Source organism: Petaurus breviceps, unplaced genomic scaffold (assembly GCF_028583685.1).
Source record: "Petaurus breviceps papuanus isolate PSGF00001 unplaced genomic scaffold, PetGlider_PUasm1.0 171, whole genome shotgun sequence".
In the NCBI taxonomy this organism is placed as follows: Eukaryota; Metazoa; Chordata; class Mammalia; order Diprotodontia; family Petauridae; genus Petaurus; species Petaurus breviceps.
Window position 1 is genome coordinate 5,495,911 of NW_027185754.1, and position 72,089 is coordinate 5,567,999.

At 37.6% G+C, this 72,089-nt stretch overlaps 2 pseudogenes; one reads left to right on the top strand and one right to left on the bottom strand.

Annotated features, from left to right (window-relative positions):
- Window positions 1–39,388: 39,388 nt before the first annotated feature.
- Window positions 39,389–42,870, bottom strand: LOC138157217 (flt3-interacting zinc finger protein 1 pseudogene; annotated as a pseudogene).
- Window positions 42,871–62,640: 19,770 nt separating this feature from the next.
- Window positions 62,641–63,754, top strand: LOC138157254 (procathepsin L pseudogene; annotated as a pseudogene).
- Window positions 63,755–72,089: the final 8,335 nt, after the last annotated feature.

Genomic DNA, 72,089 nt, shown 5'->3' on the forward strand with positions numbered 1-72,089 from the left:
AAAATATTGAGATAACAGCTGCTTGGGGAGTATTTTCAGTGAAATATACACTATGTAGAATGGGAAACATGTCTAACGATAAAAAGTGTATGTGCATCTGGGTGAACATTATTTAGCTGTGAGTATTTGCCTGGATATTTTTAATACATGTTTATACACTTTAAATATATTTTATTTGATGGAATAAGGACATTGGGGAGAAGAGCTGGGGCGTATATTTTTTAAATGTTCTGGGTAAATGAATTCAGCCTCTGGTACACTTGGGAACTCACAGCTGCTTTTGTTTGACAAATTGTCCTGATGTCCTTCATTTTATTGTGGTGCTAAAGGGATGGGTCTGCCTAGTCCCCTGATGGATGAATCTGAGGATGCCTTTGAAAGCCGCAGAATTTAAAGGTGGATGTATGTAGCAATTTCCCTGTGTTTCCACTTGCTTCCTATAGGTAGGGGACAAGAGTGTAGATTAAAGTGTAATATTGCTAATTTTTATTTTCAAAGAAAGATGTCATCCATAGTTTTACAGAGACTAGGGCAGGTAAATGAAGATACACACAGACACAGACACACACTCCCACACACACCACCACCACCACTACCACCACCACCACCACCAACAACAACAACAGCAACAACAATAGCTAGCATTATATAGTGCTTTAAGGTTTGCAAAACACTTACACAAATATTATCTCATTTTATTCTCACAACAACCCTAGAAGGTGGGTACTATTATTATCTTCATTTAGCAGATGAGGAAAAACTGAGGCACACAGGGTAAGTGACTTACCCAGGGTCACATAGCTAGTCAGTGTCTAAATTCCTATTTGAATTTGGGTCTTCCCAACTCCGGGTCCATCAGTATGTCCATTGCATTATCAAAATCCATTGAAGCTACTGGTGACTTTCATCTCTTTCAGACTAAAGCATCACATCAGTCAGATATCTCACCTTGGGATCTTAGACCTAGGATATTTGCATGGTACAACTCAGGAAAAAGATTGACAATGGAATCTACTATATGTCTGTGCTTTAAAATATAATGTTGTTTGAAGAACAGAAATCTCTGAAATGAATGGAATTCATTTGATTTTTAATACCCCTTTTTTAATGTTTTAAGTATGAAAATTTGTTGGCCAGTGCAAGAAAATAGTTTAAATTCTTCTTAACCATTATTCCCATTACCACTGTTATTTGGTGAGGTTTTCTTCCTGCTGAGAACATCTGTATAAAAATCTATGTGTTACTGCACAGACTAATGCCACTGAGAAGCCCGTTGGAAGTTTTTCAATCCCAGGTATAGTGAGCTAAATTCAACACTAAGCTTGTGTAGGCTTATTAGCTCTGTGTATCATTTGTCACTAATCATGTTAAAATAATGGAAGGAGAAAGAAGAGGTGGAGCCAAGGCAACGGTCTGTGCAATGACTTGACAAATTTGTCAAGAAAGGGGAATAGTCAGGAGGCTGATTGCTGGTAAAGGAGCATGCTGAGTTATCTCCTCAGGCCGCCATTTGTAGTCAGCCTCACAAGTAACTTTGTGAAAGGGGTGGACAGAGGGGATGTTTTTCTCTGACTCACTAAGGAATGATGTTAGGAACAAGGGATGACTGAGAGCTATGAATGAGCACCCAGGGACAAAGGTCAGAAGCAATTGTAAGCACTATGGCCTTTTCCCAAGAGAGCCGAACATAATCTAGGCCAGGCAATCTGACCAAGTCATAGTAATGACCAGTTCTGGGCAAAAATTGAGCAATAGATGAATGAGCTTTCTCATTGGCAGCTTCCTCAAGTCTCTATTTTTGTTTCTTTTGATTTTTTTTCCTCCTTTTGAGCACATCCTCCAAACTCAGGGACAATGTTCTTACTTTTTAAAAAGTCATTTGATGAATCAATTTATATTTATTTTGCCACAAAATTTCAGAGCCAGAAGGGACCTCAGGAATCATTAATTTGAGTTTGATGCAACTTTACAGCATCTTTGGCAGAATTCATCTAGTCCCTGCATGAATACGTCCAATAATGAGGAGTTTGTAACTTCAAAAGGATGCTTATTCCAGTTTTTATTCCCTTCACCCAATTAATAAAAAGGTTACCTTAATGGATTTGCCCTCCAGACATAATTTCTATTTAAAAATAGGACCATAGGGAATGGACACCGAAAACAAACAAGCCAACAATAACAACAACAACATGGTAGATTTTTAGAATCTTATTTTAGTTTGGTGCAGGGAACATTTTTTTACTACGTATAATTTCTTTTAAAGTATATACATTTCAACAATGTAGTTCCAATTCTGCCCTTCTTATCTGTATCCTCTTCTGAACTTTGCTCTTCCTCGTACAGTTTCATGACCACACTTTTCTTTCTTTTCTTTAATGAAGAATTTCTTAAAAGAATTATCAAAGAACTCTTATAAGCTTTTCAAACCCCCTAAATTTTAGAGAAGGAAAAACTGAAGTCAGAGGCGATAACTAGCTAGTTTATAGAGATTAAGGCTCAGAGATGAATTTGAATCCAGTTCTCCTTCTCCAAGCCCAGGGCTTATTGCATCTATCACACTGCCTCATCAGTTATATCTTGTAGTCAATGACCTCCTTGGACTGTCAATAAGTGACAATGACACACCACGTTGGCATCAACCTGAGCTCTCCCTCCAGACACATAGAGACAAGGCAGTCACAGGAGGAGGACAGGCCCCAAAGATGCCTTTCCACCCAAACTAGAGAGGCTCCCTATTAAAGCATCTCTTGAACATGAAGGGGTAGCTCTTTGCAGTCTCCATCATAAATTCATCACCAACCTAGGATAGAAAACCTTTCATAGCGGCACTAACTACGTCAGCACTGACCCCAGCGGTAACAAGAGTAAATACTTTCAGCTCAGAATCTTATTATCCAAACCAATGTGGGAAACAAAGAGTTCTTTCACAGGCTAATCTAATTAGAGCAGGCAACTTCCATGTTTAGAACTGAAGTATTAGCAATAGATGTCAGTATGATTACCTGTCCCTACTATGGAGGAGAGGAATTCATTTTGTAGAAGAGGCAAGAAAGGAACTGGCATTCTAGAGACATACACTTCTCTGTTGAAGCTGGAATGCAAGATGAAATTAAGGAAAAATAGTAAGTCATCCTTACAAATTATGCATACTAGAGGTAGTGGCTAGGAGGTTTCTGAGACATTTGTTTTTATTTGTTATAAAACATGAAGGAAAGGAAGAGTCATTTTTTTTCCTGTACATGTCCCTCATGGTCATGAATTGATATGATTTATGGCTAGCAAATGTGAAGCAGTGGGCACCCTGAGGGAAAGATAGGAGGCAATGTGTCCCAAGCAGATCAAACTACCACCACCACCTTGACCACCATGTCCCCTCAGTCTGTGATGGAGATAGGCCAAGACCTTGAACCCTAGACACTAGGGAATAGCAGTTCCTTGGATTCATCCTGGGAAGCAGTCACTGTGGCAAAGCAGCCTAGGAACTACTTTTGCAGGTGTGTAGTCCCAGCTACTGAAGAGCCAGAGGAAAGTTTTTGCTACTAGAATCTTTGGCATTGTCAAGCAGTTCAACATTCGAAAACTGATATAATGTTTTTAGTGAACATGACACTAAAGAAGAAGCATTATCATCTGCTTTACGGCTATACTCGAGGGGCCACAGAATTTTTCAATCTGACTTGCTGAGCCTTCTATATATGTTGTCTCCCCCATTATAATGTGTACTCCTTGAAAGCAGGGACTGTCTTGCTTTTCTATTTATATCCCCAGTGCTCAGCACAAAGTAAGTGCCTAATAAATGCTTTATGCATTCATTCATTTATTTATTTACTCACACCAAGTCTACCCTCAGTGTCTCTGAGGACTTCACATGTTTGTTTAATTACAGCTTTCCAAAGAACTGGAAAGAAAGGAAATGCCCATCTAATGAAGAATGGACAAACAAGCAATGGTACATGCATGTATGAATGAATGAGTGAAAAAAAAATACTGAGTTATTTGTGCCAAGCATTTTGCTAAGCCCTGGGGACACAAATACAAGGAAGCAGCATAGTCTCTACCTATAAGAAGCTTATGTTATAATAGAGAAAAACAGTATATAGTGGGGTAGAAACCAGGAAGAAGTGTTTTGGAAAGCGAAGTCAACTGGGTGGTGCCTGGAGTCATAAGGCAATTACTTGACCAGTCCTTTTGAGGAATGGTAGTATTGATGGATTACTGTTCTTAGAGCTAGAATTATAAAAGGAAAGGGGAAAAGGGAGAGGGGAAAAGGCAGCATGGCAGAAGACTGGCTAATGATAACGTGGGTTTGGGTCCAGGCAGGATGGCAGGACTAGATGAATGTTCACCAGTCAGAAGCCTAGAGTCCCAGAAAGGGAGCTTCAGTTCCTAATCAGAGGTGGAATGTAGCATACAGGACTGCTCTGTGAGAAATGGCAAATATGATGACTACATAGATGCCTGGGAAGACATATGAACCTAGTAAAGCAGGAAGAAACAGGATAACATTTTAGTCATATATATATGTATATATATATATATATATATATATATATATATATAGTACACTATAACAATATAAATGTAAAGAAAAGCCAAAAGGAAGAATCAATATGATGTAAAATTATAATCACCAATCTTGATCCCTCAAAGAGCTACCTGAATAATCGCCCTTACTTCCTTATACAGGTAGGTGAAGATGGACATGGTATACTGCATATAATGTCAGACTTGACTGATACATTGATTAGTTTTGATGGACTATTTCTCCCTCTCTTTTTTATTCTTTGTCCTAAGGAATGGTTTTCTTTTAGAGGGAGGGAAGAGATATGCTGGGAACTATAAGTGATATAAAAATAAAAGATATCTATATATTTTTAAATTTAAAGATACAAAACATATGGGCTTAGGGAAGATATACATATAGTTGGCAGAATTTTCCACTTCCATCATGGATGGCAATGTATAGAAATAGCCATAATATGTTTCCAGTGAGACATTGGGGAATAATAGAATGTTGGAAGACCTATGTTCAAATATTACCTCAGATATTTGCTGGGTGACATTGGGGAAGTCACTTAACTTTTCTTTGCTTCAGTTTCCTCATCTATAAAACAGTGGTACAGATGAATCAGTATATACAAAGCACTTCTTAAACCATAAAACATTATGCAAATGTCAATCATTATTATGTATAATCATAAATACACATACAAGGTGAACATATTATGCCAAAATTTTGGCCAAAAATGTGTCTAGAACATAGAAGGACAATTAAAGTCATTAATAAGGGTTCTCTTTATTTGTGTACCATTAAATGTGGTAATTTGTTTCAAAGTAGATAGACTTCACCAAAGTCATTGTAATCCCATTGTAAACAATATTTCATAGAAACTCATAGAATCTCAGAGTTAGAAGGATCTTTGGGCAACATCTTGTCTGATTTAAACCTGAACAAGATAAGACATTTGATAAGTAGTCATCCAGTCTGTGCTTGAAGGCTTATGATTGGATATTTATGTTTTAAATTTGTCACATAACTCTAATTAAGGATTTAGACCAAGTCAGTGATTCCTTTGTAGTGAACATGAAACTAAATGATACCCTCAGAAGGATACCTTCCCTCATCCCTTGATTGCTACAGCCTTTCTCTCAAAGCTTATCTTCTATCTACTCCATAGGTATCTTGTGTGCACCTTGCTACATAGGGAGAGGCAGTGAGGTGTACCATCTAGAGAGCTGATCTCATATCCAAGAATAATAGAACTTAAGTTCCTCCTCTGACATATAGTGACTCTATGACCCTGGGAAAATCACCTAACCTCTCAATACTCTGGGCAACTCTCTAAGACCTTCAATTACTTGTCTATTGATTAGTTACTCAGTAAAAAATGATTATCTTTTATTATAGAAATAAAGAATCAATTTTAATCCATGAATTTTATTACTTTTCCTTCCTGTGGATTTGAGCTACTATTGGACCTTCAATCTAAAATATATCATGTGTATATTATTTGTAAGAAACAAACTTAATTGTCTTTTAATCATGATTTCATGGAGAATGATCATTATCTCTGTGTTTGGGGATGACTAGAAAGATTCTGTGTGACCAAAAGACCTCCCCTTTCCCTGACCTTAAGTGTCTTCAAGTGTGTGTGTGTATGTGTGTGTGTGTGTGTGTGTGTGTGTGTGTGTGCACGTGAATGGGCATGCACTCCTGTGTGCTCCTTGTATTCCAGGTAGCTATGGGCCAAATGAAGCATTTTGACCCCTGGAAAGCTACTACCACTTCATTAGGGGGTTTCAGAATGAACGAGTGAGAATTGTGCCATTGGAATACCCTGTTTGACTTCCAGCCAAGAATCAAGACCAATTGTAGACTTCAAATTCCTTAATTCTTACAATGCATGAACTGGAAAGAGCTCTCACCACCAGCTGTGCTACATGGCCTGGCAACTATATGGCATTCAATAGATGACAAGGGGAGTGTAATAAGTACACAGCTGCTTCTCCTGAGGTGACTTTGCTGATTTACAGCACTGAATCCTGGGTTTTCCCCAAGCAAGAAGTTTTTATTTGCATAATATCATTTATATTTTACTAAATCTTTATCAGAAGCTTTCTAACATCTCTCTAATGCAACCCTAGTTTTGAAAAGCATCACCCTTTCAGGTCTGAAACACATAATGGAGGGAGTTAAGAATTCTCATATCTAGAAAATACTGTTCATCCAGTTTTTAAGTAGGGCTCTCCACAATATGTACTTCTGACCAACTCAAAGGGCTTTGGGCTCTTCTGTATCACATGAGCAATAAGACAGAGGATTAGACATTTTCTCTGATCCCCATGATCTCTCAAACCTCTCCAAAACAGAAATTATGTACCAAAGATAAAGAAATTTCAGTTATCTCCATGGTCAAAGACACCCAGAATAAAAAAAAGTTAAAAAAAACATGAAATGATATTTTCTGACCCTGAGCTCACTCACTATTCCTCCCCACCTCTCATGCTGCTACAACAAGGCTGCATCAACAGACATAACAGAACATAACATAGGCTTACAACAAAATCCACCCCAACACTATGGTCACCTCTCCCTCTTTCCAGTGCCTTGGAGACCCCAGCCCCAAGCTGTGGAATTTTGCTCATGCCTCAATGGCTAGTCTTGCCACAGCCCTTAAGAGCAGAAGCCTACTAGAGGCTGCAACCCAGAAGCCCCAGAGATACAAAGATCTGAACTACTGGTGCCAGGATAAGCAGCCTCTAAACCGCCAATACCAGGCCAGATAACTAAGGAAAAGAAGTGAGAAAAGTCACCAGGACAAGACATTATTGGCGGGGGGTGGAAAGGGAGAGGGAGAAGACTATGCAGCATTCCTCCAACCCTGATGAAGAAAGCACAGCATCCAGTTAGGACCATATCTGACCACCCAAAATTCAGGTGGGGCAGAAACTGAGACTGTTAAACCATAAATTGCCCAGTGTGGGAGAAGGTTAAGACACTTTGAGATCTAGCCCTAAGGAAACTACAATCAGAAGGAAGGGACTCAGAAAGTGATTGATAAGGAAAATAAGGGCAATGGGGTAGAGAATGAATTGGCCAAAGATTTCAGGAAGAAGAAAACTAAAAGACGTTGAACATAGGTAGATATATCAGCAGGAAAAACAGTAACAACAGAAGAAAATATGGCCACCAGATCTAGTAAACAAATTCAGGCATCTCTCACTAAATGCTGTAAAAGAAAGGAAAATGACCCAATTCTTGAGGAGACAGAGGAAATTGTGGAATTTGAGAACACTGAACTACAATATACTCTTATGAGTGATTTAAAAGAGAAACGAGAATTATAAGAACAGAATGTGTATTCTTCACAGCAAAAATAATTAGCAGAATAGGGAAAAAATACTGTTATCTGCAATAGTAAGCCTCACCAAAGAAACAAAAGGGAGAATAGTAGAGAGAATGCAAATAAATGGAAATGAAGGACAATCTAAAAGACAAAAAGCAAAAAATCCCCCAACCCCTAGTAACATTAAAAGAAAATATTCTCAGCATGCAGACAAAACATACTGATATGGAAGAAAGGATGCATAGAGACAACCAAGGATTATAGGTCTCCCAAAAGGACAAAAATTGTTAACAGCATTAATGAAGAAAATATTAGAAGAGAATCATCTAGAACTTCTGAACATAGACAATGAAATTCCTATCGAAAGAATTCACAAATTATCTCCAGAAAAACTCCAAAGCTGCAAACTCCAAATTACTTAGTGGCTAAATTTAAAATTTTGATTCAGAAATGACATTCAAATATCACAAACCTGTATTGCACCCACTATAAAACATAAATGCAATAATATGTTCTGAAGAGCAATGGAGCTCAAGGTGCAACCCAGGATAACTTATCCTTCAAATCTGGTCTTAACAATAAAGGACAGAAGATGAATCTTTAAATAAAGAGTCTAAAATACTTTTGAAAGAAAACCAGAACTCAAGAGAAATTTTGCTTCTCAAAACCTCCCAACACAGAAATGAAGTGGTGAATAAATGCAGCAGTTAAGGACAGCAATAGCAATAGAGTAACACAAAGAGACCAGTGAGAGACTTCTTTCTAAATGTACACAAGGAGGTGGGGGAGGGGAGGCATAAATCTAGTATAGGCAGCAATGAAGAGGTAGATAGGTGGCATTATGGCCAGAAGCTGATGATATCCTGCCTACAGTCAATCAATGCTTTTTTGGGGGGAGGAGGGATGGGATTAAGTCATGACATTGGAGAGTATGTAAAAGGTTGGTAGAGGAGGAAGGGAATAGGTATGATATTCTGGGGTAAAATAAAGGGCTAACAGGGAGGGGAAGGTTAGAGAATGAGGAGAAGAAAGGACTAAAAAGGGAGGGAAAGGAAGGAGACCTTTTTGGAGTTGGGAGGGGATCCAAAAGATGAATACTTCTATGGGTGAAAAGAGATGATTGGGAAGAGGAGATGAGAACCTTTCAGTGGATGAGCCCTGGGGGATTTGGTGCTTGAAAAATCTGCTTGTCCTACATTGGGAGGTGTAGGGAGAGAATTGGCACCACTGGCACCTCGAAGAATAGGAGAGCATGGACACATATTTCCAAGGGAAAAAGGTCAATACGTGGGCTACATAATCAGGGATGTGTGAGTGTGTGTGTGTGTGTGTGTGTGTGTAAATATCCCTACCAAAGGGCAGTGTTGTCTCTGATACCTGCAATAATTGACATTGTTCTTGGAGTGAGGCAAAATGGAAAAGGGGAATAGATGGGATGGTCCTTATAAGGTAGTGCTGTTGTTTGTCCTTCCTTCTCAAAGAGGACCATGAAATCAGGAAGGTAATGCCTTGACTTGCAAGTGGATTGGATTTAAGTGAGGAGGACTATGCAAAGTCACCAGTATCATTTTCTCCCCCAGATCCATTTTGGTCCTTTGACAAGATATAGATCAAGATGACTGGTGATGACTACAGATACAGTGGGGGGACCTCTGCCTTTTTAAGCTAAGGTCTTTCCCAGGTATTAGTTTGACTGAGGCAACTCCCATGTAAAGATTAAGGCTGGGTAAGAAATGAGACAAATAATGGCCTCTTTTACCTAGTCAAAAAAGATATCTGGGAGGGAAAGACTCTCAGGGTTTCTGGCCAAAACAGAAACAATTGCTATTTACATTTACTCTGAGCTGATCTAGGCCCAAACAATGACCACTAAGTGGGGCTTGGACTAGGGACCTATTGTTGGCCAATAAATGGGAGCCAAAGTGAATTAGGTTTAAGGCATGGTCCTTAAGAAAGAAATCTAGCTGGTAAACCCCAAGACACCTTGCCGGGTTTCAGCAGTTAAAGTTTATATTCCTTTGGGCAGAGCACTTACAGGTAAAACTGTATGATATCCTATGTGGACAGAGGGATATGAAGGAGGAAAGGGAGGGGAAGGGAAAGGGGAAGGGGAAGAGAAAGAGGAAAGGGAAGAGAAAGGAAGGGAGGAGCTGCATTGCCCAACTGGAACTGGCCAGTTGGGTTCCCAGTGGGCTAACCTGTATTACTTACAGGTTGTTGTTTGTCCTACATTCTTTTTTTTTTTTTTAAAGCAATTGGGGTTAAGTAACTTGCTCAAGGTTACATGGCCAGTTATTTTATGTGGGTGTTAAGTATCTGAGGGCAGAACCGATCCCAGATCCTTCCGACTCCGGGGCCGGCACTCTTATTCACTGTGTCACTTAGCTGCCCCTAAAATCATTGACATCATCATTTCTTTTTTTTCTTTTTTTGCTTTTTGGAGGGCAATTGGGGTTAAGTGACTTGCCCGAGGTCACATGGCTAGGTTTTTTTTGTGTGTGTGTTAAGTGTCCAAGGCCAGATCTGAACCCCAGGTCCTCCTGACTCCAGGGCCAGGGCTCTATTCACTGCACCACCTAGCCACCCATCATCCTTCATTCTTGAAGAGGACCATGACATCATGAGGGTGATGCCATGGCTTGAAAATGGATTGGATTTAAGTGAGGGAGGGCTGTGCAAAGTCATCAGCCTCACTTTCCCCTCAGGAGCCATTTGGGTGGCAAGATATAAATGAGGATGAATGGAGATGGCTCCCCAAGGCAGTGCTAGAAATGACTTAGAGAAGAGAGCCTAGAATGGATGCCTTGGAAACTTGGATTGCATGAGAAATACAGAGAACAGAGAAAGACCAAATAATTATAGGGGCCATGAGTTAGAGAATGGGGGGCCTAGAGTAGACTGAAAGAGAAAATGGATAATGAAGAGAATGAGAAAAATCTCTTTGAAAGGGATGCAACAAATTAAAAATTAATGAATTGGACTAACTGAAGGGGAGGACAGCAAGGTGGAATCAATTTGGCTAGCTGAGAGGAAAAAAGAATGGAAAGAAACATGTAACCAGAGGAAAAGGGAACTAATAAACAAAATCCTAAAAAAAAGGCCAACAAATGAGAAAAGGGGAACCAGTGTGAGGGAAAAACAGTCACTAGGAACATGGTAACCTTGAAAAAAAGATTAAAATAAAGTAACTAAGGGAACATAATACTGTGTTTTCAGCAGAAGAGGGAAGAATCATATGAAAAAAGTAAAAAATATGAACAATTTTAGAGATGAGATGGATAAAAATATAAACCTAACTCTCATAACTTTAAATGTGAATGGATTCAACAATCCACTAAAATGAAAAAGAATGACAGATTGGATAAGAAAACAGAACTCTGAAATCTATTGCTTAGAAGAAACACATTTGAAAAATGAAGATATACACAAAATAAATCAGAGGATTGAAAAAAATTCTATGCATTAAGTGAATAAAAAAAGAGAAAAAAAGCTGGAGTTTCATGACACCATCAAACAAAGCAAAAATTCAAAGAATTTTAAAAAGGGATAAACAAGGAAACTATATCATTCTGAAAGAGACCATAGGAAACAAACCAATACCAGTAATACACTTAGGCACTCCAAATGCATAGTATCCAAATTCATAAAGAAAACTGAGCTTCTAGAAGACATAGATAGTAAAACAGTAGTGACAAGAGACTTCAATATCTTTCTATCAGTTTTGGATAAGCCTTAACAGAAAGATAAACAAAAGAGAAAATATGAAACTCAACAAATTTCTAGAGACACTAGAATTAAAAGACTTAAGGCATCTTCTAAATGGGACAGCAAAATGATATAATACATCTCTGTACTACATGGAACTTTTACAAAAATGCACTATGTCCTAGGGCACAGAGATATTGCTAACACATGTAAAAAGGCAGAAATAGTTAATGCATCATTTATTGACCATAACACACACACACACAGACATGCAGAAATTGGTTCAGGGACCACAGACAAAAGATATAGACCCAAATGGAGACTTAACAATGAAATCTTAAATAATGAATGGTACAAAGAATAAATTATAGAAGCAATGAATAATTATGTAAAAAGAAAATATCAATCAAACAGTATACAAACATTTCTGGTATGTAGTTAAAGCAGTCCCATGGGGGGGGGAAGTCATATCTCTATGATAATGCATTTATAGAATATGAGAGAGGATTAATGAACTAAGTATAGTTAAAAAAAAATAGAAAATGAAAGGGCTTGGGGCTTTATTTTTTTTAATCTAATAGTTAAAGAACTGAGATTCTTGGTCCTAACAAGTTTCCCTGGTGACAAAGTTTGATGTAGTGGACAGTCCTAGAGTCTAGATGGCCTGGATTCAAGTTCTCCTCTGCCACATGCTAAGTGATTAAATTTAGCGAGTCAGTTGCCCTTCTCAGTGTCCCAGGCAACTGTCTAAGAACTTCTCTGATAGAGAGGGGGCTGATCTGCACAGGTAGCATGAGTTTCCACATTTGCAGTTCCCTAGACCAGTTCTGATTTTACAAACCAACAATTCCATAAGAGCACCAGAGTGGTCTCTAGGTAGCTGGTAGCACTTTCTGCTCTGTGTTCTGACTCCAAAAGGAGAGAGCACTCTGAATCATGGGCCACAAGAAACTATAAAAGCCAAGACTCAAATAATTTTTCACTGCCTAAGGCAATGATTTCTCAGACCTAGTTTTGTTATACAGAGTTCCTCCTTTAATCTAAAAGACTATTATGAAAAATCTAAAATATATCTGTAAACAAAATTAATTTATATTCACATTGATTTAAAAAATAAGCATATGGCCTACAGAACTTTTGGAATAGGAGTTATTGCCAAATCAAACAATTCCCAAAAGAAAGCTGATAGTCACTACCTAGAGTGTTTTCTGTCACTAGATTTCAATCCAGATTGGGGTGAAATAGGGAGAGGGGAGACAGAAACAGAGACAGAGACAAAGATAGAGACAGAGGGAAAATGCTGTTGATTCTGTTGGCCAGCATTGATGCCATGCATAATAATATTCTGTACAAACATGCATGTTGTCTGTGTAATTATGAAACTTGATATGAATCTGGGGAAACCTACTTTAAATTCCTATCCCCCTCCCAACAAAAAGAATAAATGAAATATTTTAGCTTCTGAGATTTTGTATAAATCTTGATCAGCAATTTTAGAAAAGTCAGTGCTGCCTCTGTGCATGTCTAGCCTCACGTTTAAGTGAACTAAAAGGACAGTATCGTCTAGTAGAATGGGTACTGTATTGGGAGTTAGAAGATCTTAGACGAAATTCCAGATCTGCCTCTTTCTCCCTGTATGACTTTGCACAGTCACTTAATTTCTTTGATATTATTTTCTCACTTATAAAGCAGTCAGAGTATATGACCCTTCCATATAAAAAAATTATGATCCTATGAACTTCTTAGCTACTGGATTCTTGGAGATGGTTGTTGTCATGATAGTAGGGGTGGCAAAGGACTCTTCCAATATTCCATTACAGTATAGCTCTCCCAAATATCTCTCATGGAAGTAACATTTTCTAAGTCATGAGTAAGTACTTCTGGGTTGGAAAAGGTTATAGCTCTTAGAACCATCTACTGACAATTCTAGAAAAGGTAACACATATTACTAGCTTTTTTCTATTAAGCTTATGTTGTTCCAACTCAATCTTACATAAAACTCACCACTAAGGGAAAGAAATAAGAATTTTTATAGAGCCTACTACATGCCAGGCTAAGGGTTTTTACAAATATTTTCTCATTTGATTCTTATAACAAGGCTGAGAGGTAGATGTTGTTATTATTCCCATTTTACATACAGTTTAGGAAGCTGAAGCAAACAGAGGTTAAGTGACTAGCCTAGGGCCACACAGTTAACAAGTATCTAAAGCTGGGTTTTAACTCAAGTCTTCCTGATTCCAGGTACTGTGTGCCCTATCCATTGTACTGCCTAGTGGTCATTAGACCTATTCACAGGATAGGAAACCAGATGCTAAATCTAAATGTTCAAACATACTTTCTTCAGGAATTAAGTATTCCATGACTGACCCTAGACAAAATGTGATTCCTTTGATTCTTATAGGTCACTCAACATTGAAATTAGGGGATTTCATCAAATTGATTCTATTTTGCCACCTAGTTCATGGATTATGTGTTGTCCTGTGTTTTTCTACTAATGTAAGTTCCAGTAGAGCAACTGATACAAAAAAAAAAAATTAACTCTCCCTACCCCACCAAACCAGATCTACATCCATTTTATTTCACAGCCTCTCATTCTGATGGCAGAAAGAACTTATTATAAAACATTATTCTTCTGCCCCCTGTATTCTTATTAATATTCTTCATTCAGAAGATGAACAATAAATGTAACTGATTAACTGTTGTAAATTATAAAAATAATAATGTATAGTTGTAGGATATGGAAAATACCACTAAAATCACAACTAAATAATTAAGAAAAGTTTAATTGGATATCAGTGAAATCAAGATTCAGTTAATTTTCACTTCTGCCAAATAGATAGGGAATGGTATATTCTGGTGAATTGTTTATTCCACTTGATTGAAGTACCTAGAGGCCATATAAGTACTATTAAACTTCAAAGCATTTTAGTAAAATGAAGTGCACAGTACTTAGAGGAAACAAAAGCAATATGGCTTATGGACTTAGTGGGGGTTGGTGGGTGGGGTTTAAATGTGTTTTCTTTTAGACAACTTAACATGACATGTTTTTTTTTAAAAACAACCTTTACTCCAAATAAATCAAGGTCAAATATAAATGAATAAGGCTCAAGATGACAGTCCAAATTTGTTCATATTTTGGTGATGTATAGATGACAAAAAGCAGCAGCCACTTATGATGACAGGTGATCCAAATTAATCAGAAAATTTGTTAACATTTCTCCATTTCTAAATAAATTTTCTAAAATCATTCATTTTAAAGAAATTCTCCATTCTCCTTAAAGAACTTCATAAATTGGGTCACATCTTTCTCACAGAAGTCCAAGAGAGCAACCATGCCTTCCGTATTCATGTTTTTGCCTATGAAGAACTGATGGTTTTTAAAATTAGCAAGGATATGTTTGATTTGTTCTGTAGCTACCATCACAAAATGTTTCACTCTATCTGGCTTCTGTTCGTCAAGTCTGCCTTTGATTGATTTCATGTAGTCTTTGATGTACTTTTTGTAAGATTCTTTTGCGAAGCTAGTTTGTTACGCACATATGGACTAGCGGACTTCTGGCAAGATGGCAAAGTAAGATGCTGTGTCTAAGCCTCAAAACAGCAACATATGACACTTAAAATTAAAGTAATAAATAACATAATAAGAAAGGAGAAAAAAGGAAATTATTTCACCACATTGAAATTTCTATAGGGGAAAAAACACTATCAAGAGAAAGCAATATTACTTTTAGATGTGCCCAGCACTTTCTCCTTATTCCCTGTCTTACTGGGCTCCAAACTCTGATCTCTGCAAGGCTGCAGTGACATTTGTCCTTGCTTTGTGGAGTGTGACCATGACAGCGATTCAGTCAGATGACTCCCCATTTTCTATCTAGTGGAGGCTTATGAATTCTCCTAGCCCCAGTGTTCTGGCCAAGAGAGAATAGGCAGGGATAGATGACAGAGGAATCTAGCAATGAAATTTGGAGCATAAAGGAAGGGAATTCCCATAAGAAAACTGAGTGAAAGGAAAAGAAATCAGCAAAAAGAAAGGAAAAGATGAGGACTTATGACAGATGGCTGAATAAAAGGTCATTCTAAGCAACAGCTCCCTTCTGTTATCTCAAAGCATCAAAAAAAAAATCACCAAATAGGGGTGGCCAGGTGGTTCAATGAGTAAAAGCGCCGGCCCCAGAATCGGCAGACCTGGGATTGGTTCCGGTCTCAGATACTTAACACCCACACAAAATAACTGGCCATGTAACCTTAAGCAAGTTACTTAACCCCAATTGCTTTAAAAAATTCACCAAATATAATGATAATAATGATAGCTAGCATTTATATAGTACCTACCATGTGCCAGGCACTGTGCTAAATTCTTTACAAAGATTGTCTCATTTGATCCTCACAACAATCCTGGTAGGTAGGTGATATTATTATCCTCATTTGGCAGATGAGGAAACTGAGGCAAACAGAGGTTTAAATTTACTTACCCAAGGTCACACAACAGGTAAGTATCTTGAGATGGGATTTGAACTCAAGCCTTCCTGACTCCAGGCCCAGCACTCTCTAATATGCCATTACACTGCATCAAATATAATAAAAGAATAACAAGAAGCAGCCAAGAGAGAATAGGAAAATTCTCATCACATAAAACTCATCACAGCAAAATGAGCACAGAATCTAATCAAGAATGGGAAATGAAGAAATATTTTTTAAAAAGAATACAATAGAGTGATTAAATATCATGGAATAAAGGAAATCAACTTGAGAATCCCCAATTAAAGGGAAATTGTTTAGATAAATACCATGATATCTTTAAACATTTTATTCTATCAAGTTATAGAATGTTTCATATATTCTCAGATTTGATTCAGGTATTGGTTAATTTATTAAAAGTTTTCTTGGTCTTTTTTAATAATTTAGTATAAGCATGACTCTCTGATTGGAGAGAAAGGAGATATACTGGGAAATGAAAATGATGTAAACACAAAAGATATCAACAAAAACTTTTTAGAAAATAAATGTTTACCAAAGAAAATCATATAGGCATAGATCTAAAGATAGAAGAGATTTCATAGATCATCTAGTCTAACCCCTATTGTTTTATAGAAGAGAAAACTGAGGCTTGGGGTGGGGTAAGTGATTTGCCCAAGGTAATATTGTAGCTCACATTAATGGTATTTGAACTCAGGTTATCTGATTCCAGTTTCAGTATTCTTCATTCTGAACTTTCATGATGGTTCAGAAGAACAACAAATTAAAAGAAAAAATTAAGATGGGAATTAGAGTGGAAAGCAGAGCTCTCAAAAAGTATAAGAGACAAGAACACTTAAAGCATACACTGGAAATTCTTTTCATAACAGACTTCTTAGAAAGAAAAATGATCTATTAGGGACTGAATATGCTGAGTTAGAATGACAATTGACTGAATAAAATCAAAAGACAATGAGATTGGGAGAAGGCATAAAATTTCTATAAACTTGAAGTTGGAAAATGAAGAGACAATCTGAAGAGTATAGGTCTTCTTTTAAGTGCCATATGTTGCTCTTTTGACAAAGAAAAACATATTATGAGGCAAAAAAGTCTAAATACTATATTTGGTGAAATCACAAAATAAAATTGAAAATTACCTATTGGCAGTGGAAACAGAGAACTAAATCCAGACAGTTGGAATCCACAGGATGCTAGCAAAAAGAAAACTTGGCTTTAAATCATCAAGAAATGGCTTGGTCAATCTTTAGAAGTTTTAGAATCAATGAATATTTTAGGGAGCTGAAAGAAAGCATTTTGGAGAACAAGGCTAAATTTGCATAAACTGTTCAAGATTACTTGTTTATTCTATAAGACTTCAAATGAAAATTTGGAATCTGATAGTTGCAAAAGCAAAGCAATTGCTGAATTTTAGAGTTAGAAGGCATCTCGGGGGCAATCTAGTCCAAACCAGACTCCTGCCTCACCCCAACCCCGATTAAAGTAACTACAGCATATCTGAGAAATTTTTAATCCATCCTCTGCTTGAAGGCCTGCCAAAGAGGAAAGGAACTATTTCCTGATATGCCCCAATCCACTTATTGGTAGCTCTAATTCAAAGGACATTTTTTTCCCTACTGTTATCATTCTTAAATTGCCATCTTGGCAACTTCTACCCTCTGATTCCAAATATAATATGCCTATTTCTTCTTCCAGGTGCAGTCTGATCATAGCAAAAATACACATCCTTATTTCTGGAAACTACACCTTTCTTAATGCAACCCAAGACTGCTTTAGTTTTTGAGAATGCCACATCATACAGCTGGCTTGCTATCCACTAAAACCCACAGAGTTTTTAAAGACAAACTATTATCTAACCATGTCTCCACAACCATGTACCTATAAAGTCTATTGTTTGAACTCTAGTATAATGTGATTGACATTTATCTCTATTAAATTCCATTTTATTAGATTCAGTCTGTTATATATTGGTGTGTGCATATGCACATGTGTGCATATGTATATATCTGTACCTACATGTACATACATATATATGACAGGACACAACTCTTTGTGTATGTAGTTGTAAATATACATACACAGCCTGTCAAGATCTTTTTGGATCCTGATTCTGTCATCTAATGCATTAGCTATTCCTACCACTCTTAATGTCATTTGGAAATGTCATAAGCATGATACCATCCAAGTAACTGATAAAAAAAATATTAAATAGCACAGGACCAAATATTGATTCCTGGGGCACTTCAATGGAGATCTCCTTCCAAACAGACATCAAACCATTAAGGACTCCTCTTTAATTTTAGCAATGCAGTAAGAACTGTATCCATTTAATTGGACCATTTTTAGCCCAAATCCCCTGCCTTTCCCACAGAACAATATGATATTCTTTATGAAAATTTTACCTATATTCTAGGTAAACTATATTGAGTTCCCCTGGACTAAATATTTCAGAAATTGATGATGAAAATCACTTAGTAGCCTCTGTATTGTCTATAGACCTGACATAATCAACACCTTGTCATCTATAAATGAAAGTATCTAAATGATTTCAGTGTCTAGGAAATGTCTCTTTGGTTTGGACTCTTACGTAAATTTTTCCATGACTTGGTAAATCCTTTGTTTGGGTACATTTCTCCCAGCCTTATGCCTCGCTTGCTATTAAAATGGCCATTGAAAAAATTCCTTGTTATAACTTTTAAGGGATGTCGAATACAGAAGATATACTGTTGAGTAAGGGAGATATCTTGTTGAAAAACAGGCTAACGCAAGTAAAAGGTAAGTTATTGATAACATTTGCTAAAGATACAAGCTATTGATAACATTTGCTTTACCAAATAAAATTCATTTTAATGACCAATAAACAATAATCACAGTGATACAGTATTGGAGGCTCATCTGAAGCCCATGTGGATAAAATGCCAGGGGTGGGACTGGTGGGGACAGAATCAGCAGAAGCTTCAGGAGCTCTCAAACAGAGAGAGAAGATATAGAAACTGAATAGAAAAGGATTACAAGGGAATCCTATGCTAGCACTGGATGCAAGACCAGATACTGCTTGGTACATCTATTACCTATACCCATTTTTGGGTTATAGTTCAAGGGTAAAAGGAAAAGTTTAACTATCTTTGCTCTTCCTTAAAGTCTTCTCATCTTCAAGCTAAACACTCACAATTCTTTCATAACGCCTGGATCCTCATAAGACCTGGCCTCATGTCCTCTCAGCACCCTGGTCAAACCTTCTTCTGGATTGTTTTCCAGCTTATTAATAAATATGCTGATATATTTTCCTATATTACAGATAGGGTGTCTAGGAGGGGCAGCAGAAAAAGCACCAGGCCTGTAGTTCAGAAGACTCATCTTTCTCAGTTCAAGTCTTGTCTCAGATACTTACTAGTTGTGTGACCCTGGGCAGATCACTTAGCCCTGTATGTCTTAGTTTCCTCATCTGTAAAATGAGCTGAAGAAGGAAATGACAAACCGCACCAGTATCTTTGCCAAGAAAACTCCAAATAGGGTCACAAAGAGTTGGACATGAATGAAAAAAAATCTTACAAATAGGTTAAGGAATAAAAATAAAGTAAATAGAGAAATTAAAAAATAAATGATTACATGAGATCACAAAAGGGATGAATTATAAAACTGGGACTAAAGCCAATATCCCCTGATACCAGCCTACAGTTCGTTCCATTCAACCACCTCACTTGATGTCTGAATTTCTCTATGCCAAAGAGAATTTTTCATTAGCAAGTATGAAAATCACCTGAGTGACCCCAGCTGAATCTACTTAATGGCTATTGAGTCTGCTTCAGCTGCAGGTGCAAAGTCTTCCAGTCTAGTGAAATTGGGGTATCTTTAGGGAAAGAAGCTATTGATATAGAAACAGAAGAGATGTGGTGTTTATTACATTCCAAATGACAAAACCTTCTGGGTGGTGGGATACAGACCATCTAAAAGAAAGCATGGAAAACAGCTAGTGCCCCCAGCTGCTTCAAAGGACCAGACCTGGACGCTCTTGCATGTGTTTTATTTCACTTGGGTGATCCTGCATTCTTTCCCATTGATTTCTCATGGATGGCTTTCCCACCTTGCCCCAGATTCACAATGGCTGTTTGGAAGTCTTATTTTCCAGGACCACGGACCTTTTTACAGAGAGGCATGTGAAGTTTCAGGCAAGATTCCAGCAAAGGAAGAGGCCTAGGTGCTAGACCTGTGATTTCATTGACAGGGATTTCTAGGGTAAAGGATCTCCCCCCTCGCAATGAAGGTCAGTTCCTTTTCTGCAACTTAGTGAGTTGTCTAGAGGGGTGGTGCCAAATTAAAATAGAAAGGGGAAAGGAACTCTGAATCAGATAAAAGAACCCTACAGGCTGCATATTAACTTAGAAAACCACAATAGACATTATCTATTATTCTATTGTATTTTTATTTATTTTCTTAAATATTTCCCAATTATGTTTTTAATATGTTCCAATATATTTGATACCTCTATCCTAGAACATCTAAAATTTAAGTGATTTTCTCAGGGTCACACAGTCAGTATGTGTCATAGTTGTTGTTCAGTCATGTCCTACTTTTCATGACCCATTTGAGGTTTTTTTTTGGCAAAAATACCAAAGTGGTTTGCCATTTCCTTCTTTAGCTCATTTTACAGATGAAGTAAACAGGGTTAACTGATTTATGTAGGCTCACATAGCTAATAAGTGTCTGAGACTGGATTTGAACTGACAAAGATAAGTCTTCCTGACTTCAGGCACAATGCTCTATCCACTCTGTCACATAACTGTCTCATGTGTCAGAGGTAGCACCCAAATCAAGGCCTTCTTGGCTCTAGGGTGAGCCATGTATTCACCAAGTCATACTACTTCTAAAAAAATTTTAAAGGGTACAGTTTCTTGATTGCTCATACCTTTGGAAGAAAAAAATGGGGTTTGCCAGCCATGTTGGATGAATGTCTTGACAGAATGCTAAAAGTCTTCATTATGGCCATGAGTTACAGATTCAAATTTTATATGATTTTCTTTCCTCTAGGAGAGAAAAGGACTTGAGTGAAATATAGCGCCATCTGTGGCTCTGCCCACAGAGGGTAAGGATTCAGGAGCCTTGAGGGACTTGGAGGTCTGTACTGTTAAATGAATGGATTGGGTCCACTCCTGACACTGATCTGGAGGCTGTTGGGGGGACAGTGCAGAGGAGTCACTATAAAAGAAAGAGACAAAAAGCCAAGGAAGAGAAAAGGAAAACTATTGCAGGCTGAAATACCCATGCAAGCAGTCATGGGGAGCAGCTGCTGAGGGATAAACCATGGGAACCTGCAGAATGGGCTGCCAGACCCTTTGGCAAATTGCCATAGTTTCTCTCCCAGCAGCTGCTCCCCATGGTTTCATACAGGGGTCTCTCAGCCTATAAGGACTTTTATGTCCCTATTCTCTTGCTTGGATTGCTGCCTGTCTCCTTAATGTTTCTCTGGCATTTCTTCCTTCCATATCATGTTAAGCAACATATCCCAGCCCTTGAGACTCTAGATAAGCTCACCCTATGTAGTAGAACACATACCCAAGTTCCATAAGCATCTTGAATCCTTGAACCTGTAGGTAGGACTACAAATATGATAGGTACCCCTCAATAATATTGCTAATTTGGGAGTGAAACAAGGTTGGGATATGAGATTTCCTTCAGTCTGTGGTAGTATTCTAAGTTCTATCACACTGCAATAATAGTCAAAAACATTTTTCTGGTTTTCCATGTTTAGCTTTTCTCCTAAATTACCCCATTTCCTCCTGTCTGGAATAAATCAATTGATCAATCAACAAGTACTTATTGAGCACCTACTATGTGCCAATCAGTGTACTAAAAGTGCAAAGACAAGAAAGAAACAGTTCTTGACCTAAAGAGTTTTATATTCCTCTCAGGAAATGCAACAAATTGGAGAGGGGGACTAGTAGTAGGTGGAAGCAGGGAATTCCTTCCTGCGTAATTTCTGTTTTCCAGTTTATTGAATATTAGATTGTTGAGTTCCAATGTTTGTATTTTTCCCCATTAAGTCTGTTCCATTGATATACCTCTTATTTTGAAAAATAAATGCCATATTACTTTCATTAACTGCTGCTTTGTAAAATAGTTTGAAATCTGGAAGTTCTATTTATGCTTTGTCTCTACCTTTTTTCATTTTCCCATTAATATTTTACGCATTTAATTTTTTCAAAGGAAATATTTTTACTATTTTATTGAATTTTATAAGGTATCCCTAGAATAATTTGATTTGGAATAGAATTAGAATTGTAAATAAATAAATTTTAGTAGTATTGTCATTTTATTATATTGGCATGGCCCAGCCATTAGCACTGAATAAGTAATTCTTTATTTCTTTAACGTGCACTTTATAACTGAATCTGTGTGAGTATGGTGAGTGCTTTGATAGACTTATCCTCAAATATTTTATGCATTTTAGTTATTGCAATGAATTTCCCCTATTATTGCCTCTTAGATTTTGACATTATAGAAATGTTGTTGATTTTTGAGGGTTTATTTTGTAGTCTACAACTTTGCTGAAGCTACTGTTCAGTATATTTGCAGATTCCCTGGGATTTTCTAAGTATATCATTATATTTTCCGGAAATAAGGATGGTTTTCTTACCTCTTTATCCCCTCTCTACCTTTATGTCTTTAATTTCTTTCTAGTGTCTTAAAGCTATTGCTAGCATTAATAGAATTATGTGGGCAGCTAGGCAGTATAGTATACAGAATGCTGGTCCTGAAATCAAGAAAACTCTTCCTAAGTTCAACTCTGGCATCAGACACTTAGTAGCTGTGTGACACTGGGCAAGTCACTTAACCCTCTTTGCCTCAGTTTGCTCATCTGTAAAATTACCTGAAGATGAAAATGATGAACTACACCAGTATCTTTGCAAAGGAAACCCCAAATGCCATAACTGAGAATCAGACATGACCGAAAAATGACTGAAAACCAGATAGAATGATATCAAATAATGGTGCAGAGAGTGAGAATCTTTGTTTTACCCCTATGGTTAGGGTAAGTTTCCAGTATATCACCATGGCATATGATGTTACTTTTGGTTTTAGATTGTTACTTTTATGATATTTAAAAGAATCCTCATCTATGCCTATACTTTATAGAGGTGGTTTCTCTTCCTCCTCCTTCTCCTTCCTCTTCTCATAAATGAATGTTTTACTTTGAAAAAGTCTTTGTCGAAGACTTTTTCTTCTTCTATTGAGATAAGCATGTGGTTTTGAATTTTTTTAATATTTAATGTTGTTGATCATTTCTCTAATGTTGCACTATCCTAGCATCACTATTATAAATCCAGCTTGGTTTTGAGGAATAATTTTTTGCATGAATTGTTGAAGTCTATTTGATAGGACTATATTTAAATTTTGAATTAATATTCACAAATTATATTGGTCTCCCAAAAACGTTAATTCCAAGATAGTGGAGTAGAAGCCACAATCCAGCTGAATATTCCTCTCCAAAAACTTAAAAACAATTTTGGAACAGCAGAGCCTACAAAAGGTCAGAGTGAAATATTTTTCCAGCCTAAGAAAATGTAAAGGTTGAATAGGAGACATCTGTGACCGTGAGGTGGAGGCCAGATAGGAGTACATCAGTTGTACCATCAGTGGGTGTTAGAGGTAAAGGAGGGAGCAATAGCAACAGCAGCTTTAGGAACCCTCAGTCCAGGGACATCTTGGAGATGTTCCAGAGTGGAGAGGAACACTTGTAGTCAGTCACAAGGGAACAGGGGATCTGGTAATAGTTCAGGGCCAAAAAGGGCACACTAGCCCTTATGGCTCCAGGGAAGCAGGGGCATAGAACAGGAAAGCAGTGATCACATTTCTCTCCAGATCACACCATATTAGAAACATCGAAAATTTGCAAACCCCAGAACTTGCTCTGAAAATTGCAGCAAGAAAAGGTCAGAAGCTTGGAAAAGTGCTTCCCCATTCCCAGTGATCCAAGATAATTCCAAAGGATTTATAATGAAAAAATATGGTATTCACCTCCAGAGAGAGAACTGCTGAACTCTGAATGCTAATTGAAGTATACTTTTCTCACTTTATTTTTTTTCTTTTTAAAAAATATGGCTAATGTGGAAATATGTTTTGTATGATGTCACGTTTTCATTGATATCATATTGCTCGCCTTCTTAATGGATGGGGAATGAGTAGAAGGGAGGGAGAGAATCTGGAACTCAAATTTAAAAAGAAAGAATGCTAAAAAACAAAAATTTAAAAATAAAAATAAAACATTTGTGGGAAAAAATTAAAAAGAAAAATGACCAATTAAAAACCAACAAACCTGTAGGGTATTGTAAGTTTTAGTCTATGGTATTTTGAGTTTGTTTCTTCACTATCACTTTTTGATTTCTCTTTTTCTTGGTATTCTAGACCAGTGCTAGTTGTTCAGTCGTTTCAGTCATTATTGGCTCTTCATGATCCCATTTTGGATTTTCGTGAGAGATAATGAAGTGGTTTGCCATTTCCTTTTCCAGCTCATTTTACAGATAAAGAAACAGAAGCAAACAGGGTTAAGTGACTTGCCCAGGGTCAAAGAGCTAGTTAAGTGTCTGAAGTCAAATTCAAATCCAGATCTTTTTTACTCTAGGCCTAGTACTCTGTTCACTATGTCACCTAGCTGCCACAGACTGGTGGTATTCAACAAATAGAAATGGATCCCTGTGGAACACATATTGACTTAGAAAACCACAAATTAACATTATATATGTTGTACTATATCTTTATTTTGTTAAATGTTTCTTTTTTTTTTTTTTTAAGCAATCGGGGTTAAGTAACTTGCTCAAGGTTACATGGCCAGTTATTATTTCTGGGTGTGGTGCTGAGTATCTGAGCCCAGATTTGATCCAGGTCATCCCAACACTGGAGCCGGTGCTCTTACTCGCTGAGCCACCTGGCCGCCCCTGAAATGTTTCTTAATTACATTTTAATCTTTTTTTCAGCTGGAGTTTCACAGACCACATATGGCCCATGGGCCACAAATTTGACACCTCTGTTCTAGACCATGTAGGGCAGAGGAAACTAATTTATCTCCTATAATATGACCTATTTTGGAAAGGTATAAGAGGTAGGAGGATCAGAGAAAATAGGTAGTCTTCATTTTTGTTGGTTACCGCTCCCTGCCTGAACAACCTGATTTAAATCCACTCTAATTAATTGCACTTAACAAACAGGGTACAGGGGGCTTACCATGGTTTCTCCATATATTTTTGATTGTAGGCTGGAGGGAGTCATTCCACTTGTACCTTTCTGTACAAATACTAATTCAATTTTAAGTCTTAAGTCACTTTTTAAACATATATGCATTTCAGCTATTCCTACCCCTCCCCTCTCATTCTTTTCTAGCAGTAGCTGCATGTCCCAATTCTTCTTCTTACCCATGTATTTTTTAGGAGTGGGGGAATAGGGAAGTAGTTACCACTGCTATCTTTTTTGCTGCTTGAGAGAAATGTTGATAACACTTTAGTTTCATTATATTCTCACTTACCACCATGAAGTGGGTTTCATTTATCTTGGGACTGAAAGAAAGCCCTGAATGAACTAGGAAGATTTTTCCTCAGTTGGTTCTTACTGGGGCCACCCTTTCCCTTTGCCCCACCCCAACAACTAACAGCTCAGAGAGAAACAGCATCATTGTGTCAGTCAAAAGCTCTTTACCTAAATCTATGGCTTCCAAATGGACCTCTGGGTCTGGGCTCTATTTTGACCAAAGTATAATGATGAATATTTGGGGGTGAGGAGAGAAGGATATGGAACCAACTTTTTCTGCATTTTTATTGTGTTTTTTTCTTCAACATGTAACCAACCAGTATGTTGTCAATATGGTACACTGATCAACAATAAAGTAGAAAAATTAAAACAAATCTCCCCTTTCTGATTTTCACCATCTAGCTTGGGACCTTCCAGCTACAATCTTAGATTGGGCGAACGGAATCCCATTATCCTTCCCTAGTTTCCTTTCTTCCTCCTCATTCCCAGCACTGACCATCTCCAGTTAGAGAGACATATAACTTCCCTTAAATGTGCCAGTTTACTTTTGGGATTTAGATTTAGTGGTCTAATTCTTCTGAAGCTCTCTCTGATTCCCAAAGGACTAGAACAATCATACTGGCTTACAGAAAGGATTTAAGAAAACTTGTTCCAAATCACAGTCCATTTCCACAAGACAGAGGATCTACTTAAAAAAGAAATTAAAAAGCCCCCAAACTAGCAAAAACAAAGAAAATTGCCAAATTATGGGAGAAAGGCAGCATGATATCATGAGAAGCATGTTGGATATGGAGTCAGAGGACATGTCTAATCTTAGCTCTGCCACATACTACCTGTATAGCTTTGTGAAAGTTATTTAACCGCTCTGGCCTTCAGGATCTTCTGCTGTAAAATTAGTAGACTGGACTATCTGATCTTTCAGGTCTAAATCTATGATTCTAGCTTTGCATTGATATTAATTTACTAATTTAATCTTGGTCGAATCATGTAACCTCACTTCTTTTTAGTTGCCTTGTCTAGAAAGACATAGAAATACTTGCTCTCTTTACTTCATCAAAAATTGAGCAAATGAGGTGATATTTGTTATAACAATGTTGGAGGTTTTGGCCTTCATGTACATTGTATATATTTTTTTTTAATTTTTTGTTTGTTTATTTGTTTTGCTCTTTTGGAGGGCAATTGGGGTTAAGTAACTTGCCCAAGGTTACACAGCTAGTTTTTTTTTTTTTTCTGTTAGGTGTCTGAGGCCAGATCCAAACTCAGGTCCTCCAGATTCCAGGGCCAGTGTGCCACCTAGCTGCCCTGAAGCAATTGGGGTTAAGTAACTTGCTCAAGGTTACACGGCCAGGTGTTTCTGGGTGTGGTGCTATGTATCTGAGCCTGGATTCTATCCCCAGGTCATCCCAACACTGGGGCCAGGGCCGGTGCTCTTACTTGCTGAGCCACCTGGCCGCCACGTGTACATTGTATATTACAAAAGGAACAATGACCTTCATACATTCATTATTTGGGAATCTGCAAAGCAAAATGTTTGGTTACCTACAGTCATAGAACCACAGAATTGGAGAATTGGAGGGGCTCTTAATGATCATCTACTCCAACGCACTCACAAAAAAACTTTCAACAGCATTTACCCAAGACATGGTCATTCAGCCTCGACCTGAAAACCTCTGAGGAGGGGGGCGGGCCATCAGCTCTTGAGGTAGCTCATTCTAGTTTTGAACAACTCTAATTTTTAGGAAGTTTTGTTGTTGTTTTCCTGACATCAATTTGCCTTTTTGACACTTCTACCAGTTACTTCTATTTCTGCCTTGTTGGGGTTAACAGAATAAATCTCATCTGTCCTCCACATGACAGCCCTTTACATACTTTAAGACAGCTATTGAGTCCCCTGTGTGTCTAGTTTCCTAAAGGCTAAACATGTCTAGTTCTTTCAAGTGATCCTCATCTCCAATGGATTAAGGGTCCTTCACCATCCTGGTTGCTCTCATGTTTGGAGCAGTGAATATATCAATGTCTTTTTAACCTATGACCTCTAGAACTGAACAAAACACTCCAGATAAGGTCTGCCCATCCCTAGAAGTTATGCTTCTGCTAATGCAGCTAAAATTCACATTAGCTTTTTTGCCTTTCAATGTCCTCTGAACCTCATTTATAATATGGTCCTCCAAGAGCATAAGTTGCAGAGGAATTATTACTCTGCATCAGTTGAGGGATTTTCCTCACCAGGAATTCTGCATACAAACAAAACCACATATTCAGGCTCAACCCTCTTATTCCCATTGTTCCAGTAACAAAGGAAAGGTAGCCATATTTAGTCCCTACAATTCATATAGTGGCCTGAGTTGGATGAGATGATCTTCCAGTTCTAAATCTATGATCCCATGCTTCTAGCTTTGCCCTATCAATTTACTAATGTAATCTCACCTCTTTACTGAACTCAGCAAACCAAGGTTGTGATTGATGGTTTCTTTGCTTTTGTCATTTATCAGCCTTTTCTTCCTTCTTCTCTCAATAATGCCACCGAGGAGGCTTTTGTGAGATCATTTTGTCTCACTTAATTTCTAGAATCTTATTGCTCTTGGTTTTTTGGTCATACTTTGTTATGCTACAAAATCTTTTCAAGGGCAAGAAGTATTATATTATTTTAAAGCAATGTTCTTTCTTGAGAGAGCCTTCACAGATGAACTTCATATCTCAGGGGTGCAGTTCTATTAATTACTGCAAATGTGGTTTAATCTTTCTAAGGTCCTGGATCCCCTTACCTCATATAAGAGCTCAGGAGTTCAATTCCATTCCTGAAAACCCTCATATTTTAGGTGTAGAGGAGCGAGTCACACTTTCTTTCCTGCAGCAAACCAGAATTTTGCTCGAGACAATAAGTGGCAATTGACCACCCAATAGAGAAATGGAGGTGACAGATATGTTTGCTGTCTTACTGACTGGAACCATATTGTGTTCTCCATCTCTGCCAAATGCTATTCATTGTGAGATCTAGCCCATAATGAAACCTGATTGATTGCTCCTTTGGCTTGAGAATAACTTAACCTTTGACTGCCTGCTAGAGGTATGTTTTCAATGAAAAGGTGGTTAATGACCTATTCTACTGAACAGTAATACCAGAGACATATAAAGTGCCAAAAATCCTATTACTTTCAGAAACTCTGTGAAAATGAATTCCTTCTAATATATTATGTATCTCATTCCCTGTCTGGGTTGTAGGGAGTAGTCTTGTTATTGTATAGGCTAATTTAAAATCTGGAGCTGTGTTCTTTAAAAGAAACTTCTTTTGTTGTTGCTGTTCTTCTGTGTGAATTCTATGTCGGTTTTAATTTTGTTTTCCCCATAAGGATCCCGTTTCATCTTCAGAGCTTTAATGTCTTTACAATAAATGAGGCTTAAATAGAGGGGCTTTGCTGCTACTGTATTCACATTTAATCTCTGCATTTTCAGAGAGCATCACAATATGACTTCTGTCTTAACTTTGGAGGAAAAACCAAGAAATTTGATAAATCATTGCATTGTGAAGTTCTTGACAGGGTGTGAAGCCTGGAATGCTATGTTTGGTCCTTGAACCAAACACAAGAATATGAACAGGGGATGGAGTTTACAGAATGTCACCCAGATTGTCAATTTGAACCTTTTTCTTCTGTGAGATGAGATGGAGAGGGAAAATTGAGCTCTGTTCTACCCTTAAAAATTAACTTTCCACTTCCTAGGAAAGAAGTATTTTTGTGCATGGAGTTCCTTTACCAGTGTAATGGGGATATCAGGAAGTAGATGCTCAGTATGGTTCCTTTCTAGCTCTGACTTGCTATGATTCTACTCCATGTTTCATTTATATAATAGAAAAAAGCTGTTGAGGTTTTACCTGTTTCCTATTGGTTTTGGAGACAGACTACTTGATCCATAGGCACGTGCATGGTCTCTCATTGTCTGTGAGCAGAAGGCAAAGAGTAAAAGGAGAAAATTACAATTCTAAAAGATGCAGAGGTGGCATTATTGCCAGTTTATCTTGAATATAGTGTTGATTATATAAAATTCATTCATCTGCCCTCCTGCCTTGGCTCCACTCTAGATTTAAAAAAAATGAAATACACACACACACACACACACACACACACATATATATATATATATATGTGTGTGTGTGTGTGTGTGTGTGTGTATGGATATAGATATATATATACACATAAACAATATATATATATTATACACATACATGCACACATTTATAGTTGAATCATTGGTGTTAAAGTAGCTGTGTTACCTTGGACAAGTCTCTTCATCTTCTCTCTTTTTCATTTTTTAGGGAAGGGAGCAAATTATATCCCAGATAAGCAACTGTTGAGTCATCCATTAGCTGTGATAGCATTCCTGTGATTTAACTGCAAAAACAATTCCCCTGTATGTTATATCTCAAGTAAAGACAGAAATATTTCCATTAATAACATAACCCTTGCCCCTTCAAAACAAACACACACATGCACACACACATTCACACACACACATATACACTCAAACCCCATAAACATATGGTGACATTTTTGCTTACTTATACTTTTAAATTTTGTAATGGCCTTCCCTACTCCATCCCTACCACACTATAGAACCATATATTTTTATGAGATAATGAATACTTACAAAGACATATAGGAGCAGATCCCATATGTATCCTGCATATGATTGTTTGAAATGTTAATTGCAATCCAAATTGGGCCCCTGTTTAGTCCTCTCAACCAATTTTGATGCCCAAAGTTTACAAAGTACAGATCTTCAGGTGGAGGGATAAAAATAATACTTCAGAATTGAGGTCAACCAGGGAACAAAACTTCAGAGATCATAATAGCCTGAATGTTTCTATTTTTACAATTCTCTTATCTGTTACTTTCTTCCTACTCTTACAGCCACCACCTTAATTGAGGCCCATGTCACCTCCTTCCTATAATATTCTAATTGGTCTTGTTGTCTTAAGCCTCCTTTCATCCAATCCATCTTCAACACAATGAAGTAATTTTCTTAAAGTGTTCTGACCATATCACCACATTCATTACCTGAATAAACTCCACTGGCTTCTCTTTACCTCTAGGATCAAATACCTCTGATTGTCACTAAAACTTCATAACTTGATCGCTTCCTATCTTTTTGATTTCTTACATATTAATCAATGTTAATCAATCAATAAGCACTTATTCAGTGCCCACTAAGTACCAGGCATTGTGCTATACACTAGAGATAAATAAATGCAGACTCAAAAGCAATCCCTACCCTCTCCTCTCCACAAACACAATGGTCTAGTCATACTTACTTACCTACTGTTCTTTACACATCAACCTCTGACTCCAATTTCCATGTATTTTCACCAGCTGTCTTCCATTCCAAGAAAGTTTTAACTATTCACTTTTGCCTCTCAATGTATAGCTTGCCCCAAATTTAGCTGAATCATTGTGTTCTTCAGGAAACCTTTCCTTAAAAGCAGAGATTCAGTTAAAATATTACTGATATCCCAAAGTGGCATTGTCTTTAAAAAAATAATAAAAGAAAAAATGTTGTCAACTAAGTACTTTGGGTAAGTCATTGAATTTTCTCTCCTTATTCCCAGTTTCTTTCTACCTAATGTAGGAATTGTGAAACTGCACTATCTGCCTTACAAGTTTACAGTGAGCAGAGACTGTATCAATCAATGACAAGCATTTAAGTGTCTACTAACTACAGTATTAGACAAGCATTTGCCTAAGCCCTGGAGATGTAAAAACCAACCAACAAAAAAGAAATAACTCCTCATCAATTTTTTGTTAAATTTTTCTGTGTCTGAAAAGGGTGCATTGATGTTCCCAATTAGTATACCTTTGCTAATCTATTTCTCTTAATAATAATTCGATTGTTTTTTAAGTACTCTTAGATGTTATGCTATTCAATGCATCTGTATATATGTACATATACATACAGTGTTGCTATTATTTCATTATCTACTTGCCATTGAGAGTAATGTAATTTCACTGATTATCTCTTTTAACTTTGCATATTTTTAATTGTTGCTTTGTCTGAGTTTATGATGCTGCTCTTGCTTTTCTGAATTCTCTTAAGGCACAATAAATTCTGTTTCAACCCCTAATCTTAACTCTGTGTGAACATTTTACCCTTCAAGTGTTTCTTTTTATTTTCTGGAAAAGTGTCTTTTTTAAAAATTTTAAAATTTTTAAAAATTAATTTGTTTGTTTCCTTTTAGTTTACAGGATTCAATTCCACAATTCCTTGAGTTTCACATTTTGTCCACCTCCCCTCCCCCTCCCCCATGGTGGCATATAGTCAAGTATAGGATCTGCAAATACTTTCACATTATATATTAGTCAGGTCATAAAGATGGATTGTATCAGATGGAATGAAAAATGGTAAAGAGGACATAAAACTAAACAAGAGAAGGAAAAAAAATCAGGTATTTTGCTTCCACCTGGATATAGACTCAGTTCTTTCTAGTTCTTTCTCTGGATGCACATATTTCTCTCCATCATGAGTCTTTTGGGATTGACTTATATCACTATATTGTTGAGAAGAGTCCAGTCTATCAAAGTTGGTCATCACATGTACGTTGTGTCTGTAATTGTGTACAAATTTCTCCTGGTTCTACTCTTCTCACTCAGCATCAGTTTGTATAAGCCTCTCTGGGTAAATATGAAGACCATCTGCTAGTCGTTTCTTATAGCACAATAGTATTCCATAACATGCATATACCACAATTTGTTCAGCCATTCCTCAATTGATGGGCACCCCCTTAATTTCCAATTCTTTGCCACCACAAAAAGAGCTGCTATAAACATTTTTGTACATATGGGTCTTCCTCCCATTTCCATGATCTCTTTGGGATATAACCCTAGGAGTGGTATTGCTGGGTCAAAGGATATGAATTTATAACCCTTTGGGCATAATTCCACATTGCCCTCCAGAAAGGCTGGATCAGTTCACAACTCCACCAGCAATGCATTTGTGTTCCAATTTGCCCACATCCTTTCCAGCATTTGTCATTTTCCTGTTTTGTCATCTTAGCCAATCTGACTGGTGAGATGTTGTAATGTAATGCCAAAAGAAGGCAACTTCCCAGGTTCAAAATACCAGCATAGGTGCTCTCTATTTTATTCAGTAACAAACCCAGAGCAGAGAAGATCAAAAGATGACATCATTCAAAATACAGCATTTACTAAGTGTGATTAAATAATCTCCAAGGACTACCCCACCCCAGGACCTTCCAATCATTCAATCAATTACAAAGTCTCTGTTCTAAATACTTCTCCATCCCTAGGCTATACCTTCATTTGGTCCACCACAAAGCCCCTCTTCTCAAATGGAGATTAGTTTCCAAACATAAGTAAACTACCTTCATTTGTCAATCACAGAGCACAATAAGGTCAAAAGTTTCCCACCCCCAGGATCACAATTGAATCTACCCCAGAGTTACATCAAGTTTAAACACAGCACTTAATACCCAAATGGAGCTCTTTTCTTCATCTTGACACGAGGCAAGTTCTCAGCAATCTTAGTTCCTGGGGAGACAAGGCTTAGCAAGGCCATAAGATACATTGCCAGTCCCTTCATGAATTTATCCTCTGTCTGTAGAACAGTCCTAGAACCCCTGAACACATTAGCAAAGCCCTCTCCCAGGATTTCTGTAAACATACAACAAGAAAATCCTTCTTCAGGGCTTCTGAACCAACAGAAAGGCTCCCAGACCCCTGCAACAACAGCACTGTCCCTCACCAGTGGACAGTATTCACTCTGTCTGCAGGACAGTCTCCAGACCCCTGCAACAACAGTACTGTCCCTCACCAGTGGACAGTATTCACTCTGTCTGCAGGACAGTCTCCAGACCCCTGCAACAACAGTACTGTCCCTCACCAGGGGACAGTATTCACTCTCTGTCTGCAGGACAGTCGCAGGCCTTCTTAGCGAACAGCCAGGTTCCAGGACTTCTTCAACAAAAGGACAGTCTTTCACCAGTGGACAAATCTGGCAAAATAACATCAAAACAGACAGACAAAGTACCAGCAAAACAGCCATGTCTCCTCAGTCCTTGGCAGCTCAGGGGGCAGGTCTCAAAAGTCCAGGGCAATTCAAAGCGGCCACCAGCAATTCTCTTAGTCTCTCTCTCTCCACGAGGTGCTGCTTCCAAAAAGATCTTCCGCCTCTCTCTAGTGTCTCTCCAAATCTACCTCACCAGCTCCTCCCAATTCAGGACTTTCTTTTCACATCAACAAGCCCATCCCACAGGTGGGATTAACAAACTCTGGGTTTTAACACAATCAATTTGAAAACCAAGCCAATACAGGGGAATCTTTAATTGCCATTACTATCACAGATGTGGTACCTCAGAGTTGTTTTGATTTGCATTTCTCTAATCAATAGTGATTTAGAACATTTCTTCATGTGCTTATAGATATCTTTAATTTCTTTCTCTGAAAATTGCCTGTTCATATCCTTTGACCATTTATCAATTGGAGAATGACTTGTATTCTTATAAATTTTACTCAGTTCTCTGTATACTTTAGAAATGAGTCCTTTGTCAGAGACATAGGTTGTAAAGATTCTTTCCCAATTTCCCACCTCCCTCTTAATCTTGGTTACATTGGCTTTGTTTGTACAAAAACTTTTCAATTTCATGTAGTCAAAATTATCCATTTTACATTTTATAATGTTCTCTAATTCTTGTTTAGTCATAAAGTCTTTCCCTCTCCACAGGTCTGACAGGTTTTACGAGACTGCTTACAGTATCAACCTTTATACCTAGATCATGCACCCATTTAGACTTGATTTTGGTATATGGTGTTAGATAATGGTCTATGCCCAGTTTCTGCCATACTATATTCCAGTTTTCCCAGAAGTTTTTGTCAAATAGTGAGTTCTTATCCCCAAAACCAGGGTCTGGGGGTTTATCAAATAATAGATTACTATAGTCATTGACTTCTGAATCTCATGTGCCCAATCTATTCCATTGATCCACTCCTCTATTCCTCAGCCAGTACCAAGTAGTTTTGATGACTGCTGCTTTATAATGCAGATTGAAATCTGGTATAGCTAGTCCACCTTCCCTAGCATTTCTTTTCATTAATTCCCTTGATATTCTGGACCATTTATTCTTCCAAATGAATTTTTTTTACTATTTTTTTCTAGCTCTATAAAGTAGTTTTTTGGTAAATTAATTGGTATGGCACTAAATACATAATTTAATTTAGGTAAAATTGTCATTTTTATTATATTAGCTCAACCCAGCCACAAGCAATTGATATTTTTCCAATTAGTTAGATCTGACTTTATTTGTGTGAAAAGTGTTTTGTAGTTGTGGTCATATAGGTCCTGGGTTTGTTTTGGCAGGTAGATTCCCAAATATTTTATAATGTCTACAGTAACTTTAAATGGGATTTCCCTTTCTATCTCTTGCTGTTGAATTTCATTGGAAATATATAGGAATGCCAAGGATTTGTGTGGGTTTATTTTATATCCTGCAAGTTTGCCAAATTTATTTATTGTCTCAAGTAGTTTTTTACTTGATTCTCTAGGATTCTCTAAGTATATCATCATGTCATCTGCAAAGAGTGATAGCTTGGTCTCTTCTTTGCCTAATTTGATTCCTTTGATTTCTTTTTCTTCTCTAATTGCTACTGCTAACATTTCTAGTACCAGATTGAATAAGAGGGGTGATAGTGGACACCCTTGTTTCACCCCTCATCTTATTGGAAATACTTCTAGCTTCTCCCCATTACGTATAATACTTGCTGATGGCTTTAAATAGGTGCTACCTATTATTTTAAGGAAGGCTCCATTTATTCCTATACTTTCTAATGTTTTTAATAGGAATGGATGTTGTATTTTGTCAAAAGCCTTTTCTGCATCTATTGAGATGATCATGTGGTTTCTGCTAGTTTTATTGTTGATATGATCGATTATACTGATGGTTTTCCTAATATTAAACCATCCTTGCATTCCTGGAATAAATCCTACCTGATCAAAATGTATTATTTTTGAGATAAGTTGCTGTAATCTTTTTGCTAGTATTTTATTTAGAATTTTTGCATCTATATTCATGAGGGAGATTGGTCTATAATTTTCTTTCTCTGTTTTATCTCTTCCTTATTTATGTATCAGTACCATATTTGTATCATAAAAAGAATTTGGTAGGACTCCTTCACTAATTTTCACAAATAGTTTGTAGAGTATTGGAATAAATTGTTCTTTAAATGTTTGATAGAATTCACTAGTGAATCTGTCTGGCCCTGGATATTTTTTCCTAGGGAGCTGACTGATGGCTTGTTCAATTTCTTTTTCTGAGATGGGGTTAAGTAATTTACTTCCTCTTCAGTTAATCTGGGCAACTTGAATTTTTGTAAATATTCATCCATTTCCCTAAGATTGTCAAATTTATGTGATACAATTGGGAAAAATAATTCGTAATTATTGTTTTGATTTCCTCTTCATTGGAGGTAGATTCACCCTTTTCATTTTTGATACTCAAAAATTGGTTTTCCTCTTTCTTTTTTTTATCATGTTGACTAAGGGTCTATCACTTTTGTTGTTTTTTTTTTCATAAAACTAGCTCTTATTTTATTTATTAATTCAATAGTTTTTTTAATTTCAATTTTATTAATCTCTCCTTTGTCTTCAATATTTCTAATTTAGTATTTAATTGGGGATTTTGAATTTGTTCTTTTTCTAGGTTTTTCAATTGCATGCCCAATTTGTTGATCTCCCTTTTCTCTAATTTAATCACCTATGCCCTCAGGGATATAAAACTTCCCCTAAGAACTGCCTTTAATGCATCCCACAAATTTTGGTATGTTGTCTTTCAGGTGTTTCTTGCAAACATACTGCTGAAGTCTGCTTTCTCTACATAATGCTACTTTTTTTGGATGAGTCCATTTTGTTCATATTCTTACTTATGATTATTAATAATTGTTGTCCTTCCATCATATCCTTCCATACTTTCCCCTCTTCCTCCCTATTTACATCAAAAGGTGGTGAAAGGAAAGAAATGTACTTGCTACTAATAATCTAGAAATGTAGCCATCTAATTTTACACAGTTGCAATCATTATTACTTCTTGGATTCTTTCTTCTTGCTGCCTCTTTATTTCATACTGACTGAAATGTGTTTGCTTACCTCTTTGCTTCTGCTCTCACTTTTAACCTTCTCCTACTATCCCTCTTCTGCATATTTTCCTGTTGAATCTAATTAAATATGTTTACTCATCCTTTGTCCAGTTTAAATAACAGTGAGATTTATGTTATGCCCTCCTCCATGTTTGTATATTCTTCTCTAGTGCATCCCAATCATGAAATATAGTTTCTAAGTTGCATAAAATGTGCTGTTTGCATTGGCTATATGAGCTTGTAACCAAGGGGTCCTCACATGGATGAAGACACAGAACTATTTTTTAAATGTACTAAGCACTGGGGATCTAAATTAAAATGTAAGACAATAAATTGTACCCCCAAGAAATTTACATCCCAGTGGGGGAAATAGAACACGTAAGAAAGGAGTGGATATGGTGTTTCGTTCTAGGAAGCCACGAGGATAGCAAATAGGGGAATTGTTTGGACATACTGCATGTAGTAGAAATGGAAGTATTGATTAATTTAAGATTTCCAGACAAATATCCAGAATTGGAGGAGAGAGTGGCATGCTACTTTACCTATCCGGGGCTCAGTTTCCTCATCTGTAAAATGAAATCATGTACTAGATAATGATAAACTGTAAGGTCATTTTATTTTGTTTATTTTTTTTTAAAACTATTGGGGTTAAGTAACTTGTTCAAGGTTACATGGCCAGGTGTTTCTGGGTGGGTGCTAAGTGTCTGAGCCTGAATTCTATCCCCAGGTCATCCGGACCCTGGGGCCGGTGCTCTTACTCGCTTTGCTACTTGGCCGCCCCCTGTAAGGTCATTTTAGATGCTAAGTCTATGTGTACATGTATGTAGGCACTTTCTTTTTGATTTGAGGGATGATAGGGAGACATTTCCACATAATAAAAAAAAATCTTCACTGACTTATGCTGCTTGAAATTCCATCATTCCAATTTTTTATTGGTTGCATTAAAATGTAATTACCCATGGGGAAGTTGCTGATTAAACCTTTATCAGGCATACCTCAGTATGGATTAGTTTACCAGATAATTCCTACAGTGGCAGCTCACTGAGAATATTTCCTTCTAGTATGAGAATAGCAATATTAATGAAGACAATAAAAGAAGAGTTCATCATTGTATAGTTCACTTTACAAATATTATCTCCTTTGATCCTTGTACCATCCCCAAAATATAGCCAGCAAAAGCATCATTATTGCCATTTTACAGATGAGGATACTTCCAAAAAAATTTTGTGGTTTGTTTACCTTGAAGTCAATTACATAGCAAGTGAAAAAAAAAAAGGCATAATTCAAATTCAGTTCTTCTGACTCCAAACCAAGAGTTCTTCTACATCACTTTGTAATTCTCTACTAACAAATTTGATTATATGAATTGAAGGTACATAGAGAGAGCCAAAGTAAGGACCCTTCCTCAAGAGTATAGGGCAGGATAGAGTACCAAAGCACCTAGGGGAAAAGATTGTTAAATAGCAAAAGAAAGGAACTTAAAAAAAGGGGAGTACCAAAGTGAAACTTAACCAACTCGAATATGTTTTACAATTTTAAATACAGGATAAAAATGATCACAAAAGACAAAATGGATAATATTGATTACATAGGCTGAAAGTTTTTGCTTGAAAGAAATTGATGCAATTAGAATTTAATCCTTTTTTTGCAAGAGAAAAAATCCTTATGGTAAGGTAAATATCTGATAAAAATCTGATAGCCAAGATCTTCAAAGTATTAATAGAATAACAAGAGCTATTCACCAAGTAGACAGAGGATGTGAGCCAGCAGCTTTCAGGATGTTATTGCTTTTTAAGTTTCAGGTCAGTTTATTAGGGGTCCTGATGACGTGGGGAAGGAGAGGAGGCAAGCAGATGATCACATATGAGGACCTCCAGATGAGTCACCCCTGTCCCCGGGGACTGGCCTGGGGTGAGAAACAGAGACAGACACAAGCTGGAAAGACAGAGAGACCCAAAACCCAGAGATGATACAGGGGATATTCCCAAGTTGGGAGGAAGCCCATTCCTTGTGGGAAGAATGGGAGTGGTAGGTATGGGGAAAGGGGGAAGACAGTGGGGTTATGAACCAGTCCACATTCTTTGTAAAGGATAAACTGGGTTAATTCATTCTGAGCCGGTAAGGGAGACAGAATCTAGACTGGTCCATGGGGGAGGCGGGAATGAGGTGAAAGCCTTATCCGGATTGGTTCTGTCCATTTAGAGCAGTCCACCTTGGGGTAAGAGGGGTGCAGCAGGGTCAGTCTAGTCCACCTTGCATCGGGGGAATGTCAGAGAGTACAATCCACTAACTCTGGGGGCGTAAGGGGTGGGCAGGTAGGGGCATCAGGCTCAGACCGTTCTCTGGGCTTCCTGTCCCATCCTCCCTCCTTGGGGGTTGGGTTGGGTTGGAGGGCCCTTCCTGGAGACTGAAGAAGGCTAGGATTTGCTCCAGGGCTCTCTCAGGACCCAAGGCTCTGCCTGGGGCCAGGGGCCTTGGGGTCTTCCCTGACTCGGGGCTGGGTCAGAAGGCTTCCCCAGCTCTCAATTTCCCTATCCCAGCCCGATGTCCCTGTCTTCAGTGCTGGGGCTGTACCTTCAGGCTCGGTTGTCTCAGGGACCCCAACCTCCATCTTTGGAGTCCCTCCAGACCAGGAGCCCCCTCTCCCTTCAGTTCCAAGGTTCCATTGGTTCCACTGAGTCCAGGAGGTTTTCCAGGACAGGGGACTGTTCAGTCCATCCCTCGGTGTAGCTTCAGGTGACTGGGGAAGGGTCGCTCGTCAGCAGCAGGTGATGCTTGAGGCAGCACTCATGCCCGAAGAACTTACCACACACTCCAGGCACGAGAAGGGCTTCTCTCGGATGTGGACCAGCACATGCTCCTCCAGGTCCTTCCCGGAACGGAAGAGCTTCTCACACTCCAAGGAGCTTAACACCTTCTCGGCAGCCGCAACCGCTGGAGCCAGCTGGCCCTCCCCCCTGCCCCGGCCCTCCCTCCCTCTCCCCCCTCCCCCCAGCCCAAAAGGCCCAGCCTAGTAACTCCTGTGGTGGTGCTCCTCCAGAACCGTCACCACCTCAAAGACAGACACACCCCGCAGACTCAGGAAGCTGGGCCCGAGTGAGCATCCAGGTGGGCATCCAGGGCTGCCACTGAGGTAAAGAAGATCCCACAGTCGCACTGGTACTGTGTCTCCTCCGAAGCCTCACCTAGCTCAGCGGCCACGGGGAACGAGACCTTCACGTTTGGATCAGGGGGCCTCTCCTGGACTCCTCCTCAGGTACCTGCATTGGTAACTCTAAGCGTACCTCTTTGGGCACCTCCTCAGGTAATTCCTGGGATACTTCCTTCAGTATCTCCACAGGGACCTCCTGGGGATACCTCTGGGAGTACCTCCAGAGGGAATTCCTGGGACCCCCCAGGGCGGAACTCATTGGGCTCCTCTTCCGGGTACTCTTGGGGCTCCCCAGAGGGAAACTCCTGAGGCCCCTCTTTGGGAAGCTCCTGCAAATCCTCAAAGGGGAGCTCCTGGGATCCCTCATCCTCAGACCCAGGTGAGGAGCCCTGGAGATCGTGGGTGAACTTGTGGCGCTCCAACAGGGCCGGGGCATTGAAATCGCGCTCACAACGGGGGCACTTGAAGGGTTTCACATCTGTGTGGGGAGCTCAAATGGGCTGCCAGCTCGCCCCCTGCCGGGAAGCAGGGGCCACAGACCCCACAGACAAAGGGGCCTGTCTCGCTGGTCCCCCAGTCGCCCGCCCAGGATCGGGGTGCTTTGGGCCGCCCCCACAGGCTTTGCAGGGGCCCTCATCAGAGCCAGCGCTACCGTATGGGTTTGGGATTGAGAGGCTACCAGGGGGCCCCAGGGTAGGAAGGAGGCCTGGGAACAAGCCAAATGGGCCCAAGTCAGTAGGTGTCTGCAGGGCCATCCCAAGTGCTGCCGTTTTGGGTGACCTCCCAGGCTGGAGCTGGAGAAGCAGAGCTCACAGATCAGGCAGCAATAAGGCTTTACACCTGCTGATGGAGGAGGCCAGTGGAGTTGCAGAAGCCCTTGGGGCAGGCAGAGCAGGTCAGGGAGCAGGTGGTTGGTCAGGTTGAAGCTGTGCTTGGAGCCCTTGCTGCACACGTGAAACTTGAAAGCCGTGTACCGTGCAAAGTGGCACCGCAGGTCCCAGCTGTAGAGGAAGCTCTCCCCTCACTCTCTGCAGTGGAAACGGGATGGGGGGGGCACCCTAGGGACCTGCGTAGGGGTCAGACAGGCCGCAGGGACGGGACCGTTCACATCGCTGCCCTCCAAGACTGGGGGTTCACACTTGCCCTGCCCCGGGCATCTACCTCCCCCTGGGCACCGACATTTGGGCCGAGGGTCAAGCCAGCAGCTTTCAAAAGAAGCAATGTGAGGCGGCTAGGTGGAGCAGTGAATAGAGCACTGGCCCTGGAGTCAGGAGAACCTGAGTTCAAGGCCAGCCTCAGACACTTAACACAACTAGCCATGTGACCTTGGGCAAGTCACTTAACCCCAATTGCCCTGCCTTCCACCCTCCAAAAAAAAAACAACAAATAAATAAAATAAACAAAAGAAGAAATGTAAGGTACCAACAGCTATGTTAAGAAAGCGCTCAAATCATTAAAAATAAGAGAAATGCAAATTAAAACAATTGAGGTTTCACCTCATCCAGATGAGACTGGCAAGGGTGACCATAAAAGAAAAAAAAATGATAAAAGTTGGAGTGTCCGTGGAAAAATAGGAGTAGATAACTGTGTGAGGAACTGTGAATTGGTCCAAACTTTGGAAACTACTATACATACTACCTGTGACACAGTGATACTTAGATATAGTAGGTATATATCCCAAGCTAGTCAAAGACAGAGAGAAATACCGTGATATATGTAGATATCTATATGTCAGTACTTTGGGTATATATATATAGTTAGTTAGATGTATTTGTGTAATGAATGAGAAATGAAATATGTAGATGTTCATTGAGAAATATCTAAAAGAATTATGGTATATAAATGTAACTAAATATTATTGTCATAAGAAATGAAGAATATGAAGAATTCAGAAAAACCTGGAAATGATGCAGTGCAAGAACAATGTATATCATTACAACAATATAAAAGAAAACAACATTAAATGATTTCAGACTGATCAATGCAGGAACAAATTCTGATTTGACAACCATTACTCCCACCTATCAGTAAAGAGATGGTAGACAATAGATGTAAAATGAGACAGACAGTTTCAGTCAGGGCCACCAGTTTGATTTGTTTTGCTTTGCCATACTTACATGCTATAATGGAGGATTCCATGAGGGGGTGAGAGGGTGGAGATTGCACTGGGAAATGAGAGTGATGTAAGAAAACCAAAGAACATTAATGAGCTATTTTTTTTTTTAATGACCTGCCTTGTGTATCAGTCTAAGCCATGGAAAGAAGGCCAATTGGTACAGAGCTCTCTGTACTCTAGGGAGCAACATATTGTAATAAAAAAAAACAAACCCTAGAACTAGGGTCACAAGATGTGAGCTCAAATCTTGACTTTATTCTCAATGGTTGCTGTTGGTATTCAATTGTTTTAGTCCCATCCAACTCTTCATGACCCCATTTGGTGTTTTCTTGGCAAAGATACTGGAGTATTTGCCCTTTTCTTCTCCAGATCATTTTACAGATGACGAAAATAAGACAAACAAGGTTAAGTGATTTCCCCAGTATCACACAGCTAGTAAGTGTCTGAGGCTGGATTTGAACTCATGTCTTCCTGACTCCATGTCTGGTGCTTTATTCATTGTACCATTATTCATAGTTGCCTTTGAATATACATACATCTCAGTATTGTCTCCCATTTTTTTCCTCCTTTGCTCTAGACTTTGATCTTTCTCCTTGCCAAGGCAAAACTCTATTTGTAACCTCAATCCCATTCTCTCCTGTCTCCTCTGTGAGTTTGCCCCTTAAAATATTTTTTTCTCTAATTCTCAACCTTTCTTTTCCCTTCGCCTGAAATGTGCCCAGACTTTCCCATCCTCAAGAAAGAAACAACCTTACTTGATTCTTGTATTCCTTCATTTTATATTTATATACTAAATTAATCCAATATCTATCTTCACTTTCAAAGATAAATTCTCAGGGGGGAAATATTGTCTATACCTGTGGTATCTTCCATCTCACTTTCCATTAACTTATCAAGTTCTTGCAATTTTGTTTCTGACTCCATCATTTAACTGAAATTTCTTTCCCTGTGATAACTGGTGACCTCTTCTCAAATTCAATGGCCTTTTCTCAGTACTAATTCTTTTTGACATTTTTGCAGTGTTTGACACTGTTGACCTTCTCCTCTTCCTGCAAAGTTTTTCCTTCCTGGATTTTCATGGCATGGCTTGTTCTCCTTCTACATGCATGAACAAGCCTTTTGCAAAATCATCCTCTATCCTTTTGCCATCCCCTGTGCTTGGATGTTTGCCAGGGTTCTGACCTTGACCCTCTTCTTTTCTCCATCTATGTTGTCTTTCATGGTGATCTGATCAGGTGCCATATGTTCAACTTTTACCTCTATGTAGATAACTTGCAAATATCCAGCCCTTTACACCTGGGCTATAGCTTATGTTTGCAAGCTGACACATTAATCCTTAGGATGAGCTAAGGACCTTATTACTCCTCATGTAGGATATTCAATCTCCTGTCTCCTTGCTCCACCTACTCCATCATTTCCCCTCCCCAGATTGATCTATCTTAGTCTGAGTCTTGGATACTCAAACTCCATTTAAGACTGAGATCCAACTAACTTAAAAGAATCAGTTCCAGATTTCTCCAGCTGGTAATTCTCCCCTGCACGTCTTTGTTCTTATGTTGTATATATGCACTTATTAAATTATATATATTGTTTTACTCTAGTAAAATGTCAGTTCTTTGAGAGCAGGTGTTTTGCAGGTGATAGAGGGCTTGACTTGCAATGAGGAAGATGAATTCAAATTCATCCTCAGGTACTCGCCAACTGTGTGACCCTGGAGAAGTTAACTTTGGCATGCCTCAGTTCCCTCATCTCTAAAATGGAGATAATAAAAACACTTAACTCCTAGGGTTGTTGTGGGGATCAAATGAGATAATATTTGTAAAACACTTTGCAAATATTAAAGCTGCATACAAATACTGTTGTTATTATTATTATTATCATTAATTTACTTTTTTATCTTTGCATCCACAACAATTGCTATCATACCTGGTACCCAGTAGGCAATCAGTGATGCTTACTGAATTGAACTGAACTGAATTGAATTGAATTGTATGTCCTTGGGAAACTTACTTTCCTCCCTCTGCTAAATTCCCTTATTTGTAATGTGGGAAGATTAAATCAATCAATCTCTGAGGTTCCTTATAGCTTTAAATTCTATGGATGCCAAAGATATAGAAACCATAGCCCCTTCACCATAGCAATAATTCTCTTTTCCCTGATTGTGGAGACAGTATTGTTTCTAAGGCTTAAAACGGGCAACTTGTGTGTGAGAGCACATTGACCAGGCTTTATTGGGGGGACTATAACTAGCTTAGTTGATATCAGTGCCAATCAGGGCATAACAGGCCACACTTCAGAGGCGTGGATTAACATTGTATTTAATGATTCCCTCTCTTTCTGGATTCTGTTAATCTTTGTCCTTTGTATTTCAGGTAGGGATTAACAGAAAGGGAATTGGTTCTGTGGGTTATCTTCACTTAAAGGAGACACTTCCAGGGCTTGCTTCCAGGTTTGAAATAAATTCCCTCTTCCTTTAGACTTCTGACCTAGACTGTTTAACTGTCTTCTAGACTTAGCTCAAGAATCGCATCCTGTGCAAATACTTTTGTGATCTCTATTCCCTCTCCTCCCTCAGTGGTGAACTCTCTGCTTTACCTTTTACCATTATTGACTGATTTACATATAGTAGGAGAGTTGTCTCCTTGGTAGAGGAGGCCTGTCCTAGAGTTAGAAAGATCTGGGTTGAAAGTTCTACACGTGTCTCTTCCTGAGTAAGTAACTGAGCTCTTCAGTGCCTTGACAGCCCTCTAAGTCTATAATTTATAGTTGTTGTTTAGTCATTTCAGCCATGTCTGACTAGTAGTGACCTCATTTGAGGTTTTCTTGGCAAAGGTACTGTAATGTTTTGTTATTTCCTTCTCTAACTCATCTTACAGATGAGGAAACTGAGGTAAAGAGGATTAAGTGACTTGATCAGGGTCACACAGCTAGTAGGTTTCTGAGGCCAGACTTGAACTTGGAGAGATAAGTCTTCCTGACTTTGGCCTGGCATTCTCTCCATTGCACCACTTAGCTTCCCTAACTCATAGCTAATTTGCACTGGTACAGGGAGTTTCCACCCAAGGAATTCTCTACATGGATTGAAAAAAAACCAGAGCTAGAACATGTTCCCTCTTCGTCCTCAAAGAAAAATTATATACCGTGGAATATAATCTATTTGAAAGCAGGGATTGGTTTATCTTTGTCTATGCTACACCTAGCATAATAGCTTGCTTAATAAATGCTTAACACATTTTATTCAATGAACTGAGTCACTGTCACACATAGTAAGTTGCTTCATAAATACTTTCATTTGCCTGTCCATCATATATCAACTTCTCCATCTATCTATGTCCAGCTCTAGCATGTCATCCTACAATTTAAATTGTAACTTGAGTTTGAATCTCATTTCCATTATCTTTGGCCAAATTGTTTAATCTCTTAGAAACTGCATTGTGAAAGTAGGACGAAGACACATTTCATGTTTGTTCATTTGAATGGAACCACCACAACCACCTTGCCTCATATGCTGCTTTCGTATGATCTTGTGTTTTTGAAACATTGAGGTATGTACAGAGTGGGGGAAAGGGGCACCACCTCCATTTGAGCCAGGAGAAAGTGATTACTAACATGTATGTTTTAGGACAGGTGACTCAGTGGATAGTGTCAGACCCGGAGTCTAGAAGACTTGAGTTCAAATTTGACCCCAGATGCTTTCTGGCTGTGTGACCCTGGGCAAGTCACTTAACTCTGTTTGCCTCAGTTTCTTCATCTGTTAAATAAGCTGGGGACAGAAAAATGCAAACCACTCCAATATCTTTGCCAAGAAAACCTCCAGTGGGGTCACAGACAGTCAGAGATGACTCAACAACAGCATATGGTGCTTTATATAAATGTGCTAACATAATCTCCAGAACAATCTTACAAGGCAAACGCTACAGGTATTGTTATACCCCTCTTACAGGTGAGGAAACTGAGGGGGGAGAGGTTAAACAACTGGAGCATAATCTGACAGTAAGAATGATCAGAACTAGGATTTGAACCAAGGTCTGCTTTTAATGTGCATGAGTTCACTACTACCTAATGCTGCCTCTCTGGAGAATAAACTTCCCTGCAAGGCCCACATCCACATTAAGCAATTTACTTGTGATCATGGTTTTAAGAACAAACAGTAACATATGTATGGATGGGACACATTTTAGTCCCCTCCTCCTCCTCACCCCCCTTCTCCTTCCCACGCATACCACTCAAATGGAAAATTGCTATTGAACAGGACTAGGCCAGCTATGATCCTGGCCAGACCTCTGCTTTCCCCTAAGTAAGGCTAAGAGTTTCCAATAAGCCAGAGCATTTTGAATTTCCTGAATGCAAAATCAGAGCAAGGCCTCACACCTGCCAATGTCAGCAACTTTGAATGCAACATTTGCAGGGTGTGGGTTGGTTAAATGCAGACTGACAGGCAGAATTTAAAGGCCCTCCTTCCTCTCTTCCCCTCCCTAGGCTGCCTCTGGCATAGGAGGACCGCAGAATGTGGAGATGTTTCCTGAAAGATGCTGGCAGCTTTGAACTTGGCTCTTTAGAAATCCTGTGCCACCCAACATATGAAATCTGACACCAACCACAAAGTTGCAGACTTTTGTTGGAAAATTTTGGCTTTAAAGCCTTGGTTTCCAGGAACAAAAAAGGAATCTTACTTCCAAAGTTCAGGGAGGACTATGAGGATGCTGGTCATACTAAAAAAGTAAATTTTTCTCAATATAAAGGAGCCTTGGAAATTTTATTCTCAGCACAGATGAACCACACCTATGGGGCAGGCACATGTAGTAGAAGGAGCTCTGGGGTAAGAGGAAGAAGGTTCAGGTTCTAGAATGGACTCTGCCTTTAATTTGCTATGAATGACACCATGATTATCTCTACCCTAAGTTTACTCTTTTGTATTATGAAGGGGTTGGACTTCATGGCCTTTTAAGCAAGGGGGTGGAGGAATTGTTAATATTTAATAACCGTCTCTCTAAAAAAAAATACAACCCCCATTTACTTTTAATCTGCATTAGTAGCATTTTCTCCATCATTTTCTTATGTCTAGAATCAACAAAACAACAAATCAAGTTCTGATTTATAACATTGCCATTCCAAGTGGGCTCCAGTACACTTCTCCTAAGGCTCTTTCCAGCTCTAATATCTTTGGTTTCTATGTCTTTCTCAGACTAACCCAATCACTGATTTTCACTGATGTGCTTTGAAAAATATAGTTTCTTTTTCATTGTGAATGTGGCATATGTCAGCAGCTTAAACATTTTAACATTAGAAAGAGAAAAAGAAGATTGTATAAGAAACTGTGATTTTTCTGTTACATAGTTTGTTCTAAAATAAATGTGTATATTAGCTAGTCAGTCATTAACATTTATTACACACCTACTATGTTCCAGACAGTGTGCTAAGTGCTGGGAAAAGGAAGGTAAAGGATAGTTCCTGTCCTCAAGTAGCTTAGAGTGTAACAGGGGTCAGATACCACACAAAAGGATGTTAACTGCTGTAGCGGCAAGCACCCCAGTGTCCCCAGGGTTGCTTCCACCACAAGTTCTTAGATCTGCTTTGATAAAGGAAAGCAACTCAAAATGGGTTAACAAGCTTACTTTAATCAGTCAAACATGTATCGTATACCTCGTTCAGGGGAAAAAAGGTCAGCACCCCGAACTTCAGAGTATACAGACAGAATTATCAAGACAGAAACAGATCAAGTAGTCAGATTTCCAAACTGTCCAACCATTACATCCATACCAAACAACATCTGGGTTTCAAAGCTGGGGGACTCTGGACAACGGCTTCCCAGAGTTTCATCTGATCAAATCACAGAACACTTCTCAAAGTGAGCCCCAAAACAAAGCTACACATCAGGGCTTATTACTCAGAGAATGTAACAACCTTATTGACTCACTGGCCAATCAAGAAGTATCAACTGAAAAACAAGCCTCCCACCCCAGGCTCCAGGTGCACTTTAGCCTAGGGGCAGGGAAGATCTTAAAAATTTACATTCCCATTACAACTGCTAAGTGTGAGGAAAGAGAAGTTACCCCACAGAGAGGCATTATGAAGTCCAGAGGAGAATTGTTAAGTGGAAAATGAAGAGATGACTGGTCAATGGGTGCCCACCTTAAATAAAGTATTAGTCTGGGAGGAGGTCTCCAATCTCCAATCTGAGGAACAGGCCCAGGGGCAGAGGATGACGTTATATAAATATATATTTTTATATATTACATAGATACTTCTGGCAGGGCAGTAACAAATTGTTCTTTTTGTGTTCCCTTTTGTACTTTTGTTTCCCCTTGGTTAATTTTGGTATTCTAATGGTGCTTTAAAATTTTTTTTATAACTAACAGACATATACAATTGCCCAAACCTACACCCTAGTGGAAAATCGTCCTTGTAACAAATAAGTATAGGCAAGCAAAATAAATGAAGATGTTGTCCGTGACTAAAAATGCAGATCTTATGCTGCACCTCTTTTCAAACTGATATTTATTAGCAATACCTTGAGTGGGCATCTTGGGTGATGCCTAAAACATTCTTTCAAGCTATGTATGTCTGGGTTGTTTTCAAAGACAAGCTTAGACTTTCCCTATTTCTCTTCTCAAAGAATCCCTCTCCACCTATATAAACCATTATTTCTGATAACATCAGCTCAGAGGAAAAATGGATAAGAATGAGCAATGCTCACAGGGCTAGGTACAAATGTGATAACAGAGATTCAATTCTTAATCGTAAAATCATTCCCTCCCAGCTGTGTTCCTGATTTTCTTAATTTCAAAATCATTCCTCCATGGCTATCTCAACCTGGAATTTGCCTCAGCACCTGGGGCTCCTTGTCCAGCAATATCCTATTATCCTATCAGTCTCCTTCTCCCCCCTCAAGGCTCATATCCTTCTCACATCAATGAGTTCCTCCTGGAGCCTCCATTTTGTGAAGGAATCTACTCAAGTCTGCCTGCTTTTATTCATTTTCTGACTTTGTTCCTGACTTTCTGGACTCCAAAATCATGGCACCACTCCTGGTACCTTCACCCTCTCTCAACTCTTACTTTTTAGTTCCCTTCTGTGTGTTGTCTTCCCTTATTAGAATGTAAGTTTCTTGAGGACAATGACTATCTTTCTTTTTGCTTGTAATTGTATCACCCAGCATTTAGCACACTGCCTGTCAGTTAATAAATATCCCATTAATACTTTCTTCCTTCTTTTCCATCCATAGAGTGTTAGAGTTGGAAAGGACCAAAGAGATGCAAGCACAAAGCCAGGTAAGTTTGGCTTTTTATTTAAGGGGGAGGGAGACCAAACAAGTTGTGGTATGTGATTATGATGGAATATTATTGTGCTATAAGAAATGATGAGCAGCATGCTCTCGGAGAAACCTGGAAAGACTTATGTAAACTGATGTAAAGCAAAATGTATTGTGTACAAAGTAACAGCAATATTGTAAGATGTCAAGTGTGAATGACTTATTCTCAGCAAAACAATGATCCAAGACAACTCTGAAGGATATGTGACAAAAATGCTATCTATCCCCAGAGAAAGAACTGATGGTGTCTGAATATAGATAAAGCATAGTTTTTCTTTAATTTCTTTGTTGGGGTTTTTTTTGAGATTTTTTTCTTTCTTTTTTGGTCTGTTTCCTTTCACAATATGTCTAATATGGAAATGTTTTGCATGACTACACATCTATGACCTATTTTGAATTGCTTGTCTTCTCAATTAGGGGGGATGGGGAGGGAGGAAGAGAATTAGGACCTCAAAGTTTTAAAAATGAATGTTTAAAATTGTTCTTACATGTAACTGGAGAAAAATAAAATACTAAACAAATTCTAAAAGAAAGGGTGAGGGAGTGACTTTCAGTCAGCCCTAAGAGAGTTCCATGGGATCTGGAAAGACCTACAGGTATGAATTTTCCTTCTAAGATAGGAAGCCAATTTTCTTTGCCTGTTCTTTTCCTACCTTTGGGTTGTGAAAGGACATTTTGAACACCTAAAAAGACCTTTGTTGATCCAGTACTTAGCAAGCAGTAATCTTTGATAAACTTTGTAAAGTTTTGTTTGATGAACCTCCATAAATTATTTTTGGGGACAATTGTGATTTTTATCTGTGTTTATGAGACTGTATATGATCTTGCCAGATTGACTTTTTTTTTTTAAAACGATTGGGGTTAAGTAACTTGCTCAAGGTTACATTTTTTGTGGGTGTTAAGTATCTGAGGCCAGAACCGATCCACGTCTCCCAACTCCAGGGCCAGAACTCTTATTCACTGCACCACCTGGACACCCCCACATTGACTTTTAAAACTATTTCTTGTATTTCAATTGAGAAACAAGTAAAAGGACCATACTTGTGATTCTCAGGGGTCCCAGATGACATTTCAGGATTAAAGATGTGGACAGTGTCTTCAAAACACAATCTGACGCATTTACCAAGGACAGCAATTTTTCTTAACTGGGATACAGTTTGAGGAGAGTGCAATGGAGACTGGTCACTGATCTCATTCTTTATGAGCATGAACAGAGTGTCTCTGATTCATTTCTCATGTGGAATTTAGAAAAGTACAAACTATGGATAACTGGTTATGTCTTCTCATTATGGGCCAGAAGGGTTTTTCTGATTGTTTGTGGAGCCAGAATTGGGGGCATTCAAAAGACATTAGTTTTCTAGAGTCTGGTACTTCTTTTTTTGGTGAGCCTTTAAGTTACCTAATTCGAGAAGGGAGATGATGACCTATGGGAAGAAACCTGGGGCCCTCCCCATAGAAGACTAACATGTGATCCATAAATATAGGCCTTAATTCTTTTCCTCAACGTTTGTGATTTCATTTTAAGTGAAAGAGATTCGAGGCTATACCTTTGTGAGTTAGAATGAACCATGAGGAAGTCTAGGAGTGGAGTGTATGTTAGAATTTGTAGCCAGGCAGTCAAGGTTGGATAACCCAATCATGCCTAGTCATAACTGAGATGGGATTACCAGCAGCAGTGCTGAATTTAGATATGACCTTGGAATTAATGCTTTGCAGAAAATTCATTAAATCTGAGCCCACATTCCCCAGGGACTGATATGGTAAAGGGGAAAGTGTGCTGTGAGATACATTTTTACTTCCATTCTTGCTATATCTTCAAAGTAAATATCTTTTCACATAAGCTAACTGATATTAGATGGTACAGTAGGGGAATCACCATTCAAGAATGGGCACATGAGTTCATTGCATTAGAGAAGAGATACACCTAACTTTCAAGTGCAGCCCTAGAAATCTGAGGATGCAATATAGCCAGTCTCCCTATATTCTTGACATTTGCATTGCTATATTAATTGCATATGTTGTTTCCACCAAAAGTGCTGCTGTGAATATTTTAGTCTATATTCTATAGTTGACCTCCTTAGAGCATATGCCTAACACTGAAATTCTGGGATAATGTCAAATTGCTTTCTAGAAAAACTGGGCTAAGATACAAATCTAAAAATAGTGTGTTTAGTATTTTTGTCTTCCCATAACCCTTCCAACAATGATTATTTCCACTTTGGTATATATTTTTGCCAATTTACTACTTGTTAGGTGAAACCTCAGTTATTTTAATATACATTTATCTTCCTATGACTCATGTACAGTAATTTCACTGTAAATGAATTTGTTAGTATTTTGCAACTATTCTTTAAAGAAGTACTTGTTTATATCTTTTGATCCTGAATCTGATGGAAAATTATTCTTGGATTTAGATTTGTGTTTTCCCCCTTTGTGTCTTAGATATCAGACCGTTATCAGAGATGGTTGATACAAAGATTTTTTTCACAAGCAACAGTTCTGTTTGTCCTATCTGTGTTGATTTTGTTTGTACAAAATCCTTCCATTTCATGTAATCAAATATATCTTTTGTGATCTCCTTTATCCCTTGTTTGGTTAAGAATTCCTCTAGTCATAGTTGGGAAATATGACTCAGTTCACTTTGCTCCAATTAAAAAAAAATACTTTTTTGTTTTTGTATTTAAGTGGAGTATTGTGGTAGATGGTGTAAGAAGCTGGCTCAAGCCAAATTTTATCAAAATACTTTTCTGTTTTCCCAGGGTTATTGTAAAATAGGGAATATTCCCCCAACTAGTTTATGTTTCAGGGTTTACTTAAGCAAACTATTGAATTTGATTGTTTCTCTTTTTTGCATTCTTAGTTTGTTCCACCCATGCACTTCTCATTTTGTTGGAAGGATCAGAAGAGACAATATTTGTAAAGCACTTATTAGCACAGGGCCTAGCACATACATAAATGCTAGTTATTATTATTACTAAAACAAGTACAAAATAATTTGTTGGTTATTGTGGTATGAAAGTGCCATTTCTTCTTTATTCCTACTTTTAAAAACATTTTCCTTGAGATTTTAGAACTTTTGTTCCTCGAAATTAATTTAATTATTTTTCCTGTCTGTAAATTAATCCACTGGTAATTTAATTGATGCAGCACTAAGTCTGTAAATTAATTGGAGTAGCATCAAAAAAAGCAGGAGTAGTAATCATGATCTCAGACAAGGTTAAAACTAGTATAGATTTAATCAAAAGAAAATAATAGGGAAACTACACTATATGTCAGTCATATTAATCAATATTGTTTTAGACTATTTAAAATAACTAGACAGTATAAGATTGGAATATTGCTGTGGTAGGAAACTATGATTTGTTAGACTTATAAAAATATGGAAAGTCTTAGACCTATGAAGGAAGATGTTATCTACCCTCAGAGAAACAGGCATCATACAGATTTACATGGATATATATGAATGTTTATGTCTACCTAAGAGTATGATTATAGATATCTAAGTATATGTGTGTATATATGTGTATGCATGTATGTGTATATATATACACATACTCTCACATAAACACACAAACACACACACATATGTGTGTGTGTATGTATCCATTTATGCTTAATTGTAGCCTTCTTGGGGAAGAGGGGTAAGGGGGAAAAAACAAAGTAAATAGTGCATAGCAGAGAACAAAAAATTAATGAGCAAGCAAAGATGGAGAGTTCAGAACATAATGTGTAGTATTTGTTATGTAGGTTTTCTTGAAATGGAAATTTATTGCTGTATATTATACATTCTGCTGTGCACATGGCAATGCTTTTTCTTTTTTTATTTTGTATTTAAGTTTATAATATGTTTGTTTTTATTTTCTTATTGCATATTTAAGTTTAAATTAAAAAAAAATGGTTGAATACTAGGACCAAGATGGGCAATGTGCAGTTTTTCAGATGCTAATGCTTTGTGGTGCAAATGTCTTCCTTTACATATAAACTTTTCTTATTCTGGATTGGCAAAGAGATTAGCTAACATTAATTTCTGTAGTAGCAGCAAGCACCCCAATATTCCCAGAGTGGCTGCCAACACAGGTTCTTGCATCTGCTTTGACAAAGGAATGCAACTCAAAATGGGCTAACAAGCTTACTTTAATCAGTCAAACATATATCGTTTACCTAGTTCAGGGGGAAAAGGTCAGCACCCCAAACTTCAGAGTATACAGACAGAAGTTACAAGATCAAGTATACAGGCTTCCAAACTGTCCAACCATTACATCCATACCAAATCACAGTTACCAGAGAGGGAAGCATCAACATCCGGGTTTTCTAATTCGGGGGGCTCTCAACAACGGCTGCCTAGAGTATCATCTGGTCAAATCACACAACTCTTCTCAAAGTGAGTCCCAAAGCAAAGCCTCACAATCAAGGATTATATAGCCTTCTCCTGGCTTAGAGAATGTAACAACCCTCTTGACCCACTGCCCAATCACAAAGCATCAAGGTGTGGGTGTTCCTGAGAAACAAGCCTCCCACCACAGGCTCCAGGTGCACTTAACCTAGGGGAAGGGAAGATCTTAAAAATTTACATTCCTATAACAATTTCTTGCAAGACTTTGTTTTAATGATTGACATTCCTGCCAAATTTTCTTTGCTTTTAACAGTTTAACAGTCAAAATTACCTAATGTTCAGAAAATGTATAAATTGATCAAACATATAAGATTATTGGAAAATTTAATAATTGGTACTGGAAATCATGAATCTTTAGTTGAAGATCAGGTTAATTCAGATAAGTTTAAATACATTCCATTTAATAAAAATAGTAAATTTAGTGACCTTCATAGGAATATATTACTAGAAGATATAATTCAACACCTTATGTATTTTATTCAGAAATAATGGTGCAATCATTTTTAATTATACTGATTTATTAGAATCACCTATTTGACCTTATAAAGAACTAGCTTCAACATGGCTACCTGGTGAAAAAATGTATTATTTTTTAAGTAAAAAAAATTAACATTTAATTTTACTTTTATTTTTTCTCAATTACATGTAAAAAAAATTTTTTAGCATTCTTTAAAAAAAATCGAGTTCCATATTCTCTCTTTCCCCTCTGCTTGAGAAGGTAAGCAATTGATGTGTAGATTATACATATTCAGTCATACAAAATATATTTCCATATTAATTATTTTGTGAAAGAAAACACAGGCCAAAAAACAAAAAAGAAAAATAAAGAAATTTTTAAAAGTTATCCTCCAATCTGCACTGAGAATTGATCAGCTCTTCTTCTGGAGAGGGATAGCATTTTTCAACCTAAGTCCAACAGAATTGTCTTGGATCATTGTATTTCTGCGAAATTCACCATTGTTGCTATTACTGTGTTCTCCTGATTCTCCTCACTTCACTTTGAATCAGTTCATGTAAATCTTTCTAGGTTTTTCTGAAATCATCCCACTTGTCAGTTCTTACAGCACAATAGTATTCCATTACAATCATATATCACAACTTGTTCATCCATTCCTCAATTGATGAACATTTTCTCAGTTTCCAATTCTTTGCCACCACAAAAATGGTTTCTATAAATATTTTTGTACATATAGATCCTTTCCCTTTTTCTTTTATCTTTTCAGAGTACAGACATAGTTTTGCCAGGACAAAGGGTATGCACAGTTTTAAAACCCTTTGGGAATAGTTCCAATTTGCTCTCTAGAATGGTTTGATCAGTTCACAACTCTACCAACAGTACATCAATGTCCTTATTTTTCCAAATCCCTTCCAACATTTGTCATTTTCCTTTTCAGTCATATTATATTAACCAATATGATAAGTATGCAGTGGTACTTCAGAGTTGTTTTAATTTCTCTAATCAATAGTGATTTAGAGCATTCTTTTTCATATGGCCACAGATAGCTTTGACTTCTTAAAACTGCCTGTTCATATTCTTTGACCATTTACCAATAGGGAAATGACTCATAGTCTTATAAATTTGACTCATCTATCCAGAGCTTCTTAAATTTTTTTTCCACTGGTCACCCCATGCTTCTTAGCTTGTGAGTTGTGACCCCTTATTGACCCACAATTTAATGCATTTGAGAAATTAGGTCTTTGTCAGAGATATTTGCTGTATTTTTCCCCCCAATTAGCTGTTTTCTTTCTAATCTTGACTGGGTTGTTGTTGTTGTTGTTGTTGTTGTTGTTGTGTGTGTGTGTATGTGCATGCATGTACATGTGAAACCTTTTTAATTTCATGTAATCAAATTTATTCACTTTACATTCTGTAATATTATCTACCTCTTGTTTTATCATGAATTCTTCCCTCATCCAAAAAAATCTGACAAGTATAAGTGAAATTTTAAAACACGAAATTGATGTGAAAATTTTGGGACTTTTTGTAGATAATAATGTAGAATAAGACAGTGTTCCAATCCTACATAAACACAAAAAGTCCAAAAGAGAATTAGCACCATTTCCATCAATAGAACTAAACCAAAAAGAGGTTTCAGTGATGAATATAATTTGTCTGAAGGTTAGAAATAGTTTAACAGTAGATCATATATTAGATTTAATGTCAGTATATTTGTTGGGAAAGGTTAGTGGAGTGAAATACAAACCCATTTACTGAATCATGGTTGAATTGCAACTATAGGTTGGCTATGTATGTGAGAGCTTAGCAAAAATCAATGACAGCATTCTATGAAAATCAATTAGTTATGTGGAATTTATAATAGAGGTCACTGGATATTTTATTTTTATTTTTAAATTGCTACACATCTTTGAGATCAATAGAATTTATAACCTCATTTATATATATGTGTATATATATATCATGTACATACACATATGTATTTATATATATATGCATACATTTTCCCCTAGAGGCCTGGTTTTTAAACAGTTTCTAGAATATCCCTGGGTATATTCTAACAATAGCGATTATCTCTTCAATTGTCTTGAGAATATGTCTGTGTGTATATAATTCTATTTGCATAAGCCCTGATTTTCTCTTGTTATATAATATATTTATTCATGTAATTAATTTTGTTGTTTATTTAATTATTTTATTTAATGCACTTTGTTTTTATTTATATGTTTATTTAATTTCATTCTGTTATTAGTTGGAATGTTATGCTATTTTTAGTTATTTTTCTCCTGCCTTTTAAAATTAAAATATGGAAATGCTGTTTATTTTTAATGGTTTTATTTTGTGTCCTACTATTTTACTGAAACATTTTCTTCACTATTTCTCTGCTGATTCTTTAGGGTGTTCTAAGTAATTCATCAAGTCAGAAATTAGGGATGATCAGTATCTTTTTCTTGCCTTATTTATTATCAGTATCTTATTTCTGACCTACAATGGAAGGGGTGGCATCCTTCTTTTGACCATACATTTATGGGTAGTTTCTATTATTTCACTTACTACAAATAATATTAGCATTTGGTGCCATATATATATACATATATATATATATATATATATATATATATATATAGCACACACACACACTTTTAAATCATAAAACAGCATGTCTAATCTATAGCTATATGTTTTAGAGGCTTTAGGATAAATAATGTATTTTGTAAAAGAAATTTAATATATGCATAGAAATAACCATGTAGTTTGGTTTTTAATATGATTTAAAATTTTTTTTTAATATGATTCTTTTTGGTAATTACCTTCCCATTAATGAAATGCCTTTGTTTCCTTTGTATAGATCTTACTTGGTCAGGGAGCAAAAATATTTGGATACAACATTGTTATTATTTTTTAAGATTATGCTTTAATTTTTATTTATGTTCATTAATAATATTGGTCTATAGTTCTTCCTTGCTTTGTCACTTTTTGGGGTGTAGGTAGTAGGACCATATTTGTCTCATGTAAGGAATTTGGCAGAATGTTTTCTTTCTCAGTTTTAAAGAATAATTTGTGAAGCCTAAGTACTAATTGTTATTTAATCCTTTGGTAGAATTCATATGTAAATATGTCTTGGCCAAGGTTTCTTTTTCTTCCTTTAATAGTTCCTTTATAGTTTCTTCAGTTTTATTTTCTCAGCTTTCCTTATTTAATAGATAAGTGTGAATATTTTGTATTATAGGTTATTAATTTCCTTAAAAGTCTTGATTTAGGGTAGAACTAGGATGGTGGAGTAGTAGGAAAAAGTGTAGCAAGATCCTTCCCACAAAACTCTTCCAAACAGAGCTATAAAGCATACCAGAATGAATATTGATTGGAAAATCAAAGAAAAGGTCATAGTGTATCATTTGTCTAGCCCAGGTTGACAAAGGACGACAAAAAGAAATGTCTGTGGACATTGGGGAGAAAGGAACCTTTGCCTAGGTCTGGCATTCTAGGAGTGAAGAGCATTTGCAGGTACTGGACTAGAAGAGCAAGTGTAGAAGGAAGAAGAAGTGATGGCTTTGACCTGAGAAGCAGACTTGGGGTCTCAGTTTCAATTTCTACCCAATCTGAAACCTGCTGAGGAATAACCAGGGCAGGAATACCAGACCAAATGGAAACCTACAATTCCATCACTCAAAACCAGTGTAACTTCCCTGCAGGCTGATTGGTGCTGAGTTCAGAATTGAGTGAGTCTACCATTACTAACACTCAAACCCAAATCTGAAACTTGAAGAACTCAGAGTCAGGGAGGCAGCGGTCAGAGCTGTTCTGTATCAGATCATTTTGGGGACATTAATAGTTTATAGGTTGCCATTTTGAGCTGTCTCTGAGATACTGGAATAACATTCAATACACCAAAAACAGGAACAAATATAGTCCAGAGTCTGAACTCCAGACCTTCCCTGCACAATTATGCAGAACTCAGCTGTAACATCAAGTCCCACATTAGGAAGTAAACTGGAGAATGAGTAAACACAAAAAAAGAATTTCACCATGAAAAGCTGTTAGGCTGACAGGAATACTTAGGATACAAACCCAGAAGAACAGAGTGACTCTAAAACATCTACATGTAAAAGAAATATATAGCTTGAGCTTAAAATGAGATGGTTGCTGTGAGAGATAAAGCAAAAATTTAAAAAGAATTAAAAAATTATAAATGGAATGAAAGCATTAGAGAAAAATGGAAAAGAAATGAAAATTATGGGAGAAAAAAGGATCAGAAAGGGAATTAATAGTTTTGCATAAGAGCTTTTTTTTGTTACCCAAGCAACAAATTCCTTGAAAATTAAAATGGACCAAATAGAAGGCAATGATTACATGAAACAATAAAAATATTAAAATGAAATAGAAAGTCTGAAATATTGATGAAATTCCAAAGTATCTTATAGAAAACAACTGACTTGGAAAACACATCAAAGAGAAAAAAAAATTAAGAATCATTGATCTACCTGAAATCTATGATAAAACAAAAGACCCTAGACATCATATTTCAAGAAATCTTTAAAGAAAAGTATTGATTTCTTAGAACCAGAGGGAAAGGGGAAATAGCAAGAATTAATCCTTAAAAAAAACCCAAATGACAATTTCTATAAATATAGCTAAAATCTGAAGGGTCTAGGCAAAAACAAACAAACAAAAAACTACTAACAGCTAGAAGGAATTCCAGTACTAATGAGCCAAAGTTGGGATTACACATGATTTAACACCCAGAACTATGAAGAAGCAGAGAGCTTGGAAAACTATATTTCAGAAGACAAGGGATATAGCTTTAAAGCCAAGTATTACTTACACAGAAAAAGTGAGTATAATCCCACAGGGGCAGAAATGGATCTTTAATGAAAGAGAGAACTTTCAGACATTCCTGATGAAAAGACCAGAGCTGTTTAGAAACAGAGAAATACAAAAAAAGTAAGCATGAACGAACAATCATAAAGAACTAAGAAAAATTAAATTGCTTCCATGAAATATGAAAATATGATACATGTGTCCTCTCTGAACCTTATTATTGTCAGGGACCATATGGGGAGTCTTAGTTGATAGACATGGCAGTGGTTTTATTGTATTTTGATAATCTTTTTGTTGGTTTGTTTTTTGAAGGTTCTGAGAGATTATTTTTATTTATTTTTTAAAAGTTAAATTATTTATTTTTAGTTTTCAACATTCACTTCCATCAGTTTTAAATTTCCCCCCTCTCTCCTCCCTCCCTAAGACGGCTTGCAATTTGATATGGCCTCTACATATACATTCATATTAAATACACTTTCACATGAGTTATGTTGCAAAGAAGAATTATAATGAATGTGAGAAACCACGAGAAAGATAAAAACAATAAAACAAAACAAAAAAAGAAAATAGTCTGCTTCACTCTGCATTCGAACTCCATGAATGTGGCTGGCATTTTCCATCATGTGTCCTTTGGAATTGTTTTAGGTCCTTGCATTGCTGAGAAAGGCTAAATCTATCAAAGTCAGTCGAGAGATTATCTTTAACAATGACACAAAGCAAACAATGTTGAAAGTACAGAAACGTTCCATGAAATTCAATTTTACCTTAAAGCCTGGAAGCCATGGCCATTTTTTTTCCTTTTTATTAAGATAGCAGCTGTTCCCACCCTTCCCCCCACCAATGAAGTGAAAGTCACAGAGTTTTCAGTTGATTTCAGTTGTTTTCAATTGATATCATAGTGTGGGTTATAGGCTTAGTTTACATCCTAACCTTAAGTGGGTGGGCTGTTAATTCAAGAGAGATCTCTGTGACTGCAACCCAAATCTCTCTCTCTCAACTCTTTTTTTTGCCTTCCCAACTAAAGTGGTATGTTAGAACTGTTGGAAAGATATCTGACTTTTGGTTCATACTGGACCACAAGATACATCAAAAACCTTAGGGGAAACAAGGGGAAAGTAGGAGTGTATCTATGACTTCATTAGTGTAAGAAATTCCCTCAACCAATGCAGACCAGGATCTTCTCTGCAATGTCATGGCCTTTGAGATTGCTTAGAGCACTGAAAGGATAAGCGACTTACTTGTACATGGTCACATGGCTAGCAGTGTGTCTGAGTTAGGGCTCAAACCCTGGCTCTAAAGGTTGGATCTCTATTCACTATATTATTCTGCTTGTCACGAAGAAAAAATTCCTTTGAGATCATACTTCATTTCTCTTATCTTTACTTTGTGCAGGTGAACCTATTTTCCTAAGTAGTATGTGTCCAGAAATCTTGGGAATACACTGGGTGGAACTTTAACATGCTGGAATGAGCTTTGATAACTACAGATTACCTTGCAGGGTGTACCTGGAACATAGTAGGTGCTATATTAATGTGTATTCCATTCTCATTTCCTTCCTCTTGTTCATACTAAATCATCAGTACTGTGATCAGTTCTGGGCTCCTCAGTTTAGGATAACCTTTTTCTTTCTCTTTGGTGTTTATGAGTTGAGAAGTCTGGAAACCACCATAGCTGCCAGTGATTCGATTCCTTGAGGTCTGCTCTAGTGGATCTATGCTGCTGGTCTATGCCAATGTGGCCCACACAGGACTGTGCTCCACTCCCAGCCTAGTGTGATAGACCCTTCCTGTCAGTTTGCCAGGCAGTCCTCAGCTGGAGACTATTTTATCATTTTGTGGGTTCTGTAGCTCTAAAATTGAGGTAACTGGGGATGAGCTCAAGTAAGTTCCTTCTTTTACTCTGCCATATTGGCTTGGTCCCTGTATTTTGATAATCTTTTTTTTTTTGTTTTATTTTTTGTTTTTTTGGAGGGCACTTGGGGTTAAGTGACTTGCCCCTGGTCACACGGCTAGTTTTTGTGTTAAGTGTCTGAGCCCAGATTTGAACTCATATCCTCCTGAATCCAGGGCCAGTGTTCTATTCACTGAGCCACCTAGCCACCCCTGTATTTTGATAATCTTAAAAGAAGAATAGGAAAGGAACGGAAGAAGAATATACTTTAAGGGAAGGTAGAAGAAAGTTAGGAAAAAAATATTCTTGCATATTTGGGATGCATAAGTAGAATTCTGTACAAACAAGGAAAAGAAGAGTGACTGACACTTGAATATCAATCATCTGAATATTTCAAAACAGAATATATATATATATATATATATATATATATATATATATATATATATACACATACATACACACACACAGCTAGGTATAGAAATATGGTTCACTCAACTGGGAAATAGGAGTGAAAGGAAGGGCATAATTCTAAGCAAAACAAATTCTAACTAAAGATGTACCAAAATGTTTATAGTGCTTTTTGAGGTAACAAAAATGGGAATCTGAGGGGTGCCAATCACTTGGGAAATGTCTTAACAAGTTATGACATATTAATGTAATAAAATACTATTGTGTTGTAAGAAATTATGAAGGAGATGATTTCAGAGAAACCTAGAAAAAATTGTATGAACTACTACAGAATACAGTGAAAAGAATCAGGAGGAAAATGTATACACACTGAATGACTTTAGGAACTCTGATTAATGTAATGATAGAAGCATGATTTCAGAGGACTAATGATGAAACAAGGTATTTACCTCCTGATAAAGAGGTGAAAGACTTAGAATGTTTTTGAGTGTATAATAGAATATATTACAGGTGTGTATAAATGTATACAAACCCTTATGTATTTATAGACAAAATATACATTCTATCATCTGTCATCTATCTAATTTTTGAATATAGCAAATGCAGCAATTTTTTTCATTTTAATATTTGTTTGTAGGAGCAATCTCCTGCCAGGACTCTTGAGTTCATTAGAGGTCCTGCTCTCCCCAAGTCTCGCTGCTGCTGAGACACTCAGGTGTGGAACAAGAATTTCTACCTGTCCCTATGCTTAGGGATAGCAGCTGCTGTTCCACAATTTGACCAGACTTTAGATGCCTAAATGGAACCAATGGAAGTCACAACACAGAAGGACCTATGGAGCGAATGAAGATAATTGGAGGAGAGTGTAAGGGTTATGGGATTTAAAGATCTTCCATGCCCCATTGGACTTGCTGATGTAGCAGGAAAGGGCGGAGCAAGAGGAAGCGGAAGCCATGCTAGACTTCCTGCGGTAGCTAGCAGTGGTGACGACGGCGGCAGCAGCAGCAGAGGCAGCAGCAGCGGCAGCGCAAAGCCCTTTTTGAATCAGCCAGAATTTCTGCTAAGGACTCCTGCTGAGGACTGCCAGGGGCCAGAGCTGCTGAGAGCATGCTTCCTGGACTCTGGGTGGTTGCTGTGAGTGGGGAGAGGAGGACCTTTGCCTGAGGTAGCCTGTTCTGTTTTAAAGGCTTGAGAATGTGGGTGCTTTCTACTTTATCTAACTGTGCCAATTTCATAACTACTCTGATGGCTTTTACTTTCTGGTTTTGGGACTCAGTCTTTTGGTATTTTAATACATTTTCTAGCTTATTCCCCCATATAACAAGCCTGATGTATTTTGTGATGGATAATTACATCAGCATATTTGTAATTTCCATAGGCATTGTGAATATTGCATTGCTGATACAGAGAGCAACATGGGAGAAGAATTTGAGAATGATTAAAATGCACAATCTGGAGTACAGTTCTGGCAAACATGGTTTCCAGATAAAAATGAACAAGTTTGGTGTTGTGACCAATGAGGAATTCAGACAAGTGTTGAATGGCTTTAGACAAAACAGTTTGCAAAAGAAGACCAAAGGAACTCTGTTTCGTGAACCTCTCTTTGTAACAGTCCCTAAATCCATAGATTGGAGAAAGAAAGGCTATGTAACTCCTGTTAAGAATCAGGATCAGTGTGGTTCTTGCTGGGCATTTAGTGCAACTGGTTCCTTGGAAGGCCAGTGGTTCCATAAGATGGGCAAACTTATTTCACTTAGTGAACAGAATTTGGTTGACTGCTCTAGGGAAGCTGGCAATGAAGGCTGTAATGGTGGTTTAATGGGTAATGCCTTTGAATATGTGAAGAAAAATGGAGGCATTGATACAGAAGAATCCTATCCATGTGAAGGAAAGGATAGTGACTGTCGGTATAAATAAGAATGCTCTGGTGCTAATGTCACTGGATATGTGGACATCCCATCAGGGCAGGAAAATGCTCTTAAAAAGGCTGTGGCAACTGTGGGTCCCATCTCTGTTGCTGTTGATGTAGGACATCCGTCCTTCCAGTTCTACCAGTAGGGTATTTATTATGAACTGGAATGCAGTAGTCAACAGCTAGATCATGGTGTGCTGATTGTGGCTATGGTGACAAAGAAAATGGAAGAAAATACAGGATTGTGAAGAACAGCTGGGGTGAAGGTTGGGGCCAAAGTGGCTATGTTTTAATGTCCAGAGACCAGAAAAACCACTGTGGAATAGCGACAGCAGCTAGCTATCCTCAAGTATGATGTGTTTGAAGGAGGACTACTTCACAGAGAGATGGGACTTGGCCTGTATCATTTGGGATCAAACATTTGAATCACCAAGGATCCAAGTTGTAATTTAAGTTTCTTTGACATTTTTAAAATTTGTGAGATAGAAACACTACTTTGTTATAAATAGCTTGTAATATTGCTTAATTCAAAGACGTAAATTTTCATTTTAAAATTGAATGTATAAAACTTTACCTTTTTAAATAAACCTTGATTCACTTTTGGGAGAAAGAAAATTGTAATGGGTTTTGTTTTTCTTTAGTCCTCAGTGGGTGGGGTGGAGGGAGAGAAGATTTTTGCTGAATTAAATATAATTTAATTTTTTAAAATAGAAGACAGTACATTCTCGGTATTGATACAAAATCATTCATTATATGTTCTTATATGTTTATTCTTTTATATTTTTTCTTATATTTTCTTGTATTTAATTTTATTTTGAAGTACCTCGTCTCAAACAGTATTGGTACTGGTAAAATAAAATAGAGAAGTCAGTGGAATAGACTAAATGTTGTTTGCCTTGGGTTTTTGAAGAGAACCAATGTTATCACAGGGTGATATCTTGACTTGTGCATGAATTGGAATTAAGTGAGTCAGAAATGCGCAAAGTCATAAGCTTCACTCTCTCCTTCAGAGTCATCAAAGTCCAGTGGCAGGACAAATACCAAGATGACTTGCAATGGCCAAAGATTCAGTGAGTGACTTTGGCATCTTCAATACTTGTTCAAGCTTTCAAAACTCTAAGACCCTAAGAAAGGTATCTCTGGGTAAAAGGATATATACACATAGATTGGTTCATTTTTCTCTCTAAGTGCCTGCTTCAGCCACCTTCATGGCTGTTGGAACAAATTGTTCTCATCTTCTCCTTCTGTCATGGAAAGTCTTCATATGTTTGGGGGTAGACTTCCCTGTAAGTCACTGACAGGTTTGAGGCCTGTCGGTTACCTTCAACTTCATTTAGCTCATCTGCCAAGCAAGACTATTTACCAGAGTATGGCTGCTGCACATACTACAGCTTTTTGGAGCTACAGGTGAGAGTTGGGTGAAGGTGGACACCAAAGGTAGATGAGTAACCCTGAAAAGCACTCACACCAGAGGCGTTAGTCCTCTGAGCAATAAATTTGGAACTGTGCCACAAAATTCACCAATCAATGCATATGTATCTTTTAACCCAGGGATACTTCTCTTAGGACCATACCCCAAAAAATATCAAAGGAAGAGAAAAAATGGTCAATATATACAGAACTATTTACACCAGCTCTTTTCTTAGTAGCAAAGACCTGGAGAATGATGGAGTACACATCAATTGAGAAATAACTTTTTTAATGGCACCCTTTCATTTCTTATTCTAGAGTAAGTAGTATATCATAATTCTATTTTTAATTTAATTTTATGTTTATTTTTAGTTCACATCATTCATTTCCACAAGATTTTGAGTTAAAATTTTTCTCCCCCTTTTTCCCCCTACCCACCACCCCAAAACAGCGATCCCACTGAATATTCCTCTCCCCCAATCTGCTCTCTCTTATGTCTTCTTCCATACCCCCTCCAACTTTCCAGTAGGGTATGATGGATCACTATGCCCCAGTGCCTGTATATCTTATTTCCCAGTTGCATGTAAAATAATAATAATAATAATGATGATAATAATAATATATTTTTAAACATTTGATTTTAAAACTTTGAATTCCAGATTATTTCTCTTTCTCCCTCGTCACACACTCTTACTGGGAAGATAAACAGTTCAATATAAGTTGTACATTTGTAGCTATGCAAAACATTTCCATAGTGGATATATTGTGAAAGGCTGACTATATTTCTCTCCATCCTATCCCACCCCCTCCTTATTCTGTTCTCTACTTTGATCCCATCCCTTTTCAAAAGTGGGTGCTTCCAACTTCCGTTACCCCCAGTGTGCCCCCCCTTCCATCATCCCCCCTTTCATCCCCTTCTCCCCTACTCTCCTGTAGAGTGAGATACCCTATTTAGTGTATATGTCATTCCCTCCCTAAGCCAAATTCAATGAGAGTAAGGTTGGCTCATTCCCTTTTTCCTTCCTGTTCTCCCCCTCCATTATAACAGATTACCCTTTCCTCTTCCATATGAGATAATTTACCCCATTCTGTCTCTCCCCATCTCCTCTGATTATATTCCTCTCACCTCTCAATTTCACATTTTAAGTATCATCCCTTCCTATTTAATGGGTCCTGTGCCCTCTGTCTATGTATACCTGTACACATATATACACATGCTCACATATGTATTCATATGCTAATATACCCTCCTATATAGACATATATGTATGTGTGTGTATATACACACACACACAAACACACACACATTTCTATTTCCTTCAACTATTCTCATACTGAGAAAAGTTTCATGAGTTACAATTATCATTTTTCCATGTAGGAATGTAAATAGTTCAACTTTGATAAGTTCCTTGTGATTTCTTTTCCCTGTTTACCTTCTCATGCTTCTCTTGCTTCTTATATCTGAATGTCAAATTTTCTATTCAACTCTGGTTTTTTTCAGCAAGAATGCTTGAAAGTCCTCTATTCCACTGAATGACCATATTTTCCCCTGAAACATGATACTCAGTTTTTCCTGGAAGGTGATTCTTGGTTTTAATCCCAGCTCCTTTAACCTCTGGAATATCATATTCCAAGCCCTTTGATCCCTCAGTGTAGAAGCTGCCAGATCCTGGGTTATCCTGATTGTGTTTCCACAATATTCAAATTGTTTCTTCCTGGCTGTTTGTAATATTTTCTCCTTGATCTGGGAGCTCTGGAACCTGGCTATGATATTCCTAGGAATTTTTCTTTTTGGGATCTTTTTCAGGAGGTGATAAGTGGATTCTTTTAACCTCCATTTTGCCCTCTGGTTCTAAAACATCAGGGCAGTTTTCCTTGAGAATTTCTTGAAGGATGATTTCTAGGTTCATTTTTTGATCATGGCTTTTAGGTAGTCCAATAAGTTTTAAATTATCTCTCCTGGATCAATTTCCCATGTCAGTGGTTTTTCCCATGAGATATTTCACATTGCCTTCTATTCTTTCATTTGTTTTGATCTGTTAAATAGTATCTTGATTTTTTATAAAGTCACTAGCTTCCATGTGCTCCAATCTAATTCTGAAGGAATGATTCTCTTCAGTGAGCTTTTGAGATTCTTTTTCCCTCAGACAAATTCAGCTTTTTAAGGCATTCTTCTCCTCATTGACTTTTTGAGCTTCTTTTGGCATTTGAGTTAGTCTATTTTTAAGGTGTTATTTTCTTCAGTCAGGTTGTTGACTCTCATTTCATAATTTTCTTGTATTGTTCTCATTTCTCTTCCTGATTTTTTCTCCACTTCTCTTATTTGATTTTCAAAATCCTTCTTAAGGTCCTCTATGTCCTGTGACCAGCTTGTATTTTTCTTGGAAGCTTTTGGTGCAGGCTTTCTGACTTTGTTTTCTTTCTCCTGTTCCATGCTTTGATCCTTTTTGTCCCCAAAATAGGAGTGTAAAGTGAGATTGCTGTGCTTGCTTTGCTTCCTTTGCTTGCTCATATTGCCACTCAAAAACTTTTGAGGTTTTTGCCACAGTAGAACTCTGGTAGCAGAGTGGGAAACTTTGTCCCAGTATCTGCAGCTTTCTCAGCTGCTGAAGCTATTAGTTGGCTGCTTTTTCTGAAGCCTCCACAAGCTTTGGCACACTGGTCATACACCCCAGGACCTCCATCCTAGACAATCATCCAGATCCAAGCAGTTAAAGCAAGAGCAATTACCCCTCAGACTGGTTGCTTGGTGCCCCTACAATCTGCAGGCCAGGAGCTCTGAAGCAGCCACATGGTGGTGGCTGCACAACTGCCATGCCTCAGCAGCATCTCCCTCCAGGGAACAAAGGCCAGACTGCACTCCCAGACTCACGGTTCCCAAAGTCCACACTGCACTTACCTCTCACTTTGTCCTTAGTATCTATGGGTTGATAATTCTGGAAACTACCACAGCTGCTGATTTGAGGTCTTTCCAGCCATGGCTTGTTGTGGCCACCCTGAGACTCATGCGGGGCTGGGGTCGGCTCCCAGAGTGCTGTGCTGGTTCCTTCCTGCCAGCCTGCCAGAATGTCTTCAGCAGGAAGTTAGCTTCTCTCAATCATTTTGTGGGTTCCAAGGTTGTTTAGAGCCATTTTTTAACATGAATTGGAGGGAGTGGAATCGGGAGCCATGTGAAAGTCCTGTTTCTACTCCACCATCTTGTTATAATTTTCTAATTCTAGTCTCTCACCTCCATTGCTTGCATGTTACTTTTCTACAACCCTTGATTTTTCTCAATTAATTGAGGAAATTTTCATCCCTTCCCACTTCAGCTCCAGATAGTGTGGGTATACATCTCCAGATTCTCTCTGTTTCTTAACTCATTTCTCTTATACTGTGTTCTTCCTTTTTCAATATGGATTATTTATTTTCAAAGAGTATGGAATTATTTCAAGGAATATTAATGTACCTTGATCTTAGTTCTTCTCATTCTTTCAACTTCTCTTACATCTATAGGGTCTTGGAGAAGTTTTCCCCTTGATGATACCTATTTTTTTTCTTTTTTCATCAATTAGTCCAATGTCCTTTTTAAAAATATTTCACTGGTTAACATTTTCTTGAACATTGTACTCATTTATCTTTCTTGTGTTTTACTTATTTAAAATGTTTGCAATTCAAATGTTTTGTTCACCTCTTTGTTTGCAGAAATACATCTAATACTTTATTTTGTTAAAAATCCATCTTTTCTTCTCTTAGATTATTAGAGTCAGCTCTGCAGACTATGGTGAATTATAATAGGATTTCTTTTACTTTGGGACTTTCCCCTCCCTCATTTCCCCCCTTTTCCATTCTCTTCAGTCATTTTCTGGCTTAGTAGTAATCCTAAATATTTAAAAATGATTTTCCTTTAAAGCTAAACTCCTTTCTTCTGGATGATTGTAAATTTATCGTTTCATATTGAAACTGTGAAAGTTAACCACTATATGCCTTAGAATTATAAGTCCTTTAAAAAAAAATCCCTGGCAGTGGTATGTGAATTTAAATAGTTAAAATTTTCTTATCTATATGTTAAAGTTCTGGAAAGTTGTCTTGTATTATTTCTTGCAGTTTGATATTTATGCTTTTTTGATCTTTCCTGAGAGGCTTATGATCTTCAAGTAGTTGTTATAAGGTAGGACACTTTGGCTTGTTTAAAATTCACACATTCTTTTAATGTTATGTGTTGTATCATGTGTTAAAAAAAATCTAAATTGTTATTTGTCCTCTTTAGTTCTATAATGAAAGCTACATAAAATATCTCTTTAAAAAGTTTTTAAATCTCTTCTTCTTATTCCATATTATTTAGAGAGTACATAAAATGTTCTTTTCAGCAGGAGTTTCTGGTTTATTTCCCTTCATTGTATTAATCCTCGTTCAATCTGTTAGAGACTCTCTGAATTTTTATTAATTAGGTTAATTGTTTATCTTTGGGAGAGTAAGTATATACTCAACATTTTTCTCTTGATTTTTTTTTTTTTGCTTTTGAGCTTTTTTCATTTATTCCTGGTAGTTTGCCTCTGACTTTTTCTATTAGATCACTGAAGAAGGAATGTATAAATTTTCTGAAGAGATTACTATGAGTTCCCAGGGAACCCACCAAATAATTCAGATTCAAAAAATAAATGCACATAAGATGAAAGCAAGTCCAGTAAAGACAGGGGTAAATATTAAGAGTATGGCATAATGCTATAAAAATAGGCATGCTCAAGCTCATAATGAGATGAAACCAGTGAGGCCTCTAAGAACAACCAGAGCAACAATGGATTTTTCTTTGTGGCTCTCTCTCCACAATAGGATAAAAAGTAGAATCAAAGAAAAAAAACGTAACTTTTGCCTTGGGTGGATGGAAAAATGCTAATTGACACCAAAGAGAAGATTTTCCAGTGCTTATTTTGTTTCTGTTTCCTTTGTTAAGTTGTGTTCTCCCAGTGAACTTTTCATTGGAAATGACACAACAAAAATAACTAACATGGAGGTGATAACCAAGATAAGTAAGGAGATACTTAAAGAACACCTAGTTCCCATCAATGAAATCAATTTACCTGGTCAAGATAAACTATATCCTCTGGTACTGACTGAAACAACTACTTAGATATGCGCTTGCAGATTCACTGTCAATTATATTTTAATGATCATGAAACATAGGGGCAGTGCTATAAGTTTGGAGGATACATGTTATCCTAATTTTTTTAAAGGAGAGTAAAAAACAAAAGTGAGCAGAGACTGCATATTATAATAGGTCAGTGAACTTTATTTCAAAACCTGGGAAAATTCTAGAATAAATCATTAAAAATTATTGGACTACCTGAAAGCCATGATCAGAAAAAGAGCCTAGATACCATCTTTCAAGAAATTATCAAGGAAAATTAAAGCCAAATTCCAAAGTTCCCAGGTTAAGGAAAACTATTACAAGCAGTCAGGAAAAAACAATTTGAATATTGTGGAAACACAATCAGGATAACACAACATCTAACATTAATGAGATAGTTGGCAAACTTCTGGGAAAGGAAACAACAATTACAAAGATGGGAAATGGCTTCATCAACAACAGGTCAAGTCAGACTAATATCAATTCCTTTTTTTAACAGTTACTAAATTGTTAGATGCAGAAGATGATATAACTACAGTTTGCCTAAAGTTTAGCAAGGCTTTTGGTAAATTATCTCATATTCTTCTTGTGGAAGATGAAGTGCAATGTAATAGATGATAACACATCTAGATTTACGAAAAATTTGTTAGGTTTTTGAAGTCAAATAGAAGTTGTTAATGGTTAAAAGTCATTGTGGCAGAAGTCTCAAATGTAGTAACACATGTATCAATTCTTGGTCCTGTTTTGTTTAATATTTTTAACAGTGACTTGGATAAAGATTTAGATGGCATATTTATCAGATTTATAGATGGCACAAAGTTGGAAAGGATAGCTAACACACAGGATTCATGAAATTGTTTACAGTCTAGAACATTGGATTGAATCTAGTAAAATAACATAAAATTAAATTGGTATGAATATAAAATCTTACATGTCAGTTCAACTAATCAGTTTCACAAGTTCAATATGATGGAGACTTGATTAGGTAATAATTTGTTTAAAAAGATCTGGGTGTTTTTGTCAACTGCCAGTACAATATGAGTTCTCAGTGTTATGTGGCAGTTTCCCCCATTCTCCCTCACCCCAAAAACAAACTAATTGAATTTTGGACTGCATTAAGAGACAACTAACTTGCAGGAATAATGCAGTAATAGTCTCCCTGTATTTTCCCCTTGTCAGATGATGTCTGGAGCATCTGTTCAGTTCTGGGCACCATAGTTTAAGAAGAACTTTGATCAATTGAAAAATATCCAGAGGAGTGAAAACAGGATGGTGGAGGACTTGGATTTCAGGTCATGTTATGATTACTAGTTGAAGAAATAAGGGTTGATTAGCCTAAAGAGAAGTGGGCTTGGGTTGGGCATGGCCATCCCAAGTATACTGAAGTATTTAAAGGGGTATCAGGTGGAATATTGATCATACTTCCATTTGACCTCAGAAGGCAGAATCAGGAGCAATGAGGGGGAATTGAAAAGAAGCACAAGTTGATGTCTAGAAAAGCTCCCTCTCGGGACTGGCCTGCATCTCTAAGTGCTGGGTTTCCTCACCCTGGCAGTTTTTGAGCCAGATGACCACTTATTGGATATGTTGTAATTCATATTCCTTCAGTCATTGGTTATACTAGATGGCCCATGAGATCCCTTCTAACATTTAAAACTTTATGATTATTGTGATTCTGTGATTCCCTTTCATCACTTCATAAACCCTGAAGCAAGGTACACTTAGTCTGCTCTTACTGGGTGATGACTCCCTGCCTAGAGTAAACTTCTCTCTAGGGAGAGAAGACTGACCCCAGTTGAATTTCTAGTACTCCTTTCCCTTTTAAACAGAAGATGGATAGGCCTTCCTTCTGTCCAACTTTGTCCGGTTCTACCTTTCCTCTTCCTCCCCTTGTTGAGTTCTTTCCTTCACTTAATTGGATTAAAATAAAACTATTGCCCCCTTTGTGAAGACAAAGGAGTTTTAGAATGAATTACTCCCGTAGGATACATACACAGCTGTACCTTAAAGTAATAACCTGTGACACTGACATTGAAAGTGCTGTTTATGCCTGGCGTGTGGCTTGGCTAAATGATAGTGACACTGAGTGGGGGCTCTAAGAATTATTTTTTCATGAGTCTTTTTCCTTGTATGGTACTTCTGCCTCCCTATCTTGTGCATTTGGCTTTAGTTGCTCTATACCTTGCACATAATTCCTTTTCTTGAAGATTTTAATTTAGAGAGATTTGTAAAAAAACAAAAAGCAAAAAACAACTCTCTTGTAATCTTGATAATCATGATGCTCTTCACTATTAGTATGAGTTAGGTGTGATGTGGAAAAGGGAAGGCTTATTTTTTTCTTTTAGTTTTTACAAAGGGACATGTGGAAAAGGGAAGGCTTATTTTTTTCTTTTAGTTTTTATAAAGGGACATTTACAAAGGGACATATAGCAA